The sequence below is a fragment of the Arachis ipaensis genome, chromosome B10, assembly GCF_059453495.1.
Source record: "Arachis ipaensis isolate K30076 ecotype BB chromosome B10, ASM5945349v1, whole genome shotgun sequence".
Classification (NCBI taxonomy): domain Eukaryota; kingdom Viridiplantae; phylum Streptophyta; class Magnoliopsida; order Fabales; family Fabaceae; genus Arachis; species Arachis ipaensis.
The window spans coordinates 10,826,310-10,890,000 of record NC_142435.1 but is presented as its reverse complement, the minus strand read 5'-3'; the positions used below and the strand labels follow the sequence as shown (position 1 = coordinate 10,890,000).

Sequence of the window (63,691 nt, the reverse complement as noted above, 5' to 3'; positions counted from 1 at the left end):
TGTAAAGTAACCCAAAACAGGAACAGAGAGTCAAAGATACAAAATAACGAGCTCCTGACTCAGCCTGCGAAGTCAAGACTGGCCGGAGAATATACACACATATATACATATATATACATATCCAAAACCCAAATGTACATAAACAAAATCCTACCTCTCCATACACCTCTAGGAGGATAAAAAAGAATAAGTTATGTGGAGAGAAAGCTAAGTACATATGTATACATCATAGCATAACAAAATAACCCAGTAACCACTCCGCTTCAAGAGTCCAGACGCCTAACGAGATGCCTCTCGACCTGCATCTGAAAAACAACGATATAGTATGGAATGAGAACCGGAGGTTCTCAGTATGGTAAATGTGCCACACACATAATATATAAGGTCCTGGGAATGCCAGAGGCAATCCTAGAACGCCGACACTCAGATTATAGAGCTTAAAGTATTAAACAGAAGCCATAAAAGGTGGTTTACTAAGGATATTTAGACCTAACTTAACTTAACCTTAAATCTAAATCCCATTTTGCTATTCCTCCATACCTCCAACTCCATCATGAATTTCACAGACAGATAGACAGATAAAGGCAAACACAAGAAGGTTACAACTACTGCAGGTAACAAATACACATTTAGCATGGCAAATACAGATAGGCACACCCAATTAGAGCACAAGCAAGTAATTCAAGTAATATGCATATGATGCATGCCTGTCCTATGGCTGATGAGGCTCATCTGTCGGTTATCCAGCCAACCCGACAAGTCTGAATTGTCCTTAGACTGTCCCCCGACGTGCATCCCCAAGAGTCTATGCATAGATTTTTCTCAAATAATCAATATTGCTCAATGGAGGTAACATTCCCGGGAATTTATATAGTGCCCGGTCACACTTACGTCGTAGGGTCAACAGAGTATCGAGTTTTCAACCTGGTACACGTGGTGGCAAGCCACGGCACTTAATCCAGGGAATCTCGTATCTCAGATTATTCAAATTCATAAGCCATATAAATAATTCAATTATAATTCCTCAACATCCACATCATTCTCAATTGCATCTCATTCATCATCATACATTAAACATATTCAATCCTTATCCTTCATTATCACACCTCCCATTCCGTCCATAAATAGTTTCAATTCAAAACATAATTCATTCTTTTCTAAGAATCAAACTTCAAACTTAAAACATACTCACTTTCTTAATAACTCAAAATCAAACTATATAACATTTAAATCTAAATCTCTTTTAAATAATCATCTAAATAAAATCTCTAATTTTTTATAAGATTTCGGCAGCATCTCCTCTAAAACTCGGACTTTGCCACCCTTTTCGGGTCCAAACCTGCTTTCTTTTCAATTCAACATACCCTTCCTCATCATCATAACAATCACCACAATAAATCTACTTCAAATCAACAATTAAACTCATACAATATTCAAATCCAACAACCAAAATTCAACTAAGAATCATAGTTTACAAATCCTAGGCTTTTAACACAAATACCTCAAATCAATAATTCACCAAATCGTTAGTTAATAACTAATTATCCAATAAACTTCAACCAAATATATATATTCATCGACAAATTACTAAACATTAAGCATACACCCGCATTCCAACTTATCCTATGGTCATCTAGCCTAAGTTTTCACAGAACATTATATATTAAATGCAAGAAACCTAAACCATACCTCAGCCGATTCCCACGTAACGACCAAAGCTATTTATTCAAACCAAGACAGCCCCTCAAAACTCAACTAATCCGCTTTCTCCAAGTTCCAGTATTCACAATTTCAAGCTCCAATTATTTATTTTCAACCTAATACACATTCATAATACATATATACCCAATTTAATACTCAAAGCTCAAATTAAATGAAATTAAAATGGAATTATAATTTTCTCACCTTACCCAAGCTTCACATAAGCAAGAGTGAACGTTTTTCTCAAGCTAATTGGATCCTAAAACATCAAAGAGTAAAGAAATTTAATACCTCCACTTAATTTCCCAAAAATTGGGGAAGAAGAGGCTGAGAATAAAAGAATAATTTACCTATGAAATTGTTCCGGTAGAAATGTAGAGCTCAACGCGGTGGACGCGTGGCCACAAACGGTGCGGCGATCGGAGCTCGGACGGAGGAGTTACGGCAAATTGAATTTACCGTAAGGGTTGGAAACGTTCTTCGTTTCTCTCTTCCCCTAAATGTGTTTCACGCTGCCTCTGCTGAATGGGGAAGAAGAGAGGCTTGGATTCATTAAATGCTGGGCCGGTTGGGCCCACGGGTCCGGTTTGGGCCCGGTTCAACCGGTTCGGCCCGTTCGGTCTAATTTTGGACCGATTTTTCCGAAATTGGTATCAAAATTCTCGTTTCGACGAGCTCTATCCTAATTTAATATAATATTCACATTTTTAATCCTCCTTATTAAAAATTAATTTATTGAATAATTATTTACTAATTTAACCGGGGTTTACAACCAACATATTAAATGAGCACGAAGCTCATTTCCTTCACAACACGCAATAGAGGCAGCAGCGCTCCAGGGAAGAAAAAGAAGGGAAAACATTCCCGAAACACTTACGGTGAGTTCCTGCTCCCGTAACTTCTCCGTCCGAGCTCCGATTGCCGCACCGTTTGCGGCCACGCGTTCACCGCGTCGAGCTCTACATTTCTACCGGAACAATTTCTTTGGTAAGCTACTAATCACTTCCAGCCATTCTTTTCCCCCAATTTTCAAATAATTGGAAGAGATGTTGAATTCCTTTGATTTCTGATGTTTTAGGATCCAATTAACTTGAGGAAAACGTTTACTCTTGCTTATGTGAAGCTTGGATAAGGTGAGGATACCATAATTCTATTTTAATTTTACTGAATTTGAGCTTTGAGTATTAAATTGGGTATATATGTGTTATAAATGTGTATTAGGTTGTGAATAAATAATTGGAGCTTGAAATTGTGAATACTGGAACTTGGAGGAAGCGAATTAGTTGAGTTTTGAGGGGTTGTCTTGGTTTTGAATAAATAGCTTTGGTCGTTACGTGGAAATCGGCTAAGGTATGGTTTAGGTTTCTTGCATTTAATATATAATGTTCTGTGAAAACTTAGGCTAGACGGCCATTGGATAAGTTGGAATGCAGGTGTATGTTTAATGTTTAGTAATTTGTCGATGAATATATTTGGTTGAAGTTTATTGGATAATTAGTTATTAATCTTGGATGGTGAATGTTATTGTTGATGAACATGGTTGGTTTAGTGCTAATGATTTGGTGAATTATTGATTTGAGATATTTTGTGTTAGAAGCCTAGGATTAGTGAACTATGATTCTTAGTTGAATTTTGGTTGTTGGATTTGAATATTGTATGAATATAATTGTTAATCTGAAGTAGATTTATTGTGGTGACTATTATGATGATGAGGAAGGGTATGTTGAACTGAAAAGAAAGCAGGTTTGGACCCGAAAAGGGTGGCAAAGTCTGAGTTTTAGAGGAGATGCTGCCGAAATTTTATAAAAAATTAGAGATTTTATTTAGATGATTATTTAAAAGAGATTTAGATTTAAAGGTTATATGGTTTGATTTTGAGTTATTAAGATAGTGAGTATGTTTTAAGTTTGAAGTTTGATTCTTAGAAAAGAATGAATTATGTTTTGAATTGAAACTATTGATGGATGGAATGGGAGGTGATATAATGAAGGATAAGGATTGAATATGTTTAATGTATGATGATGAATGAGATGCAATTGAGAATGATGTGGATGTTGATGAATTATAATTGAATTATTTATATGGCTTATGAATTTGAATAATCTGAGATACGAGATTCCCTGGATTAAGTGCCGTGGCTTGCCACCACGTGTACCAGGTTGAAAACTCGATACTCTGTTGACCCTACGACGTAAGTGTGACCGGGCACTATATAAATTCCCGGGAATGTTACCCCCATTGAGCAATATTGATTATTTGAGAAAAATCTATGCATAGACTCTTGGGGATGCACGTCGGGGGACAGTCTAAGGACAATTCAGACTTGTCGGGTTGGCTGGATAACCGACAGATGAGCCTCATCAGCCATAGGACAGGCATGCATCATATGCATATTACTTGAATTACTTGCTTGTGCTCTAATTGGGTGTGCCTATCTGTATTTGTCATGCTAAATGTGTATTTGCTACCTGCAATAGTTGTAACATTCTTGTGTTTGCCTTTATCTATCTATCTGTCTGTGAAATGCATGATGGAGTTGGAGGTATGGAGGAATGGCAAAAATGGGATTTAGAATTACGGTTAAGTTAAGTTAGCTCTAAATATCCTTAGTGAACCACCCTTTATGGCTTCTGTTTAATACTTTAAGCTCTATAATCTGAGTGTCGGTGTTCTAGGATTGCCTCCGGCATTCCCAGGACCTTATATATTATGTGTGTGGCACCTTTACCATACTGAGAACCTCCGGTTCTCATTCCATACTATGTTGTTGTTTTTCAGATGCAGGTCGAGAGGCATCTCGTTAGGCTTCTGGACTCTTGAAGCGGAGTGGTTACTGGGATATTTTGTTATGCTATGATGTATATATATGTACTTAGCTTTCTCTCCGCATGACTTATTCTTTTTGATCCTCTTAGAGGTTTATGGAGAGGCAGGATTGTGTATATGTACTTTTGGGTTTTGGATATGTATGTATATATGTGTAAATATTCTCCGGCCAGTCTTGACTTCGCAGGCTGAGTCAGGAGCTTGTTATTTTGTATCTTTGACACTCTATTCCTACTTCTGTTATCTTATGTTTGACAGTTACAGTTTTCTTAGCACGCAAGTTAACTCGTTCCTTGAGCGTTGCACTTTTATCTTGCGAATTTTATTTCTCCTATTCTTCAAGGCTCCTAGCATATTATAATTCTTCTACTATTATATGTACTCATTCTATTTTAGAGGTCGTAATACCACACCACCTCTGTTTTACGGCTTAAGCGTAAAGCTTAGTGTGGTAGGGTGTTACATTATGGTATCAGAGCAGTTCGTTCCTATAGAGCCTGAAAGACGGACTGATTGTGCTTCTGTGCATTCTCTGTATATGTGTGTATGTGCTATTAGGATATCTGATTGATATAAATGGCATAAACGTTTGTGAGCATGCATTTGGAACTAAAGCATTAAACCTGCGATATTAAGACTGATCAACTTAATATCACTTGTTTAGTGCGTATAAGAACCAGATGTCGACTCGCGGACGCGGTCGCGGACGAGGTAGAGGTAGGACAGGCACCGTTACTCCTGTACCCACAGGGACTGATCCAGTAGACTTTATGGCTGCCTTGGGAAATATGGCTGCAGCTATGCAGGCAACAGCTGAGGCACTAGGTAATAAGATAAACCAGGGTAATCACGGGAACAATAATGATGAGGATGGTCCTATGACACTTGCTATATTTCTGAAAGTTCGCCCTCCAACTTTTAGGGGAACCTCAAATCCCACTGATGCAGATAATTGGATTCAAGCTATGGAACGGTCGTTGCAGGCCCAACAGGTTCCTGAGAAGTAATGGGTTGAATTTAGAACTTATCAACTGCAAGGTGAGGCTCAGTATTGGTGATAGGGGACACAATGTATCCTGCAGGCAGGTGACGCTGTAATAGTCGGGAGATTGGTTATTTAAGAATCATGTTTTGCTTGATTGTTTTGAGAAGCCAGTACAGTTTATGCCAGAAGGGTCAGAAGCACCGGTTGTGGTGAATAGTTACTATTTAAATTCTATGATAGTAAACTGTTATGGAACCGAATGTCAGGGTATTATGTTATTAACTGCGGGAGTATCAGGTGATGATCAGAGTTTAGAGCAGATTCCCGTTGTATGTGAATTTTCAGATGTGTTTTCAGATGATATTAATGAATTTCCACCTAATCGGAAAGTTGAATTCGAAATTGAGTTGGTGCCTGGAGCCGGTCCGATTTCAATTACTCCTTATAGGATGTCACCTTTAGAAATGGCTGAACTAAAAGCTCAGCTGGAAGATCTGTTGGGTAAGCATTTTATCCGACCAAGTGTTTCTCCGTGGGGAGCGCCAGTGTTACTGGTAAAGAAGAAGGATGGGAGTATGCGGCTGTGTGTCGATTATCGGCAATTGAATAAGATCACTGTGAAGAATAAATATCCGTTGCCTAGAATCGATGATCTAATGGATCAGCTACAGGGTGCCAGTGTGTTTTCTAAGATTGACCTGCGATCCGGATATCATCAGATAAGGGTTAGAGACGAGGATATTCCGAAAACTGCTTTCAGAACCCATTATGGTCATTATGAGTATACAGTGATGTCTTTCGGGTTAACTAATGCCCCGGCAGTATTTATGGATTATATGAACAGGGTTTTTCGACCGTATCTGGACAAGTTTGTTATTGTCTTCATTGATGACATTCTTGTTTATTCTAAGACTGAAGAGGAACATGCTGATCATTTGCGAACTGTGCTGCAAATTCTGAGAGACAGGAAGTTATATGCTAAGTTATCTAAATGTGAGTTCTGGAAGAGTGAAGTGAAGTTTCTCGGCCACGTGGTGAGTAAGCAGGGGATAGCTGTGGATCCTGCTAAGGTGGAAGCAGTGATGAATTGGGAGCGACCAACTTCAGTGACAGAGATCAGAAGTTTCTTAGGTTTAGCGGGGTATTATCCCAGATTCATTAAAGGATTTTCACAGTTCGCCTTACCTTTAACTAAGTTGACTAGGAAGGATACACCTTTTATCTGGACTCCAGAATGTGAAGAGAGTTTCCAGGCATTGAAGCACAGGTTTACTACTGCACCTGTATTGGTATTACCTGAACCAAGTGAATCGTTTGAAGTGTATTGTGATGCATCTCTGAAAGGGTTGGGGTGTGTTTTGATGCAGCACCAGAATGTTGTAGCATACGCCTCACGGCAGTTAAGGCCGCATGAGATGAACTACCCGACACACGATTTAGAACTTGCTGCTGTTGTGTTTGCTTTAAAGATTTGGAGGCACTACCTCTATGGTGTTAAGTTTCTTGTTTTTTCAGACCATAAGAGTTTGAAGTATCTTTTTGAGCAGAAAGAGTTGAATATGCGTCAGAGGAGGTGGATGGAGCTTCTGAAAGATTATGATTTTGAATTGAATTATCATCTAGGAAAAGCGAACGTTGTGGCGGACGCCTTGAGTCGAAAATCTTTATATGCAGCTTGGATGATGCTACGGGAAGAAGAATTACTAAAGGCATTTCAAGGTTTGAAGTTGGGAATTAGAGAAGAATCTGGAATTTTGTGTTTGAGTCAGTTGCAGATTTCAAGTGATTTTAAATCAGAACTTCTGAAGGCTCATCAAGATAGTGAAGCGTTACGTAAGGTACTACCAGCAGTTGAACAGGGAAAACAGTGGAGAATGTCAGAAGGTCATGATGGTTTATGGAGGTTCAAGAACCGGATTATTGTGCCTGATGTTGGAGACCTGCGACAAAGTATCTTGAAGGAAGCTCATAAGAGCGGGTTTTCAATTCACCCAGGGAGCACTAAAATGTATCAGGATCTGAAAGCGATGTTCTGGTGGCCAGGTATGAAGAATGATGTGGCATTGCATGTATCTAAATGTTTAACGTGTCAGAAGGTTAAGATTGAGCATCAGAGACCATCAGGGACCCTTCAGCCTTTGGAGATTCCACAATGGAAATGGGAGAGTATCGCAATGGATTTTGTGATAGGTTTGCCTAGAACCCGATCTAGTTGTGACGCTATTTGGGTGGTTGTGGATCGACTAACAAAATCAGCTCATTTTCTTCCTATCCGAATAAGTTGCACAATGGAGGAATTGGCTCGAATGTATATCAAAGAGATTGTCAGGTTGCATGGTGTGCCTTCTACTATCATATCTGACAGAGATCCTCGTTTCACATCAAGATTCTGGGGAGCTTTTCAGCGTGCATTTGGGACTTAGTTAAGCTTGAGTACTGCGTATCACCCTCAGACAGATGGTCAGTCAGAAAGAACTATTCAGACCTTGGAGGATATGCTAAGGGCTTGTGTTTTGGACCAGCCTGCGAGTTGGGATCGGTATATGCCATTGATAGAATTTGCTTATAATAATAGCTATCATGCGAGCATCGGAATGGCTCCATATGAGGCTCTGTATGGCAGAAAATGTCAGTCTCCACTATGTTGGTATGAAACTGGAGAAAGGAGTTTATTAGGGCCTGAAATGATAGCTGAAACGACTGAGCAGATAAAGAAGATTCGTAGTCGAATGCTTATAGCCCAAAGCCGCCAGAAGAGCTATGCTGATCAGAGGCGAAAGCCTTTGGAATTCGAAGAAGGAGAACATGTCTTTTTGAAAGTTACACCAACCACTGGCGTGGGAAGAGCTATTAAGACCAAAAAACTGAATCCTCGTTATATTGGACCGTTTGAGATTCTGAAGAGAATTGGGCCAGTGGCTTATAGAATTGCCTTACCGTCATACCTTTCGAATTTGCACGATGTATTTCATGTATCACAGTTTCGGAAGTATACTCCTGATGCAAGTCATGTTCTAGAACCAGAACCAATCCAAGTGAGAGAAGATCTAACACTTCCAGTAGCCCCGGTAAGAATTGATGACACCAGTGTTAAACAATTACGAGGAAGGGAAGTATCATTGGTAAAAATAGCTTGGAGTCGAGCTGGTATCGAGGAACATACCTGGGAACTCGAATCAGATATGCGAAAGGACTATCCAAATCTCTTTTCAGGTAACTAGATTTGAATTTTGAGGGCAAAATTCTTTATTAGGTGGGTAGGATGTAAACCCCGGTTAAATTAGTTAGTAAATTAGTTTTTAATAAGGAGGATTAGAAATGTGAATATTATATTAAATTAGGATAGAGCTCATCGAAACGAGAATTTTGACACCAATTTCGAAGAAAACGGTCTAAAATTGGACCGAACGAGCCGAACCGGTTGAACCGGACCCGAACCGGGCTGTCGGTCCAACCGGACCAACATATTAAATGAGCACGAAGCTCATTTCCTTCACAACACGCAATAGAGGCAGCAGCGCTCCAGGGAAGAAAAAGAAGGGAAAACATTCCCGAAACACTTACGGTGAGTTCCTGCTCCCGTAACTTCTCCGTCCGAGCTCCGATTGCTGCACCGTTTGCGGCCACGCGTTCACCGCGTCGAGCTCTACATTTCTACCGGAACAATTTCTTTGGTAAGCTACTAATCACTTCCAGCCATTCTTTTCCCCCAATTTTCAAATAATTGGAAGAGATGTTGAATTCCTTTGATTTCTGATGTTTTAGGATCCAATTAACTTGAGGAAAACGTTTACTCTTGCTTATGTGAAGCTTGGATAAGGTGAGGATACCATAATTCTATTTTAATTTTACTGAATTTGAGCTTTGAGTATTAAATTGGGTATATATGTGTTATAAATGTGTATTAGGTTGTGAATAAATAATTGGAGCTTGAAATTGTGAATACTGGAACTTGGAGGAAGCGAATTAGTTGAGTTTTGAGGGGTTGTCTTGGTTTTGAATAAATAGCTTTGGTCGTTACGTGGAAATCGGCTAAGGTATGGTTTAGGTTTCTTGCATTTAATATATAATGTTCTGTGAAAACTTAGGCTAGACGGCCATTGGATAAGTTGGAATGCAGGTGTATGTTTAATGTTTAGTAATTTGTCGATGAATATATTTGGTTGAAGTTTATTGGATAATTAGTTATTAATCTTGGATGGTGAATGTTATTGTTGATGAACATGGTTGGTTTAGTGCTAATGATTTGGTGAATTATTGATTTGAGATATTTTGTGTTAGAAGCCTAGGATTAGTGAACTATGATTCTTAGTTGAATTTTGGTTGTTGGATTTGAATATTGTATGAATATAATTGTTAATCTGAAGTAGATTTATTGTGGTGACTATTATGATGATGAGTAAGGGTATGTTGAACTGAAAAGAAAGCAGGTTTGGACCCGAAAAGGGTGGCAAAGTCTGAGTTTTAGAGGAGATGCTGCCGAAATTTTATAAAAAATTAGAGATTTTATTTAGATGATTATTTAAAAGAGATTTAGATTTAAAGGTTATATGGTTTGATTTTGAGTTATTAAGATAGTGAGTATGTTTTAAGTTTGAAGTTTGATTCTTAGAAAAGAATGAATTATGTTTTGAATTGAAACTATTGATGGATGGAATGGGAGGTGATATAATGAAGGATAAGGATTGAATATGTTTAATGTATGATGATGAATGAGATGCAATTGAGAATGATGTGGATGTTGATGAATTATAATTGAATTATTTATATGGCTTATGAATTTGAATAATCTGAGATACGAGATTCCCTGGATTAAGTGCCGTGGCTTGCCACCACGTGTACCAGGTTGAAAACTCGATACTCTGTTGACCCTACGACGTAAGTGTGACCGGGCACTATATAAATTCCCGGGAATGTTACCCCCATTGAGCAATATTGATTATTTGAGAAAAATCTATGCATAGACTCTTGGGGATGCACGTCGGGGGACAGTCTAAGGACAATTCAGACTTGTCGGGTTGGCTGGATAACCGACAGATGAGCCTCATCAGCCATAGGACAGGCATGCATCATATGCATATTACTTGAATTACTTGCTTGTGCTCTAATTGGGTGTGCCTATCTGTATTTGTCATGCTAAATGTGTATTTGCTACCTGCAATAGTTGTAACCTTCTTGTGTTTGCCTTTATCTGTCTATCTGTCTGTGAAATGCATGATGGAGTTGGAGGTATGGAGGAATGGCAAAAATGGGATTTAGAATTACGGTTAAGTTAAGTTAGGTCTAAATATCCTTAGTGAACCACCCTTTATGGCTTCTGTTTAATACTTTAAGCTCTATAATCTGAGTGTCGGTGTTCTAGGATTGCCTCCGGCATTTCCAGGACCTTATATATTATGTGTGTGGCACCTTTACCATACTGAGAACCTCCGGTTCTCATTCCATACTATGTTGTTGTTTTTCAGATGCAGGTCGAGAGGCATCTCGTTAGGCTTCTGGACTCTTGAAGCGGAGTGGTTACTGGGATATTTTGTTATGCTATGATGTATATATATGTACTTAGCTTTCTCTCCGCATGACTTATTCTTTTTGATCCTCTTAGAGGTTTATGGAGAGGCAGGATTGTGTATATGTACTTTTGGGTTTTGGATATGTATGTATATATGTGTAAATATTCTCCGGCCAATCTTGACTTCGCAGGCTGAGTCAGGAGCTTGTTATTTTGTATCTTTGGCACTCTATTCCTACTTCTGTTATCTTATGTTTGACAGTTACAGTTTTCTTAGCACGCAAGTTAACTCGTTCCTTGAGCGTTGCGCTTTTATCTTGCGAATTTTATTTCTCCTATTCTTCAAGGCTCCTAGCATATTATAATTCTTCTGCTATTATATGTACTCATTCTATTTTAGAGGTCGTAATACCACACCACCTCTGTTTTACGGCTTAAGCGTAAAGCTTAGTGTGGTAGGGTGTTACAAAAAATATCTCGAGAACCTATTCTATATAGATTTATTATTTTAATGATTAATTAATTAATCTAATTAATTAATTACTACAGATAATTAGTATAATTAATTTGATTTAATAAATTAAAAAAAAATTAAAAAATACTAATAGAACATTAAAAGAAATAAATTAAAAAATACTACCAAATCACATTAATATAAATTATAATAAATTATGTGATATTTAAATATCTAATCAAATTAATTAGTTGATATAGTTAATTTATCATAATAAATTATATTTAATGATTTAAAAGAAATAATTCGCTAAACACTCTCATAAGCATGTCACGTCAACTCCATCATTAAGTGCAGAAACCTGATGTTTATATAATAGAATAGATAATAAATAGAATATATGAGAATATGATATGTGGCATATTTTAACTATGAAATTGGTATTATATAATAGATTTTTTCTGAATCCTTATTGCTTGTTCGTTGCAAATTTTACGTAATTACTTAATAATTTTCGCCTATAAAACTATCAACTACCTAATATTATGATTTAATTAATAAGAATGATGACATTAATATTTTTTCATAAGTCTTGTTATTATTTATAATTAGAAAATAACCATAAATAAATTTATTTCCTTAATGAACGTTAATGTTGTTGTCAAATTCTATATTACCTTTAAAATTTTAGCGTAATTGAGTCTAATTTTTACATTTTGAAATGAATTTAATCGAAAAAATTAATATGTAAATCACATTATTATTACAAAATTACTTTTTTAACATAATTAGTAGTGCTTATTTGAACCATTAAATTTAGCTTCTAATGATATTAAAGTCAACCTATTTTATTATCTTGTACCTTCAAAGAATTTACATGACTGACATAAAAATATAACAATTGAAAAAAAATTATTACAATGGGTATATTCATTTTAACAAATATTCTTCTATCTAATACTATAAAAAATACATCGGCCACTTTGAAAAATTGAAATATATTCACCAAACAAACAATCAATAAAACACTCATCCGTACTTTCTCATTTTGGGTACATTTATATATAAAATAAATGATACATAAAGAAAAAAAAAAAAGAAGAAGAAAAGAAGAGTTGAAATAGCAAAAGCGATAAAAATTACGATTCTTATAATTTTGTGTGGCCATTTATATATAGTAGACCAGATAATTATGATCATCTAACAAAATTAATTTATATTTATTACGCTCAACTTGAATAAGTAAGAAATTATCTTATTTTAATTTAGTTTTTAATTCACATGATTTGAATTTAGTTCAATATATATGATTTTATTTGATTTGATTTAATTATTAGTTAAAAATATCTCAGTTGCCTATTTTATTCATAGATTTATTATTTTAATGACTAATAAATTAATCAAATTAATAAATTAGTACACACAATAAATTTGGTTTAATAAATTAAAAAAAATAAATTAAAAAATACTAACAAAATATTAAAATAAATAAATTAAATAATATTACCAAATCAAATTGATATAAATTATAATGAATTATATGATATTTAAATATCTAATCAAATCAATTAGTTAATATAGTTAGTTTATCGTAATAACTTGTATTTAATGAGTTAAAAGAAATAAATAGGGAAATACTCTCAAAAGCATGCCACGTCAGCTCCATCATTAAATGTAGAAATATGATTTTTATATAATAGAATAGATACATTATTCATGAGCTAATTGTAATATAATTAAAATAAATTCATTTGAAAGAAAAAAAAAATAATGTGTAATCTTCATAAATTACAGTAGTTTCTTTATTTATGTATACGTATATATTAATTTTGTTAAATAATTCTAAATATTTTCTTATTTATACATACATATATATTAAGAGTAAATAGCCAAAATCATCCTTGAAAGATACTCCGATCTCTATTTTGGTCCTCGAAAGATAAAGATAATCAAAATCGTCCCCGAAAGATACATGATTGGTCACGTTAGTCCTTCCATTAGTTGGATGATGATGTGTCACGTTAAGTGTCACGTGGTATATGATGACGTGGAGGGCTAATGCCACGTGTCACAAGATGATTGGTTGACATGTCAGATCGGTGACACATGGCATGCCACGTATCAGTTTAGTGACACGTGGCATTTGACATGTAAAAAAGTTATTTATAATTAAAATAGTTCTTGAAAGTTCAGACGTAAGTCATTTCATCCCTAAAATTTTAAAAATTAATCAAATTAGTCCTTATATAATTTTTTTTTATTTTTTTTATAATATTAAATTTAAAATATTTTTTAATACTACTAATTTTAATAGAAATATAATTGACAATAAAAAAATTAGTAATTGTATCTTTTCTTCTTAAAAATTTGTTCAATAAAATTATCTCTCTCCTTTAATTCTTGTCAAAATCTCTCTTATTCTTTTCTATTCTAAAACATTTTTCTTACATTATTACATTTTGCTGGAATATATATATATACTCAAAATTAAAATGTATGTATTTGTTATCCTAAACAAAGTTATATGCTCAAAATAAAAATTTATGTATGTTAACCTAAATGAAAGTAATACCGTAATGAAAAACATACATAAATTTTTATTTTGAGCATATAACTTTGTTTAAGGTAACAAATACATACATTTTAATTTTGAGTATATATATATATATATATCAACAAAATATAATAATGTAAGAAAAAGGTTTTAGAATAGAAAAGAATAAGAGAGATTTTGACAAGAATTAAAGGAGAGAGATAATTTTATTGAACAAATTTTTAAGAAGAAAAGATACAATTACTAATTTTTTGATTGTCAATTACATTTCTATTAAAATTAGTAGTATCAAAAATATTTTAAATTTAATATTATCAAGAAAAAATAAAAAAAATTATATAAGGACTAATTTGATTAATTTTTAAAATTTTAGGTATGAAAATGACTTACGTATGAACTTTCAAGGACTATTTTGATTATAAATAACTTTTTTACATGTCAAGTGCCACGTGTCACTGACCTGATACGTGGCATGCTAGGTGTCACCGATCTGACATGTCAACCAATCATCTTGTGACACGTGGCATTAAGCCCTCCATGTCATTATATGCCACGTGGCACTTAACGTGACACGCCATCATCCAACTGACGGAAGGACTAACGTGACCAATCGTGTATCTTTCGGGGACGATTTTGATTATCTTTATCTTTCGAGGACCAAAATGAAAATCGAGTATCTTTCAGGGACGATTTTGGCTATTTACTCTATATTAATTAAAGTCACATTTATTAAATATTTTTTTATATATATATATATTATTCCACAATGCGTGCAATAAGCTTAATGTTTGATATTCATATATAGTCTCCAATTCCAACCTCATTCATATGCAAACTGTATACAATTTTTTTTTAATAGAGCAACTTTAATTTTTTGTTTTATTTTGTTCTTTAAATAGTGATATTTTATTTTATTTTTTTTTTATTTTAAGCACGTTTTTATTAAGAATTGCATTACTAATCCAAAATACAAAAAGAGAAAAAAAAGGTGATACATATATCCAAAAAAAAAACTTAAATATCAGAAAAAAGAAATTTTATATTAAAATATTTAAAAATAACATATCCAGTAAAAATAACCGTAATATATAAATTGAGGCAACAATTAAAATTTAAATTAATGTAAAACAAATCTAATCAAATACCAGTATTAGAACTAAATTATTTAAATAATATTTAATCTATTTTAGTCCTTAGACACGTATAGATTAGAGTTATTCTCGTAACGACAACCAACTGAAACATCATAAGTTTTGACATTTAGGATTCGTGCAAATTCAGACAATCCTCTTGTTAAATAAGCTTCATTATTCGCTATCCATGCAATACGGCAAGGTATAGAATTGTCACACTGAGAAACTAAACTAACCCTTATTCCCTCAATGGCATTGCATTGATGCAAAAGAAGGCCGATAATTTCTGAAAAAAAAATCATAATATGTTATAAAATTATTTTAATAACGAAAAACTTAAAATAAGAAAATTTAAATATATTACCAATAGTTGAAATTGCATAACCGAGTTTGACACGAATTTAGCAATCTCATTATGTACTCCACTTCAAAAATCTCCGGGCAGACGTAGAAAGCATGGAGGGGATAGAACTTGAACTTGGCCTACAAAGCTCCGTGGAAACAATTCCTCAATAAAAAATCGAGCTCCTCCCAAGAAAACTAATTTTACTCACATTCCATTAGATTGGTCATAATATGTGAATAGATCCAACCATCCTTTAGTAAAATAGAGTTTATTTACTGCCTCTTCTTTGGACGCTTACATTCATGTAGTTAGAACTCGAATCAGTGAATACAACTCGATGAGGTATATTTCATAGATGTGATGCATTATAAACGACTGTGGCAAAAGATAATCGCAATATAATATTATACGAAAAGAATAAGTTGGAGTAAGAACAATCATTAAATGATCAAAAGAATAATATAATAAAATGAGTATATAAAAAATACTATACAAAATTATAAATTGTACCTTAAAATGATCAATTTCGATGAAAAATGAAGAATACATTATATGAAGTAGTAAGAGAAGAATAATAAATTTAAAAAAATGAGTTGACTCTCAGATCTAGACTCATGTACCACAAAAAAAAAACTCTATATATAGACTTTATTAAAAAAAATATAAATTAGTTATTATTAAGGTAATTTTTTATTATATTATGTTAGTTATACATCATATATTTGTTTAATTAAAATTATATGACTTTATCATATCATATTATTATTAGAATCATGATTTTTTATCATGAATAGAGTAATCCGGACCAACTTCATATCGTTATCATACCATATTATTATTATTATTATTATTATTATTATTATTATTATAAATGGATCATTAAGGCAACAATTTGTCATTAATAAAATCATTGGATAATGAATAAAAATTAGAATTGTATCAATATAATTAAAATCAATATTATTAAAATGATTAAAAATATTTTCGAGTAATAATTATTTTAATAATACATTGAATATTAATTTTATATAATTATAATAAAAATATTTTCTTAAATTAGTATAATTATGTATTATATATTAAATACTAATTGTAATATTGTAATATAATTATAATAAAGATATATTTTTAAAATAAATTTATTTAAAAAATATAAATTGGTTATTAATAACCAGTGCCATTATCATATCATATTATTATTATTATTATTATATATTATCAATATAATTAAAATAATTTAAAATATTATTGATTGATAATTGATAAGTAATTTAATAATGCATTAAATATTGATTTTATATAACTATAATAAAAATATTTTTCTAAATTAGTATAATCATACATTATTACTTAAATGCTAATTATAGTATAATTATAATAAAGATATTTTTATAAAATAAACTTAGAAGAGAAAATAGTGCATTCATTTTGGCGGGAAAATAGATTCATGATGAATCGACACCTCACTTCCATTAATTAGGAAAAAACTCAGTTTTAGTATATTAAGTAGATAGATAGATAGATATATCTATTATTTTTAATTATTTAAAAAATTATGAACACAAAATTTATAATATTATCTTTTGCGCATTGTGTGGGCCGGGTTCATTAAATTTTCAAAACAATTAAAAAGAAAGTTAATATAAAGTGAGGAAATAACAATCATTGTCGTTGAGAAACTCTTGTTGCCTTGTATTACACGTTATTATGCAAGAAAAAAAAGAGACAAATACTCATTAATGATATAAAAATTTATTATAATTACTAGGTTTGCTTTTAAAAGATACAGTTACAGTAGGTTAAATAACAGACATTTATAAATTTTTAATTTAACAAAATGACAAGGGTATCTTTAAGAAAAATAAAATCTATGAATAAAGATAAATAGCATAGTTTGAAGGATAAATATCGATGCTATCTTTTTCCAAGACAAATTTGGTCAAACAAATAAACAAGAAGTTGCCTGTGAATGAAGATAATGATGAAGGCAATATGTCACTAGGTTTTTGGTACTTTACACGAAATTATTATTATACTTGCAACATTATTTGCAATTACAATCGCTGGTATTTGTTGTAGGGAGAGATATTTTTATATGTGTGCAAGCTAAGCCTCTCAAAATTCACAGGCATAATAATAAATCCAAGTATGGCAATTTAAGCTGATCTAACATTGTTTCAATAGGCAAGGCAAGCCTTTCAATTCACACTATTTTGAATATGCACCAGAACAGACACAAGGCCTACTTTAGAAGACACAGTAATTTTCTATACGTATCTATCTATGAATTCTTCTCCCCCAAAACTTACCAAAAATTTGCATATCAGTTGGAAATGTTTGTGTACTCTTTTTTCAGCTCAATTTCTGTATCTTGTCCCAAAGAATTCTTTGAATTAGGACAAAAACAATATCAGCTTAAGAATCTAAAAGACCAGCAAAGTAGTAACAATTTAAGAATCTAAGAACATAGTTGGTAGCATTCAACAATTTAATATGAGCACAATACATGACTAATTTAACTCTTGAACAAATGGCAGAAAACAAGGAGGAGAGTCGTAGGGTACAACTCTGCAGCAACTAGAAACCAAGAGTCATGAGAAATGTGGATCCCTTCAAGAGCTACTGAAACTGGTGGCGATGGGAATGACAATAACAAGGATGAGGATGAGAAGAATGATGATCCCAATGCAGAGCCACTTCCTACTGTTCCTCTGGTACTTGTTAGCGCTCACAAGTTCTTTGTTAGCATCCTTAACGTAGTGAGAAGCATGGATCACGTGGTGCTCAATGTCATCCATCTTCTCCCCTTGAGCCTCCACCATAACCGCCATGTCCAAGAAAACCTGATGCAACTCAAGCAAGCTCTTCTCGATCTCTTTCGCCGCATCGTGCCTGTCCTGAATCTCAACCACCGTTTCCATCACTTTCCCCCTCCCATGCTCCCCAATCGCCTTCCCCAAGAACTCCTCTTCTTCGCCATTCGAAATTATCTTCTCGATCACCTCTTCGTCCGGGTACTCACCCGTCACCGTGAAGTACCTTCTTCCAACAGTCTCCTTGTACTCTGTCATCATCCTCTGCCTCAGCCCCTGGAACTCCATCATCAGCTCCTTCAGCTTCTTCCGGAGCCCGTTCGTCACCGCGATCCGAGTGCGGTAGATGGCGGTTGTGGTCCCGTCCTTGAGTCCCGAGAGCCTCCTGTTTGCGGAGTTGGCTTTGTCCATGTCTTCCAGATGGGCTCGAATGGCCCGGGCCTTCTTGAGAAGCGTGACAATGTCGGAATTGATTCTTGTCCTTAGAGATTTGAGAGCGTCGGGCTTGTGGAGTGATTTGCCCTCTTCGTTGGCCTGTTGGAGCCTCTCGAGTATCTCGCGGAGGCTCGCCATCTCGGTCTTCACCTTCTCGGCTTCCTCCAAGAACAGGCCCATGTCCGTGTCCATGTGAGTGGTGGAAGAGCTCAGCTCCACTCCCTGCCCTGCTTCCAAGTCCAATTCGTCTTTCATTGCCGCTTTCTTCAGATCCACGTAGCTCGTGAATGACTTGGTCATTAGATCGTTCATTTTCGATTCCCTGCAACAACAGAAACACCAATCAGAACTCTCTGCAACAATTTAGATGTTAGGTTGGCAAAATTGTGAGTTGAAACAAACATACCTAAGATTTCAAGCACGAAATGTAGCAAGGTAAGTTATGTCTGTGTGTTTGTTGAAGAAGAAGAAGAAGTGAAGGGTGTTTTATGAGTTCAAAAGTGTAACGGATAGTTTAATAAGGAAACAATAGAGCCGTTGCCCAATTCAACGGCTACATTTTTTTCTTTCTTCAAATGTTGTATCTTATTTCCTTTTTTATCCCCAGTTTAACTCGTGTTCTATGCGCTTAAGTCTTAACACCCACTTGTTAATTAGATCTCGCCTAATAAGTTCTATAAATTAAAGAGTGAATACCTCATTCGGCCCTGACAATTATCTCGAAAGGACAATGAGACCCAAAAAAAAAAATACCCAATCCGATCCCTGATAATTTTTTTGGGACTGATTAGCCCCTGTGCCAAAAAAAAATAACATTAATTTTGTTTTGGCACAGGGGCCTCGTTGTCCTTTCGAGGTAATTGTCAGGGGCCGGGTTGGGTTTTTTTTTTGTCAGGGGTCGAATTGGAATTTTTTTTTGTCAGGGCCTCGTTGTCTTTCGAGGTAATTGTCAGGGACTGATTGGGTTTTTCTCTAAATTTAAACTACACCATAAATATTTTAACATTATAATACTCAATGTCCATTCTAAAAGTTTGACTTTTTTTTTTTTTAGTTTACAGGCGATATTATTTTTCTTTCCCTAATAATAATAATATTATAAGTAATTTAACTTATTTACAATTAAGATATTTTTATTTTCTTAATCTATGTGTATAATTAAAATTGGACACTTATTTGGAATTGAATGAATTAAGAGCAAGATGTTTTCACTATTTCAATCTTTTGGACAATTTATGAACAAAGATGTGGGTCTCACCTTCTTTTTCTCAAATCATCCCTTCATTACACTTATTCAAAGTGCAAAAATGAGGATAGGAAAACCGATATGTCCTATAAACAAAATGTCAAATTGATAAAGCTGTGCGAAATTTAAGAACGAGACTGAAGTTCAATTTTGATATCGTAAAATCTTTTGTTACATTATTTTCGTTATGTTGACTTTAATAGCCTTCTTGCTCACATCATTTTTGTTACATTATCAACCAAGATTAATGGTTTGACCTGAAAGGCGAAAAATATATGAAAATTAAAGCCTTCTGTTCTGCTATTACTTGTAAGAAACACATTTTACCAAAGATCAATGCACATAGATATAGCATATGTGGCTCAAATGTTTCCAGCAGAAAGGTGACAATCCACCGACACACTCAAATTCATAATGAAGGTGACTTGAAACTTTAACCTTTCTATTTATGTTGTGTTGTTTTCCATCCTTAATCTCTTGCCTTTAATAATCAGTGCAATTCTGTTAGTGTTGCAAGTGTGAAGAGTGTTGAAGTTAGTCCCACGTCAAAGAAAGCAAGGAAGAGTGAGTTGTTTATAAGATGAGAGACCTATTAATTTACTACCTTAAGATTTTGAGTTGGATGTGGTGTTATCTCATCTTATGTTCTCGCTTGATTCCTCTCCGAAACCTCCCGGTGGTCGAGAGCTCTCTACGGTTGGCCCAACAAATTTCCTTCACACCAAAGGCTTCCACATAACCTTTGTCAACAGAGTTCAACCACTTGCGCCTCCTCAAATCCAGAGGCTCCAATTCTCAATGCCATTCCAAGCTTCAATTTTGAGACCATCCCAGATGGCCTACCTCCTCCCTCAAAGCATCCCTGCACTTTGTGACTCTACCAGCAAGAACTGCTTCGTTCCATTCTCCAACCTTATCTCAAAACTCAATGCTGCTTCTGATTCTCCTCCAGTGACTTGCATAATCTCGGATGGTGTCATGACCTTCACCTCTTAAAGCTTCTCAGAAATTTGGTTTGCCTAATGTACTCTTTTGGACTCATAGTGCATGTGCTTTCATGTGCTTTACACAATGCAAGAATCTCATGCAAAGAGGCCTAACACCACTTAAAGGTACATAAATATATTTGTAATCTTATAAAGTTGTTATAAGATTACATAGATTATCGGTTAGTACTTTATTTACTCTAATTAGTATTTGATTTATTTGTAGATGCAAAGTATCTAACAAATGGGCACTTAGAAACCATCATAGACTGGATCCTTGGCATGAAGAACTTATCTCTAAGGGACCTTCCTGGAATCTATCACACCACAGATCCAAATGACAAGCTTTTGGAATCTGTGGTGGAACAAATCGAAGCAGCTTCAAGAGCTTCAGCTATTCTCCTACCAACATTTGATGCCTGGAGACTGATGTGCTGATTGCACTCTCCACAATGTTTCCAAAGCTCTACACCATTGGACCAATGGAGTTGCTCCTTGATCATCATCAAACTACTTCAGAGACCAAATTTGAGTCAATCAAGTGTAATCTGTGGAAAGAAGAGTCTGAGTGCCTTAAATGGTTAGATTCACAGGAACAAAATTCAATTCTGTATGTGAATTTTGTTAGTGTCATTGTAATGAAACCTGAACAATTGGCATGGGGACTAGCAAATAGCAAGAAAAAGTCCTTATGGGTTATTAGGCCTGATTTGGTTGAAGATGAGGCCTCCGTTGTGCCACAAGATTTTGTATCAGAAACCAAAGAGAGAGGGTTAATTGTGAGTTGGTGTCCACAGGAGCAAGTTCTGAAGCACCATGCAGTGGCAGGGTTTCTTACTCACTGTGGTTGGAATTCCACTCTTGAGAGCATAATCAATGGGGTGCCTCTCATATGTTTGTGATGTGTGGGGATTTGGAATGTTGATGAATAGTGATGATGTGAAAAGGGATGAAGTGGAGATGCTTGCGAAGGAGTTATTGGAGGGTCAAAAGGGTAAGCAGTTAAAGACAAGAGCTGCAAACACTGATGGATCCTCCTTTCTCAATTTGGAGAAAATGGTCAATGAAGTTTAATTCTTAATGGATTTAATATTTTATAACAAGGAAAAACATAGTTTCTTTTTTATTTATAATAAATAAAAAAACAATTGGTAGTTTATATTTTATAATAGGTTTATGTTTGCACATGCAGCACGAGGGGAAGCCAAGAGTAGTTAAGGTTCCTTGAAACAGAGATGGAGAAGTCATCAGATCTAAACAAAAGCATGGCGAAACCACTTCACGTTGCAATGTTCCCATGGCTAGCCATGGGACACGTTTATCCATGTTTCGAGATCGCTAAGATTCTGGCACAGTACGGTCACTTCTCAACTCTCATATCCACACCATCAATCATAGATCGCCTCCCCAAACTCCCACAACACCTCTCCCCATTCCTCAAATTCACCAAGCTTCCATTGTCACCCTTCATTGACACCAACCACCTCAATCAAGATGCGGAATCCACCATGGACATTCCCTCCAACAAGCTCTATTACCTCAAGACGGCCTTTGATTCCCTCCAAGATTCAGTTTCCCAGGTAATCAAGGCCCAAAGCCCTGATTGGGTTTTCTATGATTTTGCAGCTAGTTGGTTACCACAGATATGTAGGAATCTTCAGATTCCCTGTGCATATTTCAGTCCTTGCCCTGCCTGGACCATTTGCTTCTTTGACACCCCAATGGAGCAATTGGGTGGTGATGTTGATGCTGCAACAAGAACAAAGCCTGAAGACTACTATGGCCCTCCCAAATGGGTCCCTTTTCCCACCAAGATTGGTTTAAGGCCTCATGAGGTCAAGAAATTGATGGAACATGTCACTGTTAACGAAACGGGAGCTTCTCCTGTTTTCGATCTCAACAGAGCCAATTCTGCCTGTGACATGTTTGTGATAAGGAGCTCAAGAGATCTTGAACCTGAGTGGTTGGATTATCTTGCTCAGTTTTACAAGAAGCCTGTTGTTCCTGTGGGGTTGCTTCCGCCGCAAGCATCCGATGCTAAAGAAGATAATACTAACATTGATAGCCCTGATTGGATTCAAATCAAGGCATGGTTGGATACACAAAAAGGGTCATCAGTGGTGTACATTGCTTTTGGGAGTGAGGTGAAGCTAAGCCAAGAAAATCTCCATGAATTGGCTCTTGGCATTGAGGATTCTGGTTTGCCTTTCTTTTGGGTTCTGAGGAACCTTCAGAAGGGCCTTGTTGAGTTACCGGATGGGTTCGAAGATAGGACCAAAGATCGCGGCATTGTTTGGAAAACTTGGGCACCACAGGCTAGAATCTTAGCCCATGGATCCGTTGGGGGTTGCTTGACTCACTGTGGTTCTGGTTCAATGATAGAGAATCTTTATTTTGGACATGTTCTTGTTATGTTGCCATTCTTGCTAGACCAAGGGTTGTATGCAAGAGTGATGGAAGAGAAGAAAGTGGGGATTGAGATACCAAGGAAGGAGGAAGATGGGTCCTTTGCAAGGAGCTCAGTGGCCAAGGCATTGAGATTAGCTATGGTGGATGAAGAAGGAAGTTCTTACAGGAAGAATGCTAAAGATATGGGCAACAAGTTCAGTAATAAAGACCTTAATAACCAGTATATTGTAGACTTCATTGCTTCCCTTCACAATCACAAGTTTGTATAGAGAGATCTAGAAAACATGTGTAGTTGAGCTGGAATAGGTCTTTTCCCTTCTGTTCAATTTCACCTGGTTTTTGTTCTGAAATAAAAATGTTGAAATTATGGAGTTGCTTGTTATTTATGCATAGTTTTGAAAGGAAAAGATGAAAACAGTCACCCCCTTAAAAGATGAATAATGCTATCTATCTTAAGTCTTTTTGTTAACTAACTCCAACCAAATTGTTCTAATATAACAAAAATGTTAGTATTATTTTAAGTATTATTATTTAACTTGGTTCATAAAAAAAAGATATATAACATTACTCTTAAAAGATTCCAGAAAATTTCTTTAAATTTGGTCAAGTGCTCACTAGATTGTTAAAGGTTTCAATGAATCTCATAAGTCATAACGACATTAACAAAAGTAAGAAACTGCAACATGTATAACAAGATGATATAATATGATATGGTATATATTTCGTGCAAATCACTCCCTCAATATTAAAATGGAGTATATCACATCTATTTCTATTGTATATGATGAAAATTGAATAGAATTTAAAGAAAGTCTAGTGCCAACAATTTTTGTGTTTTATAGTTAGTACTTAATCATAAAAAAAAAAAATAAATTCACACCATTAAATATAATCTCACACCATTAAAAATACTATTAATGGCCAATTAGTAATTATAAAACACAAAAGTTACTGCCATGATACTCCTCTAGATTTTAATAGACTAATGAATTATAAGTGACTTTCGCCATAAATTTGAGTAGAGATCATAATAGTATATTAGCAACGTGGATCTCGTGGCATGTCGTTTTGGGACTTTGTTAAAGGCCAAAAAGAAAATAACTCTGTAACACAACATGCATCACTTCTTATAATTATTCCATTTACACTTAAATCAGCAGCTAAAATTAACTATCAGTATAGAATATACATATATTAAATATATATTAAAATCAAACATTAATATAATATTAAAATACAAAATAGTGATACACATTAAAAATATTTAAACTACACATATTTATACACAAATATATCGATAGTTAATTTTAGTAGCTAATTTTAATCTTCATTTAACATTTTTAATACCCGAGGCGAAAAAATGAAGTTAAATTACATAAATAAGCACTTAACATTTTTGTAAATTATTTGTAGGTTTATTAATGAAAGAATATTTGCTGACCGCATGTGTTGCGAGGAACACATGGATAATTTTTTTTTATTAAACTTGGCCGCATGGAACCTTTCTTAAACCCCACCTAAAACTTATATGATACCAAAAACAGAAAAGAACACACACACACAAATATGGATTCAAGTGCACCAATTCCATGCAATGGCAATGGCAAAAGCGATAGGCCTCTTCACGTTGCCATGCTTCCATGGCTTGCCATGGGACACATATACCCATATTTCGAGTTGGCTAAGATTCTTGCTCAAAAGGGTCACTATGTAACCTTCATTAACAGCCCAAAAAACATTGATCGCATGCCAAAACCACCTAAGACCTTACAACCATTGATCAAGCTTGTCAAACTTCCACTACCACAAGTAGAGAATCTTCCAGAAGGTGCAGAGAGCACCATGGACATTCCCAGCAACATGGTATCCAAACTCAAGCAAGCCTATGTAGGCCTCCAAGAGCCTGTTGAAGACTTGCTCAAACGTTCAAAGCCTGATTGGATTTTGTATGACTTCGCCGCCGGGTGGCTGCCGGCGATCGCCACAAGACTTAACATTCCATGTGCTCATTACAACATCACTCCAGCTTGGAACAAAGGTTTCTTTGATCCTCCAAAGCATGTGCAGGATTCGAATAAGTCTCTTGAAAGCATGTGTAGCCCTCCAACATGGCTTCCTTTCAAAACAACCATGCATTTCAAGATGTTTGAGATCATAAGAGCCGTTATGTCTGCCAGGGATGAAAAGACAGGGGAAATTGACAAGTTTGATCTCCACAAAGCTTATTCCAGTTGCGACTTGTTCCTCCTCAGAACATCAAGAGAGCTTGAAGGAGAGTGGTTGGACTATATTGCTGATAAGTACAATGTTCCTGTGGTTCCGGTTGGATTGCTCCCTCCCTCCATGCAGATAACAGACCAAGAGGAGGAAGAAAACAATCCTGACTGGGTGCAAATCAAGGAATGGTTAGATTCTCAAAGATCATCATCTGTTGTTTACATTGGATTTGGTAGCGAGTTGAAGCTGAGCCAGGAGGATCTCACTGAGCTGGCTTATGGCATTGAGCTTTCTGGTTTGCCATTCTTTTGGGCTCTCAAGAACCTCAAAGAAGGTTCACTTGAGTTGCCCAAAGGTTTTGAGGACAGAACCAAGGATCGTGGTGTTGTTTGGAAAACATGGGCTCCTCAGCTTAAGATCTTGGCTCATGGAGCAATTGGTGGATGCATGAGTCACTGTGGTTCGGGTTCTGTGATTGAGAAGCTTCATTATGGGCATGTTCTTGTGACTCTGCCATATTTGCTAGACCAAGCTCTGTTCTCAAGAGCGCTAGTGGAAAAGAAGGTGGCGATCGAGGTGCCTAGAAACGAGCAAGACGGTTCATTCACAAGGGAGTCAGTGGCCAAGACATTGAAATTGGCAATAGTGGATGAGGAAGGGAAGAGTTTCAGGGAGAATGCTAAAGAGATGGGGAAAATTTTCAGCTCCAAGGAGATTCATGATCACTACATTGAAGATTTCATTGCAGTTCTTCAAAAGTACAGAAAACCTTCCCATTGAAGCTCCATTAGTCTCATTTTCTTCTTCACATTTGTTTCTACTGTGATGTTTGCTTTTTGAAATGAATAAAATGTGCAACAATGTATTTTGGTTAGTGCTTAGTCCTGCCAATGTGTTGGGTTCCTCGTCCTCATGCATGGCATGGCTATGAAACTAGAAGTAACATATGAGTGAATTAGTAAGCATGCATGAAAGTGTTTGGTTATTTCCCAACCACTAACTGGAGTTGAAATGCTAATGTAATTGTTATGAATAAATAGTAAAAAGCTTGAATATTTTGATGTGAATACATAGTACAAATCAGTAAAATTTGTTTCAGTTACCTCAAACTGGTCTCCTATTGAGAAAACTTCTTTTCAAAGGAAACCAAACAATGAAAAAGGAAAAAAAAAAATTTAAGAAAGAAAAAATCAGTGCAAAGGATTTGATGACTTGTTTCAAATCCTCACACTCAATTGATGCTTCAAATTTCCCACATGAAGCAGATGTTGTCCTAAGGGTACTTTCCTAATGCCAAGTTCATCAACAACGCTTAAATCCTTGCAAACATCTACCATGAACCTTACCAGTGCTTCTGATTTCCCTGGCAAGTGTACTTTCTCAAAATTCAACAAGTGTTTCTGAGGTGCATTGTGCACATTAGGTGGTGTAAGGAACAATAACACTGTATGGCTACTACTCAGTTTCCCCATGTTCTTGACTCCAATGTGAATATCAAAGGCCAAGTTTTGACAATGCTCATCAGCAACTTCAAGAGACTTGCATTCCAAGGAACGACACACATGATCTTCTGCTAATGGAAATGAAACCAACTGCGGCGCCTTCACTATTCTATGCTCTATACTTGAGAAGCTAAGTCCATCTCCAAATGCGAAAACAGTTTCCCCTTTGTAAAATCTATATGTTCGACCGGGGTAACCCGTTGCAGGATCTGCTCTCATGTTCATGTTGGTCATTGGTACCTTATCTACATATGATTGAGGATACCACGTCATTGGGAGTCTTCCACCTGCATCCAGGAAAATCATCCATGACTCAAATTTGTGTTATTGTCGAAATGGAAATTTTGCAATATAAGGGGGTGCATTTGGTTTGCATTTTCATTTTCAGTATTTTCTGTTTTCTAGATTTTGTGAAGGAAAAAGTGAAAACAGGAGGTGAAAACAGAAAACAGAGTTTTCACTGTTTTTACTTTTTCTTTTATAAAATCCAAAAAACAGAAAACACTGAAAATGAAAATAGGAAATGAAAACGTAAATCAAATGCACCCTAAGGGATGAGTGTAAGTGGCCTACTTGGATTATGAAAACCAAAAATCACATCAGCAATGGCTGCTCCACCAGCTTCGCCGGGATAGCCAACCCACAAGATGCTGGCAATTTTATCATTTGATTTCGCAAACGACACGTCCATTCCCCCTCCAGACATTATGGCAAGAATCACAGGTCCCTTGGATACATTAGCAACTGCACTCACTAGAAGTTGTTGCTGCCCTGGAAGAAGAATGTTAACTCTATCAAGACTTTCTGCTTCTATGGCTAGACTTGCACCAACTACAATGACAGTTGCATCTGCAGAGGCTGCAATTTGTGTGGCATCATCTAGATCAGCATTTGAACATGCCACATCAGGACAACCCGGAGCATAGGTTATAGGAACCAAAGCTGTTAGGCCTTGCAAGGGTGATATATAGTTGCAAGGGATGCCTGCAAAATTTGCAGCAAATTAGATAAGTTTACCAAATTATATGCATAAGTTGGGAAGTTTTGATACCTTGATAGTTTCCAATCATGACCCTAGTAGCATTAGCATTTGGCCCTATAACTGCCAATGATTTAATGGCTTTGGCGTCGAGAGGCAGCCCTCCTGGACTATTTTTAAGCAACACAATCCCTTGCCTTGCAGCTTCGCGAGCTAGCTCCTGGTTCTGTGATGTACAGACATCCGTTGGACCAAGGCTTCCATAAGGTTGCTTGCTTGGATCACCATCAAAGAAACCAAGGCGCATCAACATGGCGAAATTGTTGGTGACAGCGTTGTCAATTGCTGATTCATTCAAGAGCCCTTGCTTGATAGCCCCTTCTGTGTATTGGCCAAGATAATTTCCACAGTCCAAATCCAATCCTGTGAAAGTAACAAACCATAATCTATTGGTAATTCAGAAATATCCAATTAATATGTAATCATATTATAGTTTGTTACCTGCTAGAATGGTTTCGGCCGCAGCTTCTTCAGGAGTTCTAGTGTAGTGCTGATCTTTATAAAGCACTTCTACTGAATCACAATCAGAAACTATATATCTGAATAAGAATAACCACACATGTTCACATTAGATTGTGAACAACATGGACAACAAAGATGTAAAATTAAAAATGATCATAGATCCATAGTAGAATTTGAAGTTACCCATTTAATTTCCATTGGCCACGGATGATCCCTTTAAGTAGGTCTGGATCAGCACATGTTGGTTTTCCATTAACCTGATTGTAGGAACACATGACACTAGCCACATTCCCATCAATTACACAACTCTTAAATGGAGGTTGAAATGTGTCATCCAAATCTTGTTGGGTCACCTAAAAGAAATTGACAATTCAATAAAGGGTAAGAAAATGACTCTCTACATCCAAATCAAGCTACCTTTCTACTTGAAAATGTCAGGCAAATGCATAGATTAATTACCACAGCATTAAAAGTGTAACGCTGAATGCCTTTCCAGTTATCCAAATCATAGGCTGTGTAGTGCTTGCAACAAGCAGCAACCTTGAGCTTGTTGGGGTCACCATCATCAGTTTGTTGCAGACCTTTAACGTATCCTACGGCGTATTTGCTACTCAACAAAGGGTCCTCCCCTGGCGTCTCTTGTCCACGTCCCCACCTCGGATCCCTGAAAATGTTAATGTTTGGTGACCAATATGTTAATCCAGCCAACCCCACATTGTACATTGCCCTTGCTTCTGTTGAAACCACCTAAAATGACCACAAAAGAAATATGAAACACCACAAAAGTTGGCCATTTTGCAGCAAAATATCATGAACTCCTTGTTTTGGATTTTTTATAAGTTAAAAGCAAAGTTGGTGTTTTCCTTCATAAATCTATTATGAGAAAAATAGAATTGAGTTAGTGGTCAATTGACCCAATTCTTAAATTATGTAATTGGTAATCAATCAACATCAACAAGTCAACAACAACAACTATATTATTCACTCTGGCTTCAACTTGCAAGTTGGAAACCCTCTGAAGTCTACTTCAAAATTGTGGCAGTTCACACCCGCAACTCACCTAAAGTTTTGTTCCATTTAATTATTGTACTGACCAATCAGACATTTTTACCTTTATGTTAAAAAAAAAAATAAAAGCAAAAATAAATCTCTAAAGTCAATCCCTTTCCCCCAGCTTTTCAAAATCTTCATACTTAGAACACTAATTTAATAAGAACTCTCTTTTCTTTTTTCGGTGTTCACCTCTATCTAAACCGTTGAATCAAGTAATGAACTGCATTATGATTATGGCTGTAACAGAAATGTATAATAAATTCCTCATTGAAAATCTCAGCACACATTCTGAGATTTTCAGAATAGAACTACCTCTACCAACTCCATTGACAAAAACTTACTGCATTTTAAGTCTTTGTCAGAAAAAAAAATTAAGAAAACATAAATAAAATTCGTTAATAGTAAAATTTCAAATTATCAAATGCATTAGATTTACTGAAAACTTGAATAATTTTTTTTATAATCAAACATTATCCAAAAACTGAGAAAAGAGAAGAAGAAGAAGAAGAAGAAAAGAGAAAAGTGACTAACTTTTCCAATGGCTTGAAAGAGTGAAGTGTTGAAAGAAGCTGCTGTGAGAATAGGCATGGGAAAACTGGTGGCTGCCGGAACAAGAGTGGAAAAACGTGTGCCGGGGCCGACGTCGGAGACGCCATGAAGAGCCTCAGACCACCATTCATACTTGGGAATCCCAAGCCTGCTAACGGCAACAGCAGAATTCACCAGGTTCCCGATCTTCTCTTGCAGTGTGAGCCTCTTCACAAGGTCGCTTACTCTCTCTTCCACCGACAACGACTTGTTGCAGAATCCATAACCAGACAAAGAAGGGTCCTTAGAAACATCGCATGCAAAAACTGCAGATGTTGTTTGCCCTTCCACTCTGTCAGAACTCAGCAAAACAATTGCATAGCACAATGAGATGCAGAGAAAAACAGAGACCTTCGGTACTCTGCTTTCGTTGTTGCACCCCATATGAAAAACTCAAAACACAAAACGGAACAAGTTAGTTATTTCTAAGAAAAGAAGAGAACTGGCAAAAGGGTTATGTTTTTGTGTGTTTGGTATCTATAAAAAGTAATAAAAAATGGAACTTGGAAAGGTTTAAAGGTGTGTTAAGAACACATTGTTTTGTAGCAACCCGTGATGGGTGATGAAGGAGAAGGAGGAGGAGGAGGAAGCCCCCCCTTCTTTGAATGCAGTTGTTTGTTTTTGGCAGAGAGCCAAAAAGAAAAAACAACTGAAAAAGAATCCTATTATGTAATTTGATTCGATGAGGGAGCTCTAATTTTTGTGTCTATATATAGTAGTATAAATGTAGAATCAAATTAATTAAAAAAAAAAGCGGGAAGAAATAATTTGATTAATAATAAAAAAAATTATAAAAGAAAGAATTCAATTTAATAATTGTGTACTTCATTGAAGAAATAATTCTGATGATTATTTAGCATTTTTGGTAATAGGATGATATAGTATGGTATTTTGTAAATCCTATATGACTAAAACTACTTTTGGTTAATTATTAATTATAATATGGTGACAGTTGCCTGATACGGTAAATCACTTGAAGACTTTGACGGCTAGGCAGCTACTACTTTTTGAGGAGTGAAATCAAAGGAAGACATCTTTTTATTGATTAATTACGAAAATGATGGAAAAAGCAGGTTATTAGTAAAAGAGTGTATTATATAACATGTAACATAATTATAAAGGAGTTCACAATTGAATCATGTGAAGCTTACTTAGATGGGGGGTAATGTGATGTGAGGCTTTTAGGGTGGATCAGAATAAATGAATATGAGGTTGTCATTTTCATGGAGAAAGCGAATCGGGCATGAATGAATTAGATAGTTAACAGTTTTAGTTCGGGAGTGTATAATAAATGAAGCAAATGGATATTCTGTAAGTGGTAATATCTACGCCGATTGTATCAAATTATGTTCACTGGTTTGTCATTAAAATGCAATGTTTTTCCATCAATCATGAATGATCAGCATCAACCGTCATGCAATGTTTATTCATCAAGTTCTGAGTGGTCCTCCTACTTCTAATTGGTACAAATTTTCTGAGAGCTGAGAACAATCGTATCTCACACGAATTGTATTATTATTTATTAATGAAATCGATCACCAAACCAATCGGAATCAAGCGCAATAATATGGGCGAAATTGGGAAAATGTTTTTGTCAATCCATAATTCAAGGGTAACATACTAACATGCCACGTTCTAATGAATTAATAATACACTACTAATAGTATTTTAAATTTAAAAATATTATTTACACTAATATAATTTACACTACTAATTTAATTTACTTTAATATGTATTTGATTCTACTAATTTTGATGACCACCTAATATAATTGTTTTAAATTACATGTTACCAAAATTAATAAAATAATAAACAACTCAACATTTATCAAAATCTATTTATAATATATTAAAAGAAAATTCAAGGTAATTTCACAATCATATTTAGATATTTAATTTTATTTTAGACTGTTACATAAAAAAAAATTTTTTAGGTGACATAATCTTTTATATTTATATTATGTCATAAAATTTTGATTGTATTTCATTTTCTCATAATAATCTATTTTTATATAATATTATAAAAATTTTTAATATTATTTTTATTTAATAACTATAATTGAGTTATAAATTTTATTTCATTCTCTTATATCAAGTCTATTGTTTCTCAATTTTTATTATTTTTTATTATAAAATTAGTATTTGACCTTAATTTTTTTTATATTTTTTATGTAGGTTACGCTATTATTTTTTAATATTAATATTAATTTTTTTAATAAATATAAATTTAATTAAAATATAATTTTTTCCCTTCTTTTATATTCATTACTCTTTTTATATTTATTATATAAATTAATATTAATTTATATATTATTTTCTCTATTTTTAAATGATATAATAATTTAAATTTATACTATAATTAATTTAGCCCTAAATGTGTGGATTGTGTGATTGAATAATGTTATATATTTAAATTTTTTTATAAATTAAGTTTAATCAAATTGAATAATAAAACTTAAAATAATATTATACATAATTAATTTTTGTTAATATTAAATTAATTTAATTTTGTTTGACTTAATTAATAAAAATATTTAAATGCGTAATATTATTAGTGTGATTCCATCATTGGGTGGCCTCTATAAATTATAAAGTACCCTTGTCCTTATCTAAAATGCATGTACATCTGTTTTTCGTTTTCTTTCTTTATTTATTTCAATCTACTATTACTATTTAAAGTTTAAACATGAGAAAATTAGTTAATTAGTACTTTTTCTGGTTATATATAGAAATAATTATAGTAGTGATAAAGTGTAATAATAGATACCAAAATGATTATGAAGAAGTAATTTAAAATAGCCAAAGAAAATTAGTGTTATCCAAAATTCATAATTAAGATGAGAGATAAGAATGGAAAATAGATCCTCTTGATTTTTTTAACATTTAAAAGAATAAAATGTGATATCTCATGACTCATCATTAATTTTATAAATAGAATAAAAAATTAGATTAAACAATTGATATTATTTAATATTTTTTTTTACTGGAGAGAATTTTTTTTCTTTTTTTGGTGACTACACTGGAGAGGATTTGATGTGCTGAGAAGGAGATGAATGGGAAAGTGGGGGTGGGGCTGGGATACGGTGGACCCGAGTGCAGAAAAGCACACTTCTCATACGGGTTCCAGTGGGGTCCACTACTTGGTGACGCATATGATACGATCCTCACTGTAAGGCACCCCCACCCACTTCATAGCTACCATGGATAATCCAACATGCATCATCACATTCATTTATGTTCAACCATCTCGTTAGTTAGTTCTACAATTGCTTGCAACTTGCAAATTAAACTTTAAACTTTGATAGAGCAGAGTTTTAGAGCAGTTAATGGTCCAATTCTAACGATAAAGTTTTCAACTCTCGATCCATCTTCCAAAAACAGCATCTAGCTTACTATCTAGGATAAGTATATGCCAACGCATATCTTTAGCTCCTTTTGATAAGTGCATATACCTGCATATAGAGGAATAATAATGCTCACATATCTAATTTTTTTTAAACACAGCATACTCCATAGAGGCCCATACTAGACCCATTTTATATTTGGTCCGCTGCAAATTACCTACCCAATATTCATTGCATTTGCAGCCTGCCTACCAAAGTCAAAATCGTTAATAAAATAATAATGACATACTATGCAGTGCTTCAAAAATTCGTATTCTAATTTCTACCAAATGTAACGTAGCTCATTCTTCGAGTAGGTGACAATTATAACATTTTAAATCATTTTCCTAAATATCATCACCCTAATATATTTCATCGGCAATGAGTTCATAAGTGTTAGCTATCCAGAATCCTATTATTTATTTATTTTTTGTTTTTTTATTCTAACCTCTCGTTGTTCAAAAAATGTGGAACAATAATAATCCTTTTAATTTATTCTCACGACGACGACGTTCCACAATTGCATAGCGTACGTGAAAGGAAAAATCATCATCAAACATGAATATAGCTTCTTTTTTGGTTTATTAGGTACTTAAAATTATGGAACTAAACTGAATATGATTTTTCAAATCGATAATAAATCAGAGAATAATGACGTTCCGTGGTATAACTAGCTACGGTTGATAAATAAGACAAGGCAGCATGTGGTCGTGACCACCGAAAAAAGCCATGAAAGTGGCTCAGATCCAAATCAATTGCAAGAGAGTTAAGATATATGGATCTGATCATAGTAACGTTCTTCTAAAATTGGGGAATATTATTGAAGAATGTCTTATTCTTTGTTTGATATATGGAAATTGAATGAGACAAATTAAATTAATGGGACACAACGCATCAATTCATTCTTTAAGAAAACGCTAAAACTACGTATAAGACACAAAAATTGAAAGCTGTGTTTCACTTTTAGGGTGACTTAGCTTCTGCGGCTGTGAATAAATATGTATTGATAATTTGATGGAGGAAAATGAATTGAATTAAATAATAAAATTCTAACAAACAATAATAAATATACATACATATACCTCTACTAGTCATTGTTATTATCATTGACCAAAATATCATTAGTGAGGAGTCACCTCTCAACTTTATTATATGAAAGATGATTTTGCAGGTTGAAGCACTTGCTTGTAAAATAGGGTCATATATGTATACTCATATGAATCCATGTATAACATAGGAGTGTCCTTACTCATCAATTATAACAAGTTTATTTTATTTTTTGTAGTCACATTTGGTGTAATAATAATCCATATTTGGTGTGACAGCAATGGAACTAAGATTCAACATTTGGGTAAATCCGAAGGTGGTGGAAGAATTTGTGTCTGAGGAGAAGGACCATCTTTCACTAGAAGCACCATTCCCATCCCCCAACTTGCATGCCTCTCTAAATGACAATGCACAAACCACACCCCTAATCATCATATTCAACACATTCATTAGCCTTATATAATCTTAAACAATCCAAAAATGCATCGAAATACTACACATCCAAGTCTTTTTGTTAACCAAGTCTAACTAAGTTGGTTTAACATAACAAAAATCAGTTATGATTAGCATTATTCCAAATCTTATTGTTTAACTTAGTTGGATTCAGTTCATAAAAAGACTTAGATGTATACATTACTCAATAAAAAGATATTAACGAAGACAAAATAGTTTGAAAAACAGACCTGGATTGTCTGCCCTGAATCTAAGGGCGACCCAACCATTCCTTGGAACTCCAACAGTGGTCTCTTGAGGTGGATCAACAAGGTTATAGTTCTTGGGATCTCTTTTTGGATCAAAGTTTCCAAAACCCCAACCAACCACATAGAAGCTGTATCCATGAAAATGAACAGGGTGGTTATCACCAGTCACCACACTAGTCCCTTGCAAAACTACCTCAACACTTGCATTATACTCCAAAACCAACACCTTGCTTCCAAAATCTGTTGCCAAGACATAACCTGGCAACTTATCATCAGTGTAGTTGAATCCCCTTTCTGGTCTTCTGGGGAAATTCATCTCAAAAACACCAGGGATTTTCTCATAGTAGGCTCTTAGAAAATCAATGTTTGGTAACACAAGGCTAATGTTGTTCACACTAGCTGCAAGCCTTTTACCAAATGGTCCTTTGCATGGTTTATCTGCACTGCAATTAAGCAGGTTAACAGAGATTGTGAACAATAATTTGGTGTCCACTTTCTCAGGTACTTTGATTGGCTTGTCTTTGCTTGCAAGGCTTCTCAACTGCTTAGTGAATTCAGTTGCTGCTTCTGTTCTGTTATACGGTGGAAGACGGCACCCAATCGGGCTTTTTCCGTCTTCCTCGGAGCCATTGTATATAACCAAACCTGCATGCATGGATGAAATCTTATAAATTTCATGGCCTTAAACAAAAATAAAAAAAATTTCCTTTTTCTTTTAAGTTATAAGTATATAATACTGTTTTAAATTTTCTGGATCTGTTACTGCTTGAAACCTGTTGTGGTTGTGTTATCAAAGCCAGCACCAAAAGCACTCAAATATGCACTGGCGGCCATGGAATAAAGAGCAGGTGGTTGGTTTGCTTCTAAAAGAATGTCCATGGTTTGTCCTGGTGTGATCATTATGTGATCTGTTTCTATTAGTTTGACATAGAATCCATCTTTAGCTACCACTCTCAATCTGTGTTTTCCAATTGCAAAGAAAATTTCTTCATCCATCACTGCATTGATCACCCTAAGAAGATATGTTTTTCCATACTCTACAACCATCTTGAAACTACCTATCATATTAAAAGCAAAAACATACAAAACTAAATAAACAGAAATATTTGGTAACAAAAAAATTTACCAAAAATGATCAACTTGCTTTATTTAGTATTTATAATTATTACTAAAATTAATAAATGCTAAATAAAGCAAGTTTTGACTTTTTTTTTTTTTAATCTTTCTAGCATATTACCGGAGCAGGGATACAAATAACCAGGTTGACCATTGATGGTATATGCATCAGATAGAATTGGCTCCCCTCCTGTTTTGTTTGCTTCTATTGGAATATTCATGACTTCTTTCTTCCACCACTCTCCTTCAATAGAGTCAAAAATCATAGTGATCAATAATGGAGGAAAAAGTTTGTTGGTGCATTAGTATTTAGTACATACCTAGTATGATTGGAATCTCAGCATGGGGTTTGGGAAAGGGATAGTTTTGTCCATGCTTGGGATAAATGATGAAAGCTCCATGAACTGTGGCTCTTGACCAACCATCATGTCCATGCCACCATATGGTTCCTTCCTCTGTGGTCAAATGGATAACTTGTTTGAACACTGCACCTGGTTGAATTGGACACTGTGTTATGTAAGCAGCTCCATCTGACCATGGATTCCTCACTTGTCTAGCCCCATGCCTTTGAAAAATAATGCAAATATTCTTTCAATAATTAATGCATATATTCTCTGTTGTATAGAGTAGAAGCTAAGGCACATACCAATGTATTGTTATATTATGGTTTGCTTGGTTATAAACATTGACAATAAGAGTGTCTCCTGTGTGGGCCTTCAAGGTTGGACCTGGAAACTCTCCATTTACTGTCAAAATATTCTTGGTGCTGCATAGTCTAGTGTAACTTGAAGATTTTATCTGCAGAAATTAAGGCATAATTCATCTAAGTGTTGTGTAACATGCATGTATGATGAAATAAAGTAGACTTACCACAAAGTTATGATGATGAACTTCAGCATTTGCAACATGATCAATGAGATAACAACCGTATAGCACTGCAAAAATTATCAAGGAATATGCATTACTAGCCTTCATCACCATCATTGGTTGGGAACTTGGGATCCAATCGAAAGTGCGTGTGGAGTGAAAGGTGTCTCGTGCAGACAGAAGAAAAGAAAAAATGTTATGGAAATATTTGGTAACAATAAAAAAATAACAAAAAAAATTAAAATTTTCTTTATTTAGTATTTATTAATTATGATAATAATTAATAAAAGTTAAATAAAATAAATTTTAGCTATTTTTTTTTTTGTCTTGTTAGCATTACCAAAAATATTAATAGTAGAATAAATTTTAATAATGTTTCTGAAAAAAAAATCAACTAAAATAATTTAAATTTATCTTATTTAATATTTATTAGTTGTTGTGATAATTAGTAAATATTAAATAAAATAAATTTAAACTATAATTAATAAATATTAAATAAAAAATTTTAAATTATTTTTTTATTTAAATAATTAATAATATTAAAGAGATAATAATCTAAAATTAATATATTTAATTTAATATTTATAATTTTTTGCGTATAATATTTAAAAATTACATATTTGTTATCTATTTATTTTATAAAATGCTCATTAATACTAAAGAATAAATTTCTGTTGACTCTTTATCAACAAATTATAACTTTCCAAAAATGTCCGTTGACTCCTAATGGACATCCTTAACCATGAATTTTATATGGAACCTTTTAGTAGTATTTTTATTTTTAGGATCTTACCGATAAATGTTCGATGCTTATTAAAGTGTTTTATATTAAAAAAACTATTTAACAAACTTTTTGAAAGTAAAAAAGATAATTGCGTCGTAGCAATTGTGTAATCATGCCTATGGTTGATTTAACATATCTTTAAGCAAACGAGCATATGTATCTATTCTATTTATTTTATTATATAAAAATTAAATTTCTGTATTTAATAATAAAACTGATATGACATGTTTTTTTTAAATTTAATTATTTTAATTCGTTCAATATAATTTATTATAATATATTACTTGATTAATTTTACTATATTAATTATAATTTATTATATTAGTTAATTAATTTATTCATTTATAAAGTTTGAAATAAAAATAAATAATTTATTGTTTATTCTAATTAAATTCATTAAATTTAATTATACATTATATACGAATTAATAATAATTTATAAATCACTCTAATTTATAATATTCAATAAAATAATTTGTAAATCACTTTACATTATATATGTATTAACGAAATATTATACATGTTTTAATGTGTTAATTAAATATTATATACACACAAAAAATAAATACAAAGATGATTTATATGATATTGATAATATTATATTAGCACATTGATTTTTTTTTTGTTTTGATATTATATAATATTGATAATGATAATATTATTATATAGTATTATATAAACTTTTCAATATTAGTATAGAAAATTAGAAAATTATTTCTTATGGCAATCATTCTTAGTAAAATAGTGTGTCCTGTATATAGTATTAATAATTGTTGCTTAATTTAAAGTAATTGTATGTCTATCTTAAATTTATTTTTCAATAATAATCTAAATAGATAAATCTAATTGAATTGAATAATTATATAAAATATTTTATATTATTAATATACTAAAATTAAATTCATTTTTCGGTACAGAATTTTATAGGTGAATTTTATATAAGATTAAGTTATTTTTTATTTTTTTATTTGTTTTATCTGTGTTACTTTATTTAATTTTAAGTAGCGTAGTATTTATAATTATTGTCAGTATGATATTTTATAAAATATAAAAATCAATTTTTTTATAATTTAAATATCAATGTTTGAGTTAATTTTAATTTAACTTTTTTAAATTAATGTTATCTTTCATTTAGATCTTAATTAATTTAAAATACAAAAATACTAATCTATCATTTTCTCTTTAAATAATAATAACTTTAATTTATTTACTGTCTTTTTTTCTTTTTATATTTTGTTTAGCAAAGATAATATATGGATTAGGATAGAGTTAAAAAATACTCTATGTAATGTATGTTTGGCACTGATAAATTCATATGAAATAGAAGAGAAGAAAACAAAAAGCTAAAGAACGCTGAGTTAAATGGTGTAAACAGATTTATTGAAGCTAAGTGTCCATGTGTTCTCATGTCTCATCTCATTTTTCAAAGTTCAAATACATTTTGAATGTATGAATTTTAATTATATTTGTTTTTTCCTTCTTTAATAAATACTACCATCTCTTCCTATTTTTGCTATAGGCTTGTCTTTTATTTAAAAAACACAAAAAAAATGTAAAAAGAAATATCAAAGAAATTAAAACTGTTATTATATTTTAAAAAATTAAATGCTCTTTTAATTAAATATCTATGTAATTCCTATCTAGATATACATTGTATTTTAATATTGAATAGTAAATATAAAAAAATATATAATAGATAAGTTAAAATAACGAATAATGAGATATCTATCTATTCTATTATATAAAAATAAAATTTTTCCACTTAATGATAAAGTTGACGTGGCATGTTTCTTAGAATGTTTCCTGGTTTATTTATTTTAACTCATTAGCTATAATTCATTACGGTGGATTAATTATATCAACTAATTGATTTGATTAGATATTTAAGTATCACACAATTTAATATTATGTATATCAATTAATTGAATATAATTGTTAGAGTATAATTAGGATCAATTAGATCAATTAGCATTATTCAACATATCTGAACATTTATTATAGGATATTATGTCTTTATTATTTCGATTCTCTTATTACTTATAAATACCCTTCTATATTGTATCATTCTACACAACTTGAATACTCACAAATCTTTTTTCTATTGCTTCATCTCCCCTTTCTAACATGGTATCAGAACTATGGTATCCTCCTTGAGGAGAATAAGTTGATTTTCTTCTGGTAAAATTACCGTACTTTTTATATTTTTCTTCCGTATTATTTTTTTCCTTCTCTTTTGTTAATACTTTGATGCTTTTCTGACCCCACCGATTAGCTCATCCACTACTTACTTATTCTCATGGAAAAACTATATATTTTTCGTCACCTTCCTATAGTATGTCATCTCTTTGCGGTTTGTTACTTTTCAATAGTTTTCCGGCAATTTGCCATCTTTTCAGCAGTTTTTCGGCAGTTGGCCACTCTTGCGGCAGTTCCGTCTGCGTTCTCTTTTGCCAGTTTCATCTGTGTTCCCTTCTGGCAATTTCATCTACGTTTCTTTCCGACAGTTCCGTCTGCATTTTCTTGTGGCAGTTCTGTTTATGCTTCCTTCATGCAGTTCCGTCTGCACCTGTTCTTTTAGTTTATGTATTTTTTATTTAGTTGTTTCAAATAAATTTCAAACTCAAGTTGTCACTTGAGTTTGAGGGGGGATGTTAGAGTATAATTATGATCAATTAGATCAATTAGCATTATTTAACATATCTGAATATTTATTATAGGATATTATGTCTTTATTATTTCGATTCTCGTAGTACCTATAAATACCTTTTTATATTGTGTCATTCTACACAACTTAAATACACATAAATATTTTCTCTACTGCTCTCCCTTGTCCTTTCTAATAATAATAAATACAATTTAATTTAGTTAGAAATTCATTATTTTATAATCTTCTATAAAATAATCTTTTTATCACTTTGGATATTTTAACTCTTTTTTCTTTTTTTTTTTTTCTCTTTACATGTAATTTTGTTGTGTGTTAACTTTGTTTATTTAATGATGAAATATACTCATATTAATTCTATCATATAATAGTTTGTTTTTTCTCCTATATATTTTGATTTGTATAGTTACTATTGATCTTACTGTTTTCGATCTTACTGTTTTCGTTTTCTTGAATTGTTCTTTATTTTTTTATGACTTGATAATTAAAAAAAAAACAGCAAAAAAAAGAAAAAAAGATGGCCAAAGACGAAGGTTAGAAGCCTAAAGCAGCAACATCATTTCTCAGCATTATTATTATTATTATTATGAACTTTATTATTTCTTTTCTAACATTCTTTAATACAGGATTCGTTTCTTTTTCTTAATTATTATTAATACTTTTATTCTTTTCTTCTCTAATTATAAATCTCCTTATAATAATATTTTGATAGGATATTTTTTTGGTCAAATAAATTTTTTTCTCTATTTTTTGTGAAAAATAATTTATATTAGAAAAAAAGATACAAATTAAATTTTAAAATTCAAATTTAAATAAGATGTGCAAATGATAACTATTGAATTCATTTGGTCGATTTAAACACTTGTATTATCGTCATTGAAAATTTCAAATACTATTATAAAATTCTAGATATTTTTATTTATTATTTTTAAATTATATATTATACTGTGTATTTGAAGAATTTCAACTTTTTTAAAATAAGTGTGACATTATATACTTTTTTAGATACAATAAATGAATAATAAAGTTAAAGTGAGTAACAAAATTGATTATATAATAAGATACAAATTTTTAGAATTTCTAGCACAATTAACAAATTTTTTGTTTCAAAATAAATGTCTACTTTATTTTTTACCTTTTATTTAATTTTTTATAATTTTTTCTTAATTTTTTAAATTAATTATGATTGTAATAATTCATCATAAATTTGTGTTTTGTAGAAAAAATTTATCAATCATAAAATATAGAAGATTTAACTAAAAAATTTAAAAAATATTGATTAATCACAAAATAAAAAATTATGAATTGTGCTTTAATTATGTTTTAAAATACAAATTGAAACTATTTAAAATTGATTTTTTACCATTAATGTTAACTTCAATCATAATAAGGTAAAAAGTAAAAATTGTATATAATAATTTAATTTTATTATTTATACTACTAAAATTATTCTTTAATGTATTATATCTTATTTATTTTTATTCATTGATGATCTTTAATTGTCTATTTTCAATAAAAATTTGAATTAATAAAATTGATTTTTTTAATTAGTATAATATAACTATTGTGACATTTGTTTTATTCAGTAATATTTTTTAATTTATTTAATCTGATTAATCATTTCTTTCTTATTTTATGTTAATTTAATTAATTAAAGTTAATAATTTCAGTTATTTTAATTCTTGAAACTTTTTATTATAATAATGTATTTCTATTAATGTATTAATATAATTTTAATATTTATATGTCATTAATAATAATAATCTCATTTTAAAGTGATATTTTATTCCTAACATATATATATATATTAATTATATTAAAAGATTTAAGATTATGATAGATTATCATTATTTTATTATTTTTTATTTTTTTTATATTAATTCAGATATTTAGCTTCTTTTTATTATTATTATTTTTTATTCTTTTATTTTATGTGTTTATTCTCATAAATCTTGCTAAATTAAATAAGGTACTGTATATCTTCTTTTTATACTTCTTTTATATACACATAAAATTTATTAAATTATTTCTCTTCTGTCTAATAATTTTGTTTCTCTTCTATTTATATTTCTTTCCTTCAATATTTTATTGGTTCTTATTTTTCTAAATTTTATTTTAATTTATGTATTTGTTCTAACTATACCTAATTTTTTTATTTATGTGTAATATACATTCTTATATATGTTATAGAAATATAATTTGATTCCATTAACTTGCCAAATTTTTTTGAAAAATCTAAATCTAAAGCACAAAAATATATTTATAGATATTTTACTTTAATTTTTTAACTAAAAAATATTTTTTTTTTGTCATATTTGTTGGAATTCTAAGTTAAATTTGAATATTAATTTTTGAAATAGAATAAATATATTTTAAATTTTTTGCATCTAAAAATAATATTCTATCAATGTTAGAATTATTTAGATGGATAAATAATAGTGAATATAGAATTATTTAGGATGGATAGAACTAAGTACATCTTTTTATTAAAAATACGAATTTAAAAATATTATATTCAATTCTTAATAGTCAACCTCTCATTGAACCATTGTATTTTCAAAAGATTTTTGAAAAAATGAAATAGTTTTAGGTGTATAATTTTTGTAAAAATTTAATTAATTTAAGATATTTATTATCGTTGATTAAAAAAGTAAATTAAAATGACAATTTAATATTTCTATACTCTTAAAATATTATTTATTTATTTTTTTAGCATTCTTTATCATCCAATGATCACATTAATATAATTTAATTCAATAAAATTATTTATTATCATTTGATTGAATAAAATTTTTATTTTAGCTAAAAATTTTAAGATTTCTCAACTCAAGATCATCCATGTTAAATCATTAAAAAATATAACTAAGAGCGCGGAAGCGTCTCTTCATTCAAGAGTATGATTGAGATTAGAGAGCTTGACTCTTGTGGTTCTTTGATCTTCGTCAACCAAAACCTTCTGTATTTCTGATAGGACTGAATCACAATTTTACTTTGGGAAAAGAGCTACGAAGGTGAGTTTGATGTGTTGAAGACCAAAATTCTGAAATTATTATTTATATTTGAGTATGACACTCATTAAACCCTAAAACTCAAATAAAATAGTATATATGATTTTAATCTTATTTATCCAAATCAAAAGTAATAATGACTTATTTAATTCAACATTTATGACAATAAATGAGATCACCGTTATATAATTCATTTAATATGAAATTACTTAATTTGCGATTATAATTAACATATGTATTGTCCATAAATATATTAAGAAATAATAATTTCCTAACAATCTTCTACTTGGTTATAAATATATATTTTCCTAAGATAACCACCTCTTATAAATTTTACGCGTAAATCTAAATGTTATTTCTCTTATGACTTTAATAATCTGGTCTATCTCATATATTAGTTATAAAATTACCGAAACTTTTATCACATTAGTGTCGCAACAAAACCACGATGATCCCATACTAAAATACTCAACCACATAGATCAAATTTGGATGATAAAATTTAGAAATTACATGCAAAAATGATCTCATACATGACTATTTTCAACTTGAATAAAAATTTTATTTTATTCGGTGACAGACTCAGATGAAACTGCAACGGCAACGTCTGGGCTCAAAGCGACGGCGACTAAGTGATGAGTTTGTGGAAGAAGAAGAGAAGAACTTAACAGACTCACAATGAGAGAGAGAGAGAGAGAGAGAGAGAGAGAGAGAGAGAGAGAGAGAGAGAGAGAGAGAGAGAGAATTTACCTAGAGAAAAGGGACTCGGCAAGAGAAAGGTTGCGACGGGCTCAATAGCGACGGTAACGGGATGAGCAGCGATGATGACATGAGCTGTGAACAGTGACGAACCCAGAAAAATTTAGTAATGGAGGCAAAAATATAATAAAATTTAGGTATAGATATTTTTTTGCTTCCCACGATACCCAACAAGTTAAGGACTAATCCGTCGTGAATTTGAATTCCATTTAAGAATCTACGATTGGCCAGCAACGAGTTGCTATACATACGAGACAGAATTTGAACTCTCAATACTTACTTAAACGGACGACTAAGTTGATCATTTGACCAATCCAAATTGGTTTAGATATATTCAAAATTTAAAATTAAAACTATCTAATACATATTGATAAGAACTAGAAATATATACACAATTATTATTATAATATTTAAAATAATAAAAATATAATTCATACACATAGTATAATATTTAAAATAACAAAAAAATTTATAAGGACTTTTTTTTTTTAATTTTTAACATGACTAAATATTATTTTTATATATATATATATATATATTTAAACAATTATTTTACTTTTTATTATCTCATATTTAATTGTTAAATCTACTTATTATCATTTTTATAGTATAAATAAATTTTTTAACCAAAATAATTACAGTATATTAATATATAGATAATATTTCTTTTATTAAATAATTTTTAAAAAATCACTAATAATTTAAGTTATATTTAATTAGAAAACTAAGTTTTAATTTAATTATTAATTAATTAACTAATATAATAAAATTAATTATCACTATTTTTTGAGTTTATTTATTTATTTTTCATACTAAATCAAATTTAACAATATAATTATTATTATGTGTTAAGTTTAATAAAATATTTTTTAACATAAAATACACAAGAACTATTTATATTTTATTTTGAGACAAATATAATATAATAAGTGGTATATATGTATATAAGTATTAATTTTTTTTAAAAAAAAAATTGTGGGGACAAATGCCCCTCTATATTAAACGTGGATCCGTCCCTGAGTGTGAAGGAAGATGGGAGTTGTGAAGGGTAGGCGGTGATGGAGTCAGCAACAACGATGACGGGAGCTATGCGGTTTTTTGTGAAGAAGTCGAGAAGAAGAAGATTTTGGGTAAGGATGATGGAGTTTATCTTGCATGGCTATATAGTATAGATTGAAGTTATGAATCATTGATTCTGTTATTTGAGACAAATCTTAATTTTTAAAAAGTGTTTATATGTATATATCTGGGGCAGGTACACCATAAACTCGACCATGCTCTGTCCTGAGCAAAATCTGTCCTGACTCGGGTCAAGTTATTACCCTCTCCATCCGGGTATGGACAAGTCGGGTACCTGCGTATTCGGAAACTCCTGCCAAGTCTAACCACGTATTGATACTCCATTTATTAAGGGTTTATCGCTAGCCAATTGATTGCTATATACACAATACGAGATTCTAACTCCTAATAGTTGTTTAAGCGGACGAGTGAGATGATTACTTAACAAACTCAAATTGATTAAGACAAATACTAATTATTTTTAATATTTTAATATTAAAAATTCTGAAAATTTGAATTTAATTATAATTTTATAAAATATTTATAATAATAATTATTATATATATTATTTAATTTTTTAATAAAATTTTTTATATAATTTTATGTATTATTTCGTATAGGATACGAGAACATACACTAGTATATAAATAAAAATAAAAAAAATACTCTATAAATCTTGGACATAGGTCATCACATATTTTTGTATATATATATATAATCAATACCAAAATAATTAAAACTTTTACCAATACAAAAGTCAGGCATGCAAGACTATATATATATATATTGGTAATAAACGTAAATTAATTTTAATTATGCTTACGCAACACACTGTGGTATGATTATTTGTTTTTGGTATAATAAACTTCATTTTTATTGAAAACGCCCAATTTACGGTGGTATCATTAGACTAGTATAAAATGGGCTGAAACGATAGTACACATTGGCAAACAGCCCAATCCAATAAAATATGCAAGATTTTATATCTGTAGATTGAAATTGAAGCATGGCCCAAAATACTAGGTTAAAAAATTTCTTGTTCAGTATCATACTAGGTAAATTCTGCTTAATATTGCCCCGTCTTAATACCCAAAAAAAAAAAAAAATCTGCTTAATATTCTCTATAAATAGTAAGTTATTCCTTATAACATGTCCAATTATTATTAGATATATATTGATTTATCATAGTTAATATTAACTATTAATTTAATTTAAATTTTGATAACTTAATTAATTAACTAAGGTATAACTTTTATTATATTATATAAAAATTAGATTTTTGTATTTAATGATAAAACCGATGTGGCATGTTTTTGAGAGTATTTCCTAATTTATTTTTTTTAACTTATTAAATATAATTCATTACGATGATTTAATCATATCAACTAATTGATTTAATTAGATATTTAAGTATCACATAATTTAATATTACGTATATCAATTAATTGAATATAATTGTTAGAGTATAATTAGGATCAATTAGCACTATTCAACATATTTGAATATTTATGATAGGATATTACGTCTTTATTATTTCGATTCTCTTATCACCTACAAATACTCTTCTATATTGTATCATTCTACACAACTTGAATACTCACAAACATTTTTCCTATTGCTCCCTCTCCCTCTTTTTTTTTTCTCTTTACGTGTAATTTTATTTTGCGTTAATTTTGTTTATTTAATAATAAAATATACTCATGTCAATTCTATCATATAATAATTTATTTTTCTCATGTATTTTAATTTGTATAGTTACTATTGAACTTGCTATTTTTATTTTCTTAAATTATTCTTTATTTTTTATAACTTAATAATTTAAATAAAAAAGCAAAGAAAGAAAGAAAAATGATGGCCAAAGACGGAGGTTAAAAGTCTAAAGCAGGAACATCATTCCTCATTATTATTATTATTATTATTATTATTATTATTATTATTATTATTATTATTATTTCTTTTCTAACATTCTTTAATATGAGTTTCATTTCTTTTCTTTATTATTATTAATGCTTTTACTATTTTCTTCCCTAATTATAAATCTCCTTATAATAATTTTCGATAGAATATTTTTTTGGTCTAATAGATTTTTTTTCTATTTTTTGTCAAAAATAATTTATATTAGGAAAAAAATATACAAATTAAATTTTAAAATTTAAATTTAAATAAGATGTGCAAAGGGTAATTATTGAATTTATTTGGTAGATTTAAACTCTTTGTATTATTGTCATTGAAAATTTCAAATACTATTATAAAATTCTAGATATTTTTTATCTTATTGTTCTTAAATTATATATTATACTGTGTATTTGAAGAATTTTATTTTTTTTGAAATAAGTATGACATTATATACTTTTTTGGATACATAGGGATAATGAAGTTGAAGTGAGTAACAAATTAAAAAGAATTATATAATAAGATACAAATTTTTAGAATTTCTAACACAATTGACAAATTTTTAGTTTCAAAATAAATTTTTACTCTATTTTTTATCTTTTATTTGATTTTTTTTATAATTTTTTCTTGATTTTATAAATTAATTATGATTGTAATAATTCTTCACAAATTAAATTTATTTTTTGTAGAGAAAATTTATCAATCATAAAGTACAGAAGACTTAACCAAAAAATTTAAAAATATTGATTAATCACAAAATAAAAAATACCAATTGTGCTTTAATTATGTTGTAAAATACAAATTGGGGCTATTTAAAATTAGTTTTTTATCATTAATGTTAACTTAATTATAATAAGGTAAAAAGCAAAAATTGTATATAATAATTTAATTTAATTATTTTTTATTATATTCCATTTATTTTTATTCATTGCTGATCTTTAATTGTCTATTTTAAATAAAAATTTAAATGGATTGAATTGATTTTTTTTTAAATTAATAATATAATTACTGTGACATTTGCTTTGCTCAGTAACATTTTTTAATTTATTTAATCTGATTAATCATCTATTTCTTATTTTATGCTAATTTAACTAATTTAAATTAATAAATTTCAATTATTTTAATTCTTGTAACTTTTTATTCTAATAATGTATTTTAATTAATCCATTAATACAATTTTAATATTTATATATCATTAATAATAATAATCTCATTTTAAAGTGACGTTTTATTCCTAATATATATATAATATGTCTAATTGTAGAAAATTTATTATTTTTTTATATAATTAGATTAGACATATTTATATTTAATTTATTTGATTATTTAATTAGAATTAATTATACTAAAAGATTAGATTAAGATTATGGTAGAGTAATTATATTTTTATTAATTAATTATATTAAAGATTAAGATTAAGATTACGATAGATTATTATTATTTTATTATTTTTTATTTTGATATTAATTTAGATATTTAGTTTCTTTTCTTATTATTTTTATTCTCTTATTCTATGTGTTTATTTTCATAAATATTGCTAAATTAAATAAGATACTATATAACTTTTTTTTATTTTTCTTTTTTATATACACATAAATAAATTATTTCTCTTTCATCTAATAATTTTGTTTCTCTTCTATTTATATTTTTTTCTTTCAATATTTTATTGGTTCTTATTTTTCTAAATTTTACTTTAATTTATGTATTTGTTCTTATTACATCTAACATTTTTTATTTATGTGTAATATACATTCTTATATATATTATAAAAATATGATTTGATTCCATTAATTTGCCAATTTTTTTTGAAAAATTCAAAGCTAAAGCACAAAAATATATTTATAGATTTTTTAATTTTTTCACTAAAAATGTAATATTTTTTGTGTAACACCCTCACTATCAGAAGTCACGCTTCCGGCTGCGCCACTTTGATAGTAAGAAGTATTACAACTACTTTACATACTAAATACTAAAATAGGAGCCTGTGACTCGACACTGTATCGCTGATTTCTTCGAAATCGGAAATAAATACTTTATCTTAGCAAAAATACAAGCAGGCATAGATTCATATACAAAACTCCTTACATAATAACTCATAATATAATATACATATAAAACATACAACTCCTACCCCTCTTACAAATTTGTAATAACAAAGACGAGGGAAAAAAAATAATCTAATTAATACAACAATATATAAATCAAACGCAGTATAACGCTCCTTAATGCCTCTTCATCTGGTTCCTGAAAAGGTAAAGCTGTAGGGGGTGAGAACCTAACCACACGGTCTCACCACGGAATTTCAAAGTTGTCATAAGAAGATATTTTGTAAGAAAACTGTTTTCCAAACTCAGTGATTATCATTGCCTTATGAATCTTTTAAAAACCAATGGGTAATTGTTCAAAACCTTTTCAAAAAAACAATGTTTAATCTTTCAGAAATCCGAAACCTTTCCTTTCTTATAAGAAACTTTCAATCAGAAACCAACCACGCAATCAAACAACACAATCATTAATATAGCACCAAAGTTCAATCTCAAATGTAGCACGCCAGGACAAACACAGGCAAGGCGAACAAGGAAAGCACAAGTAGGCAGCAGTTACAGCAAATAGTCCAAGTAGCAGTTACGAACAGTTTAGCAATTAGGCAAACCAAAACAAGTTCAAACTCAAGCAAAGCATACAAATGCATATGATGCATGCCTGTCCTATGGCTGATGAGGCTCATCTGTCGGTTATCCAGCCAACTCGACAAGTCTGAATTGTACTTAGACTGTCCCCCGACGTGCATCCCCAAGAGTCTATGCATAGCTTTTTCTCAAATAATCAATATTACTCAATGGGGGTAACATTCCCGGGAATTTATATAGTGCCCGGCCACACACTTACATCGTAGGGTCAACAGAGTATCGAGTTTTCAACCTGGTACACGTGGTGGCAAGCCACGGTACTTAATACAGGGAACCTCGTATCTCAGATATTTCAAATTCATAAGCCATATAAATAATTCAAAGATCTTATCTCAACATTCTTAACATCATAATCATTCATCAATCCAAATCTCATTTCCAACTTCATTCAAAAACCATATTTCAAGGAAAATCCTCATCAATTCTCATCATCCTTCTTTCCATCCCATTCATTAACAGTCCTAATTCAAAACATAATTCTTTCTTTGATAAATAAATCAATCTTGAAGCATAGAACGTTTAAAAAAACAAATCTTTTTATTTAACTACTTCAAATAAAGCTTCCAATTTTATAAAATTTCGGCAGCATTTCCTTTAAAACTCGGACACTGCCACCCTTTTCGGGTCCCATCCAAACATTTCTCAAATCCTTTCTCAACCATTTCCAAATCTCAACACTTTCCAAAATTCAACCAATTCCATTATCAAAGTATTTTCAAATCAGACCAATTCCAATAATGAAACCCTTTTTAAAGTCAAACCAGCTCAAGTATTAAATTATTTATAAAATCAGACCGACTCAAAATCAAACCGGTTTAATTTCAAACTAAGAAAAACCACTTTTCATAATAATCAAGTAAATAACTTTCCAAATCCATTTCTTATCAACAACCGTACTTCACTCAAGCAATCAAGCACCCAATAATCCAGTCCAACAATCCATTACATCCACAAGACAAATCTAATCACATAAATATATCTTTTTGCATCAATACCTATTTATCACAACTCTGTAATGTAAATTAGATTTTAAGAAAAACCCCTACCTCAATTTAGTCAAAGCTCAGTAGTTAGACTCATCAATTCCTCTTTTGTTTATTTTCAATTTTACAGCAGCAGCAGCAACCTTGTTTATTTTCAGACAATATCAACAGCGGCATCAAGAATCGCGGCAACAACACTTTTCTGACATAAATTGGAATTTAAAGCGAAATTGATATTGAGTGGAACAGAACGAAATTAGTAATGGAACATTTACGATAAATTGAAATAGAATCAAATAACCTCACCACGAGAAACAAAGCAGTAGTAACCCTCTGAACCGATCAGGCGGCAGCTCCGGCACTCCCCGAAGCTCCGGTGGTTCAATAACAACCTTAATTTCGACGCGCAAATACCAGAACCCAAACATGCGGTACCAGCATCTCAGAATCTCCAACAGATTGCAACGGAACATTGATTTCAAGAAGCTTCAGAAACAAAGTGCTTACCAAGAAGGCAGGGGTTCCGGCGGCAGTTTCCAACATACACAGGCTTCAAAGGCGGTTTTCGGTGGCAGCAGCGCTCTCCGGCGGCAGAGGCGCGGTCAGAAGTCGCGGCCAGAAGCTTCGGAGGCGGCGGATTTGATGAGGATGGCCGGCGATAGGAGCGGCAACTGTGCGCGGTGGCTGGACAGGTCCCGATCCTCCCTTCCTCCCAGATCTCTCTCCTCTGCCTCACCCATGGACGACGGCGCTGACAGCTGCAGCAACGGCGACGGACTTCGCGGCGGGGACAGTGGCTGTGACAGGAGCCTGCAAGGACGGCGATAGACACGACGCGGAAATGGTTCGCGAGGCATGGTGCAGCGGCGGCGCGGCTTCTCTGCTCCCTCAACTATGTGCTTGCTCTCTCAGATCTCCCTCCCGACGGCACAGCGACGGCGACGGTGGCAGTGATGCCCACCGGCGCCGTCTCCCTCTCTTCTCCCCACTCCCTCTCTTCTCTTCCTTCGGTCCCCCATCTCTCTTTCCTTCTTTCTCTTTTCTTTCTTTTTTTTTTCTTCTGTGAATATGTTGCGTGGCTTATGGAAGAAAAGGAGGTTCGGTAGCTGAAGAGATAAGGCAGCTGGGTTTTTGGGAAATTAGGATTAGGGTGATATTTTGGGAATTTAGGGTTTTGATAAAAATTAGGTATAGGGATAGTTTAGTGATTTTAATAAAATTGGAGTATAAAATATTAATATTTGAAAAACTAATTTAATCTCTAAACTTACTTTAAAATATTATTTGTGGTATAAAAATACTAATTGATTCTCAATAAATTACTCTAATTGAGAATACATGGTAATATAATTAATTTTATTTATCTTTAACTTAAAGTATTAAATGATATAAATACAATTAATCTAAAATCAAATCATATAAAATTTTTATTCTTTTACAACTATTCAGCTATATAATTTAAATATAGAAAATTATTCAATAACTATAAAATTAAGTAAAATTTCTAATTAATTATCAAAACTTGATTTAATTTTTGATTTAATTAGCTTTAATAAAATAATTTATGAAGCTAAAATTTCTAATGAATTAAATGAATTGAAATTAATTCATAACAAGATTTATTTGAAAATTCTGGGTCTTACATCCTACCCACCTTATAAAATTTTCGTCCTCGAAAATTGATACAAAATAAAAGAGATTTCATATTACTTCACTCTTGAACTTATTTAAAGAAAAGGTAAAAAGTTCTCAGTATATATATTCATATAGTTTCAAATACTAGAATTTTCGTATGGCATAAAGTTATAAAGGATATAAGTGTGATGCGAAACAGAAGTTACAAGATAGGCTTGATGTACAAGATGATATGTTTCAAACATGTGATGGTAAAGCAATGTGGCAAAAGGTTATAACACAAGCTGGGGTTAAAGATGTGCTTAACGTCCACATACTGATCTTATATCAACTTTAGGGATTCAATTATTCAAACTTCAACATAATTTATCTCCACCATTTCTTAACCGTACTTCATTGAGCAACTCATCCGAAAGTTCTCAACTTTGTTAAACACTTTGCAATCCTTACTACTGGTTATAAGTCCCACATCAACAAAACTCTTTCACGTAAAACAAGGTTTCACAACTCCCTGTGATGTCGTACACTTATGAGTTTTATCTTTTGCATTCACCAAACGTGTCCTAAAGGACTAATGTGTCGTTTACTAAGTCTAATGGTCGCACAAAATGCCAAAACTAATCTCGAGTATACTCAGAAGGATAGTAGACCATAGAAAAGGAAGAAAAGCGACAAGGACCGTGTTCGCGAAAATTTGAAAGAATTGCTGAAATCACAAGTAGACAAGGATGAACAAGTAATAAAGAATGCTGGAAAGAGAGTCAACTAATATCTTTAAGGGTAACTCTTGAATCGAAGGAATTTGATAAGACCAATAAGATAAAAGACAATGCAGCATTTTGAAACGAATTCAAGTTGAGTCAAGTAAATATGAGGTTTGCAGAAGAAGTATATCCAAACCAAAGACAAAGTTTATAGAACTTAAGAGTATGGTTAAAAATATTTTCAAATGCATTGTTCGTAAAGAATGGAAACTTAAGGGGAAATTATTTGATGTTCTAAAAGAGAAAATGGGTAACAAACATCCTTCAAAAGAGTAATAAAAATGTAAATGTGGCATTATTTCAATATAAATTCAAGTGGAAATAGATTACACAAACTTTGTAAATGGAAAGATTAATTTGGCTAAGAGCAAAATTGTATTTTCTCTTCTTTTTTAAGCATGTATGAAAACTATAATCTTGTTGGAAGAAAATCTGAGATAAAGTTTTACTCATAAAAGAAAAGATGATGTATTACAATCAGACAGGTTTAAATCACATAGAAATTTTCAGAGTATAAGGTAAAGGACTGTAAGCTAAATTGAAAGCGATTTTATTAAAACTTCAATAGATGTATCACCCCAAAACAAGTTCAAATCACACCAAAGAGAGGCACTGCTCAAGTAAAGCAATTCTAGTCAGGGACAACTTTGCATAAAAATAAATCGAAACTTGTTTAAAAAGGTTTAAATCAAAACTTCAATAATATACTTGAAGTCACAACTTTATAAGGATGTTCAATAATGTTAAGATGTGCTAAAAAGGAAACTAACTCATTTTAAGAAAGAAACTTAAATTGAAGGATTTCAATTAGGATTCATAAAGCATGTCACTCATAGAAACGAAAAGCTTAAGAAGAAACTTAACAACTTAAAAAGTTGATTCAAAACTTAAATTTCTTCAAAAGAATTCAAAACCTTTTCAAAAATGGTTCAAAACAAAATTCTGAAAATATACTTGAAATAACACCCTCGCAAGTATCATTTAAGAAGATCACGATGTGCTTAAAACGAAATCAGCCCATGGAAGAAAGGATCTTTAAATTAAGGGAATCCAAACAAGAACTCACTGGGTATGGATTATCAAATGAGTTTTCAATTGGTCTAAAGGAATACAAAACGCGCCAGGAAGACAACTCAATCAATAGAAAATTCTCAAGAAAGAACCTTTGACTAAAGAAAGACAAATAAAAGGACAAATGGTGCATTAGATGGAAACAAATTAAAGTTGACTCGGATGAGAATGAGTTTCACAAGAAATGGAAAACTAAGACTAATGGTAACGTTAAAAAAATAAAAGAGTAGTTAAAAACAGAATTAAATATGACATCCACAAAAATAAAAAGTTTAAGAAAGAAATTGGTCCATTCATAAGAATAAAGACATGAGTCCAACATTTTTTTTGTAAGAACAATAATTGCATAAATAATATAGTATGCTAAACCAAATTCGAATAAAAATAAATTAGGTGAAGCTTACCAAACAAAACCAACTGGAAAGAGATAAAAGCTTTCTTTGAAAAATATCTAAATATATAGTCAAATAAGGATATTCGTAAAAGCTATAATAAAATTGTTAGATAATCAAATTGTATTTGAAGTATATATACATTTTCATAAATCAGTGAAGAAACAGGCGAGGTATTGGAAACAACTAGTTTTAAACTGTATAAGGAACTTTCAACATTTATATAAAGAAGTGCATATCAAATTAAAAGCGGTTGTATATTTCAAATCAGAAACGGTTTTGTTAAGATTTAAAGAATGGCTGTAATTATTATCAAATAAGAGGAAAACTAAATTACAATTTATTTAGAAAGGACTCAAAATATGAACTTAAAAAAGTGTCCGGCATCAAAACAGATTTAAATGTATATAAAAAAATACATGATTCAAAAAGAAGTACCTAAATAAAGAAGGTAAATACACCGAGAGTTTTAAACAGGCATATGTAGTTAGGATCAAACAAAAAGCGTACGTGAACAAGAGAGTAGGATTGAAAGATAATCCGTTCACTTTCCAAGAAAAGTATCGCAGACAAGAAACTTAGAACATACCAAGCAGGAATAAGATACGTGATATTCGCAGAGTTCAAGACACCTAACCGAGTAACCTCAAGAATTAACTCCTAACGTTCCCAAAACCCGCAATTCGCATTATCTATGACTCGCATATCGTCTATGATAACCCATTAATGCCTACATATACATAATTCACTAGTGTTAAGCCGGCCAAACTTAATACCAGGAATTATGCAATGCAAGACTAATGGCATTAATCAATAGACCGTCATGTGCATAAAGTTCTAATTCTCGTTATTCAAACAAGACCTACAACATGACAGACTCTCAGAGTATGCAATTGAAGCATAATCGGTCCATTCCTCAGGCTCTACAGGAAAGACCGCTCTGATACCATAATGTAACACCCTCACTATTAGAAGTCACGCTTCTGGCTGTGCCACTCTGATAGTAAGAAGTATTACGACTACTTTACATACTAAATACTAAAATAGGAGCCTGTGACTCGACACTGTATCGCTGATTTCTTCGAAACCAGAAATAAATACTTTATCTTAGCAAAAATACAAGCAGGCATAGATTCATATACAAAACTCCTTACATAATAACTCATAATATAATATACATATAAAACATACAACTCCTAACCCTCTTACAAATTTGTAATAACAAAGACGAGGGAAAAAAATAATCTAATTAATACAATAATATATAAATCAAACGCAGTATAACGCTCCTTAATGCCTCTTCATCTGGTTCCTGAAAAGGTAAAGCTGTAGGGGGGTGAGAACCTAACCACACGGTCTCACCACGGAATTTCAAAGTTGTCATAATAAGATATTTTGTAAGAAAACTGTTTTCCAAACTCAGTGATTATCATTGCCTTATGAATCTTTTAAAAACCATTGGGTAATTGTTCAAAACCTTTTCAAAAAAACAATGTTTAATCTTTCAGAAATCCGAAACCTTTCCTTTCTTATAAGAAACTTTCAATCAGAAACCAACCACGCAATCAAACAACACAATCATTAATATAGCACCAAAGTTCAATCTCAAATGTAGCACGCCAGGACAAACACAGGCAAGGCGAACAAGGAAAGCACAAGTAGGCAGCAGTTACAGCAAATAGTCCAAGTAGCAGTTACGAACAGTTTAGCAATTAGGCAAACCAAAACAAGTTCAAACTCAAGCAAAGCATACAAATGCATATGATGCATGCTTGTCCTATGGCTGATGAGGCTCATCTGTCGGTTATCCAGCCAACCCGACAAGTCTGAATTGTACTTAGACTGTCCCCCGACGTGCATCCCCAAGAGTCTATGCATAGCTTTTTCTCAAATAATCAATATTACTCAATGGGGGTAACATTCCCGGGAATTTATATAGTGCCCGGCCACACACTTACATCGTAGGGCCAACAGAGTATCGAGTTTTCAACCTGGTACACGTGGTGGCAAGCCACGGTACTTAATCCAGGGAACCTCGTATCTCAGATATTTCAAATTCATAAGCCATATAAATAATTCAAAGATCTTATCTCAACATTCTTAACATCATAATCATTCATCAATCCAAATCTCATTTCCAACTTCATTCAAAAACCATATTTCAAGGAAAATCCTCATCAATTCTCATCATCCTTCTTTCCATCCCATTCATTAACAGTCCTAATTCAAAACATAATTCTTTCTTTGATAAATAAATCAATCTTGAAGCATAGAACGTTTAAAAAAACAAATCTTTTTATTTAACTACTTCAAATAAAGCTTCCAATTTTATAAAATTTCGGCAGCATTTCCTTTAAAACTCGGACACTGCCACCCTTTTCGGATCCCATCCAAACATTTCTCAAATCCTTTCTCAACCATTTCCAAATCTCAACACTTTCCAAAATTCAACCAATTCCATTATCAAAGTATTTTCAAATCAGACCAATTCCAATAATGAAACCCTTTTTAAAGTCAAACCAGCTCAAGTATTAAATTATTTATAAAATCAGACCGACTCAAAATCAAACCGGTTTAATTTCAAACTAAGAAAAACCACTTTTCATAATAATCAAGTAAATAACTTTCCAAATCCATTTCTTATCAACAACCGTACTTCACTCAAGCAATCAAGCACCCAATAATCCAGTCCAACAATCCATTACATCCACAAGACAAATCTAATCACATAAATATATCTTTTTGCATCAATACCTATTTATCACAACTCTGTAATGTAAATTAGATTTTAAGAAAAACCCCTACCTCAATTTAGTCAAAGCTCAGTAGTTAGACTCATCAATTCCTCTTTTGTTTATTTTCAATTTTACAGCAGCAGCAGCAACCTTGTTTATTTTCAGACAATATCAACAGCGGCATCAAGAATCGCGGCAACAACACTTTTCTGACATAAATTGGAATTTAAAGCGAAATTGATATTGAGTGGAACAGAACGAAATTAGTAATGGAACATTTACGATAAATTGAAATAGAATCAAATAACCTCACCACGAGAAACAAAGCAGTAGTAACCCTCTGAACCGATCAGGCGGCAGCTCCGGCACTCCCCGAAGCTCCGGTGGTTCAATAACAACCTTAATTTCGACGCGCAAATACCAGAACCCAAACATGCGGTACCAGCATCTCAGAATCTCCAACAGATTGCAACGGAACATTGATTTCAAGAAGCTTCAGAAACAAAGTGCTTACCAAGAAGGCAGGGGTTCCGGCGGCAGTTTCCAACATACACAGGCTTCAAAGGCGGTTTTCGGTGGCAGCAGCGCTCTCCGGCGGCAGAGGCGCGGTCAGAAGTCGCGGCCAGAAGCTTCGGAGGCGGCGGATTTGATGAGGATGGCCGGCGATAGGAGCGGCAACTGTGCGCGGTGGCTGGACAGGTCCCGATCCTCCCTTCCTCCCAGATCTCTCTCCTCTGCCTCACCCATGGACGACGGCGCTGACAGCTGCAGCAACGGCGACGGACTTCGCGGCGGGGACAGTGGCTGTGACAGGAGCCTGCAAGGACGGCGATAGACACGACGCGGAAATGGTTCGCGAGGCATGGTGCAGCGGCGGCGCGGCTTCTCTGCTCCCTCAACTATGTGCTTGCTCTCTCAGATCTCCCTCCCGACGGCACAGCGACGGCGACGGTGGCAGTGATGCCCACCGGCGCCGTCTCCCTCTCTTCTCCCCACTCCCTCTCTTCTCTTCCTTCGGTCCCCCATCTCTCTTTCCTTCTTTCTCTTTTCTTTCTTTTTTTTTTCTTCTGTGAATATGTTGCGTGGCTTATGGAAGAAAAGGAGGTTCGGTAGCTGAAGAGATAAGGCAGCTGGGTTTTTGGGAAATTAGGATTAGGGTGATATTTTGGGAATTTAGGGTTTTGATAAAAATTAGGTATAGGGATAGTTTAGTGATTTTAATAAAATTGGAGTATAAAATATTAATATTTGAAAAACTAATTTAATCTCTAAACTTACTTTAAAATATTATTTGTGGTATAAAAATACTAATTGATTCTCAATAAATTATTCTAATTGAGAATACATGGTAATATAATTAATTTTCTTTATCTTTAACTTAAAGTATTAAATGATATAAATACAATTAATCTAAAATCAAATCATATAAAATTTTTATTCTTTTACAACTATTAAGCTATATAATTTAAATATAGAAAATTATTCAATAACTATAAAATTAAGTAAAATTTCTAATTAATTATCAAAACTTGATTTAATTTTTGATTTAATTAGCTTTAATAAAATAATTTATGAAGATAAAATTTCTAATGAATTAAATGAATTGAAATTAATTCATAACAAGATTTATTTGAAAATTCTGGGTCTTACATTTTGCATATTAATATATTTTAAATTTTTTGCATCTATAAATAATATTCTATTAATGTTAAAATTATTTAGATAGATAAGTAATAGTGAATATAAAGTTATTTAGGATGGATAGAACTAAGTACATCTTTTTATTGAAAATATAAATTTAAAAATATTATATTCAATTCTCAATAATCAACCTCTCATTGAACTATTGTATGTTCAAAAGATTTTTGAAGAAATGAAATAATTTTAGGTATATAATTTTTTGTAAAAATTTAATTAATTCAAGATATTTATTGTTGTTGATTAAAAAAATAAATTAAAATAATAATTTAATATTTTTATACTCTTAAAATATTATTTATTTATTTTTCTAGCATTCTTTATCATCCAATGATCATATTAATATAATTTAATTCAATAAAATTATTTATCATCATTTGATTGAATAAAAATTCTATCTTATCTGAAAATTTTAGAATTTCTCAACCTCAAGATCATCTATGTTAAATCATTAAAAAATATATCTGAGAGTGCGGAAGTGTTCCTTCGTTCGAGAGCATGATTGAGATAAGAGAGAGAGGAGTCAATGAGTGACAAAGAAACTGAGAGCAATAAACACACTTGTGAGAGACAGAAAGTTCGAAAGTTCTAGCTTAGACAAGAGTGCATTAGTATCATTGAATTCTATGGAATCCTTAGTTTCTCATACATTTAACCATGAAATTCCTAGTATTTTTATATCAACTTTTCCAGGCTTTGTAGATTCACTGATCAATTATGGAGGCATTAAAATGGATGAAAAGAAAGGAAGACAAATTGCACACCTTGGACAAGATGGTGAACGTATGGTTGGAAAGATTGAACTAGCAAAGGACATAGCCACAATTCAGTGGGTAGAGGAGAGTCATCAAACCATGGTATTTAAACCTGGAGATTGGGTTTGGATTCCTTGGAGGGACGAAGAGCATCTCATTCAAGATTCGAGGACGAATTTTATGAAGAGGGAGAGAATGATACGTGGTCAGGAGGGTATTTTTGTCATCTTAGAGTTAAGGGACAGAATGATAATCTTGTCATATTCAGGATCTGAATTCTACAAGAATTGTGCCATGCCAGTCTTGGACATCTAAAAGACCAAGAGTCCGTCTCAAAAACAATGGTGCTAAAAGGGTAACAATTCATAAGGCCCGTTGGCTAAGGCAAGACAACAAGAAGCACAATAAAGCTTTTCAAATTCGATGGGAGGCATAATTTTTATTAATTTTCGAATTTTTAGTAATTTATTTTTATTTGTTTTGCTGTTAGACAGTTAGAGTTTGTTGGAAGACTTGAATTACTTCTGATTTGCTTAGTAGTATTTTTAGAGATTTTAAATTTAAATCAAATCTGATCTAATCTAATAAAATCAAATCTGATTTAAATTAGTTATCATATCTTTAGGATTTTAAAATTTAAATCAAATCTGATCTAATCTAATAAGATCAAATCTGATTTAAATTAGTTATCTTATCTTATCTTTTAGCTAGTTTATTTGGGGTCTATTTAAACACCTTCTAGTGAGACAATTTATATAACTTTGATGACTAAAATTTTCTTAGTGCTTTATGCACATTTTTTTTAGTGTGATTAAGTGAGGTAAGTGATTTGCTTCGCTTGTTGCATGGAGAAGATTGAGTGATTCAATTTTCATCCCTCGTTGTCAAGGATAAGTTCTTTGAAGGTCTAGTAGGGAATCTTTTCCGGTGACCTAGGTTGCTAAGAACAGGTATCTTAGAGGTTTAATAGGAAAAACCTTTTATTTATCTTTTTTTTTTATTTTCTTATCATCTGGTATCAGTTACAGGTCGTAGATAAATTCTTATTTATCTGCACGTTCCAGGATTTTGTTTGGTCTCTTTAGTTTTCTTTTTACTACAGAGTTAAAAAAAACAAAAATTTCTTCCTTAACCTCTATTATTGCAATTTCTGTTTATTCAAGTTAACGAGAAAAAAAAAACCAAAAAAAAAACAAAAAAAAAACCAAAAAACAAAAAGAGTCGCCAAAAAAATGTTTGCGTATTACGATAGTGATGATGAAGGAAGTTCATATGCAAAAAAGGGTTCTCAGTTGCAAATCCCTGCATTCAAAGGGAGGAATGATCCTGAAGCGTATTTCAGATGGGAAAGGAAGGTAGAATTAATTTTTGTAAATTACATCCTTTCAGAGGAAAAGAAGGTTCAACTGGTACAAGCCAATTTTTTCGATACTGCCCGTATATGTTGGACTAAATTAGGAAGATCTAGAAGACGGTACGAAAAGAGCCCAATTTGCAGCTGGGAGAAGATGAAAAAAATCATGAGGAGCCAGTTTGTGCCATCATCATACCACATGAAGAATCGAGTTGTGCCATCATCATACCACAACGAATATTTTAGAAGATTTTGTAAGTTGCAACAAGGGTCACAATCAGTGATGGAGTACCATAAGGAGTTTTTATATTTGATGGACAAGGCTAATATTAAAAGGAGTCATGAGGTTCTTATGGAACGATTTTTGTTTGGATTACGTGAAGAACTTGCAGATACAGTCCAACGTTACCGTTACGCAACCATAAAGGATTTGGTCAAATTGGCCATTGGCTGGGAGCAGTTGCAACAAATGAGAGATCGCCATAACAAGAGGATTTCTTCTACGCCTATCTTTCACTCTTCTTCAAAGCCAGAGATGGAAGAATTTGTTGAGTATGCTGTCGAGGGTGATGTGTCCTTGAAAGACTCAGAAGTGCAAATTTTCTCAATTGGGTTCTTGGGATGTGAGAAATTTAAAAATCCAGAGAGAAAATAAACAAAGAAAGAAGGTGAGTGTTTGAGTGAAAAGGATCAATGTTTAATTAAAAGTGAGAATTTTGAGAGAAAATATGAGAATAGTGAGAGAGAGGAGTCAATGAGTGACAAAGAAACTGAGAGCAATAAACACACTTGTGAGAGAGATCCAGAAAGTTCTAGCTTAGACAAGAGTGCATTAGTATCATTGAATTCCATGAAATCCTTAGTTTCTCATACATCTAATCATGAAATTCCTAGTGTTTTTATATCAACTTTTCAAGGCTTTGTAGATTCACTGATCAATTATGGAGGCATTAAAATGGATGAAAAGAAAGGAAAACAAATTGCACACCTTGGATAAGATGGTGAATGTATGGTTGGAAAGATTGAACTAGCAAAGGACATAGCCACAATTCAGTGGGTAAAGGAGAGTCATCAAACCATGGTATTTAAACCCGGAGATTGGGTTTGGATTCCTTAGAGGGACGAAGAGTATCTCATTTAAGATTCGAGGACGAATCTTTTTGAAGAGGGAGAGAATGATACGTGGTCAGGAGGGCATTTTTGTCATCTTAGAGCTAAGGGACGGAATGATAATCTGGTCATATTCAAGGATCTGAATTCTATAAGAATTGTGCCATGCCAGTCTTGGACATCTAGAAGACCAAGAGTCCGTCTCAAAAACAGTGGTGCTGAAAGGGCAACAATTCATAAGGCTCATTGGGCTAAGGCAAGACAACAAGAAGCCCAATAAAGCTTTTCAAATTCGATGGGAGGCATAATTTTTATTAATTTTTGAATTTTTAGTAATTTATTTTTATTTGTTTTGCTATTAGAGTTTGTTGGAAGATTTGAATTCCTTCTGATTTGCTTAGTAGTATTTTTAGAGATTTTAAATTTAAATCAAATCTGATCTAATCTAATAAGATCAAATCTGATTTAAATTAGTTACATATCTTTAGGATTTTAAAATTTAAATCAAATCTGATCTAATCCAATAAGATCAAATCTAATTTAAATTAGTTATCTTATCTTATCTTTTAGCTAGTTTGTTTGGGGTCTATTTAAACACCTTTTGGTGAGACAATTTATATAACTTTGATGACTAAAATTTCTTTAGTGCTTTATGCACATTTTTTAGTGTGATTAAGTGAGGTGAGTGATTTGCTTCGCTTGTTGCATGGAGAAGATTGAGTGATTCAATTTTTATCCCTCTGATCTAGGTTGTCAAGGACAAGTTCTTTGAATGTCTAGTAGGGAATCCTTTCCGGTGACCTAGGTTGCTAAGAACAGGTATCTTAGAGGTCTAGTAGGTAAAACATTTTATTTATCCTTTATGTTTCCATTGTGTCTCCTTATGCTAATAAATTCCTCTTCTTGATGTTATTCTTTTCTTGTCCCCCTTTCATTAGGATTTTATTACTTTAAATGTATTAAATCCCAA

General features: G+C 32.0%; 4 protein-coding genes and 2 pseudogenes across 6 annotated transcripts; 3 read left to right on the top strand and 3 right to left on the bottom strand.

The window, feature by feature from the left end:
• Nucleotides 1-17,957: 17,957 nt before the first annotated feature.
• Nucleotides 17,958-19,326, bottom strand: SYP111 (syntaxin of plants 111). The gene is made up of 2 exons (XM_016324163.3): nucleotides 19,163-19,326; nucleotides 17,958-19,078 (listed from the first exon to the last, which is right to left on the bottom strand). Exon 2 carries the CDS (start codon nucleotides 19,066-19,068, stop codon nucleotides 18,121-18,123), a length of 948 nt encoding a protein of 315 aa, XP_016179649.1. The 5' UTR covers nucleotides 19,069-19,078; nucleotides 19,163-19,326; the 3' UTR covers nucleotides 17,958-18,120.
• A 948-nt stretch (nucleotides 19,327-20,274) lies between these two features.
• LOC107622300 (7-deoxyloganetin glucosyltransferase-like) lies at nucleotides 20,275-23,764 on the top strand (annotated as a pseudogene). Its single transcript, XR_015905360.1, has 4 exons — nucleotides 20,275-20,422; nucleotides 20,511-21,114; nucleotides 21,215-22,047; nucleotides 22,181-23,764. The product of XR_015905360.1 is annotated as a 7-deoxyloganetin glucosyltransferase-like (transcript).
• LOC107622298 (soyasaponin III rhamnosyltransferase pseudogene) lies at nucleotides 22,224-23,764 on the top strand (annotated as a pseudogene). Its single transcript, XR_015905359.1, has one exon. The product of XR_015905359.1 is annotated as a soyasaponin III rhamnosyltransferase pseudogene (transcript).
• A 1,199-nt stretch (nucleotides 23,765-24,963) lies between these two features.
• Nucleotides 24,964-26,681, top strand: LOC107622299 (soyasaponin III rhamnosyltransferase). The gene has a single exon (XM_016324162.3). The coding sequence runs from the start codon at nucleotides 24,964-24,966 to the stop codon at nucleotides 26,392-26,394; it is 1,431 nt and encodes a 476-aa protein (XP_016179648.1). The 3' UTR covers nucleotides 26,395-26,681.
• LOC107622297 (beta-xylosidase/alpha-L-arabinofuranosidase 1) lies at nucleotides 26,638-30,942 on the bottom strand. The gene is made up of 7 exons (XM_016324160.3): nucleotides 30,202-30,942; nucleotides 29,077-29,364; nucleotides 28,801-28,970; nucleotides 28,597-28,694; nucleotides 28,168-28,518; nucleotides 27,690-28,100; nucleotides 26,638-27,403 (listed from the first exon to the last, which is right to left on the bottom strand). Exons 1-7 carry the CDS (start codon nucleotides 30,640-30,642, stop codon nucleotides 26,832-26,834), a joined length of 2,331 nt encoding a protein of 776 aa, XP_016179646.1. The 5' UTR covers nucleotides 30,643-30,942; the 3' UTR covers nucleotides 26,638-26,831.
• Nucleotides 30,943-34,932: 3,990 nt separating this feature from the next.
• On the bottom strand, nucleotides 34,933-37,485 carry LAC14 (laccase 14). The gene is made up of 7 exons (XM_088488808.1): nucleotides 37,375-37,485; nucleotides 37,151-37,302; nucleotides 36,825-37,069; nucleotides 36,626-36,748; nucleotides 36,162-36,446; nucleotides 35,371-36,033; nucleotides 34,933-35,111 (listed from the first exon to the last, which is right to left on the bottom strand). Exons 1-7 carry the CDS (start codon nucleotides 37,483-37,485, stop codon nucleotides 34,981-34,983), a joined length of 1,710 nt encoding a protein of 569 aa, XP_088344934.1. The 3' UTR covers nucleotides 34,933-34,980.
• Nucleotides 37,486-63,691: the final 26,206 nt, after the last annotated feature.

Bases quoted from the DNA above. Each gene is read 5' to 3' on its own strand.
- LOC107622299 (XM_016324162.3), top strand. From the start codon at position 24,964: ATGGATTCAAGTGCACCAATTCCATGCAATGGCAATGGCAAAAGCGAT.
- LOC107622297 (XM_016324160.3), bottom strand. From the start codon at position 30,642: ATGGGGTGCAACAACGAAAGCAGAGTACCGAAGGTCTCTGTTTTTCTC. The intron at 28,695-28,800 runs GTAACTTCAAAT...ATTCTTATTCAG, and splicing joins GGCCAATGGAAATTAAATGG to ATATATAGTTTCTGATTGTG. The intron at 28,101-28,167 runs GTATCAAAACTT...CAAATTTTGCAG, and splicing joins CATGATTGGAAACTATCAAG to GCATCCCTTGCAACTATATA.
- SYP111 (XM_016324163.3), bottom strand. From the start codon at position 19,068: ATGAACGATCTAATGACCAAGTCATTCACGAGCTACGTGGATCTGAAG.
- LAC14 (XM_088488808.1), bottom strand. From the start codon at position 37,485: ATGGTGATGAAGGCTAGTAATGCATATTCCTTGATAATTTTTGCAGTG. The intron at 37,303-37,374 runs GTAAGTCTACTT...TAATTTCTGCAG, and splicing joins TTCATCATCATAACTTTGTG to ATAAAATCTTCAAGTTACAC. The intron at 36,447-36,625 runs GTAATATGCTAG...TTAATATGATAG, and splicing joins TTATTTGTATCCCTGCTCCG to GTAGTTTCAAGATGGTTGTA.